General features: G+C 37.0%; 1 protein-coding gene and 1 long non-coding RNA gene across 3 annotated transcripts; one reads left to right on the top strand and one right to left on the bottom strand.

Moving 5' to 3' along the window:
* Window positions 1-6344: 6344 nt before the first annotated feature.
* serpinb14 (serpin peptidase inhibitor, clade B (ovalbumin), member 14) lies at window positions 6345-18828 on the top strand. Its single transcript, NM_001447158.1, is given in 8 exon segments — window positions 6345-6521; window positions 7105-7281; window positions 11668-11829; window positions 11944-12093; window positions 12172-12289; window positions 12447-12589; window positions 12669-12836; window positions 15943-18828. Coding segments are annotated over 7 exon segments (1314 nt in total). The 5' UTR covers window positions 6345-6521; window positions 7105-7113; the 3' UTR covers window positions 16348-18828.
* A 28229-nt stretch (window positions 18829-47057) lies between these two features.
* On the bottom strand, window positions 47058-68397 carry si:ch73-52f24.4. 2 transcript variants are annotated; one of them, NR_170112.2, is given in 3 exon segments: window positions 47058-47869; window positions 53665-53790; window positions 68280-68397. It is a non-coding gene; the product is annotated as a si:ch73-52f24.4 (long non-coding RNA).
* Window positions 68398-72089: the final 3692 nt, after the last annotated feature.

The raw sequence follows: 72089 nt of genomic DNA, 5'->3' as shown, positions 1-72089 counted from the left end.
ACATGTATGCAATTATAGTTTTGATTTGAGCTTTTTTTTAGCTTGTTTTTGAAACCATCACACTTCTAGTTTGCTATCAGATATATAAATTCCATTTTGCCACTGTTAAACATCATATGTATGCCCATAGGTGTATTTATTTGAGCTCAGGACTTCTTTGGCAAACCTTTGTCAAGTACCACAATTCATATACATCCACAAATACCAGTTAAAACTGTACTGTGCCAAAAGGAAGCCCTATGCTAACAGTGTCCCAAAGCGCCGTCGACTTCTCTGTGCTCAGAAGCATCTGGGATGGACCATCACACAGTGGAAACGTGCACTGTGGCCAGATGAATCAGTATTTCAGGTATTATTTGGGGGGAGAAATGGACACTGTGCTCCAAAGAAGAAAAGGATCATCCAGACTGTTACTAGAAACAAGTCCTAAAGCCAGGGTCCATCATGGTACAGGGTTGTGTCAATGCCTTTGCCAAAGGTAACTTGCTTGTCTGTAATGCACCATTAATGCTAAAAAGTACACAGAGATTTTGGAGCACAGTATGCTGCCTTCTTTTCCAGGTATGCCCTGCATATTTCACCAAGACAATGCAAGACCACATTCTGCGCACATTACAAAGTCCTAGTAGTGGAGGAAGAGGATACCGGTATTTGACTGGCCTGCCTGCAGTCCCGACCTGGTTCCAATAGAGAATGTGTGGCACATTTTGAAGTGCAAAATACAACAACAAAGACCTCATACTGTTGCCCACCTCAAGACTTGATTTCGGGAAGAATAGGACACAACCTGAAACACTTCATCACTTGGTGTCTTCAGAATGGCAACATTACAGAGTGGTAAATGCTTTACTGTCATAACTCTTTTTGGAAATGTGTTGCAAGAACCAAAATTGGAATATTCAATGCAATTTTAGGGTGCTTTCACACCTACACTTTTGTTTGGGAACCTGTCTCGTTTGCCCAGTTAGCACGGTTCGTTTCGCATATGTGAAACCACCAATCGCTCTCAGATCCGCGCCAAATCAATTGCTCCGAGATCGCTTGAATGAGGTGGTCTTGGCTCGATTGAAACGAACCCTGGAGCGATTCGATTGCAGTGAGAAAGCGATATGATCCGAGTGCGGTTATATCACTGTGTTTTATGAATAAGTAATAGGCATACCACTGCTATGCTGATGATACCACTGCTATGCTGATGATACCCAGCTATACCTCTCTTTTCATCCTGATGATCCCTCGGTTCCAGCTCGTATCTCAGCCTGCCTGTTGGATATTTCACACTGGATGAAAGATCATCATCTTCAGCTGAACCTCGCAAAAACAGAAATGCTTGTAGTTCCTGCCAACCCGACTCTACACCATAACTTTTCAATCCAGATGGATGGGGCAACCATTACGGCATCCAAAATGGTGAAAAGCCTTGGAGTAACGATTGATGACCAACTAAACTTCTCTGACCACATTTCTAGAACTGCTCGATCGTGCAGATTTGCACTCTATAACATCAGAAAGATCCGACCCTTCTTATCTGAACATGCAGCTCAACTCCTTGTTCAAGCTCTTGTTCTCTCCAAACTGGATTACTGCAACTCTCTACTAGCTGGGCTTCCAGCTAACTCTATCAAGCCTCTTCAACTGCTCCAGAATGCAGCAGCACGAGTTGTCTTCAATGAACCTAAACGAGCACATGTCACTCCGCTGCTAGTCCGTTTGCACTGGCTGCCAGTTGCTGCTCGCATCAAATTCAAAACTCTGATGTTTGCCTACAAAGTGACTTCTGGCCTAGCACCTTCTTATCTGCACTCACTTCTGCAGATCTATGTGCCCTCCAGAAACTTGCGTTCTGTGATTGAACGTCGCCTCGTGGTTCCATCCCAAAGAGGGAAAAAATCACTTTCGCGAACGCTCACGCTCAATCTGCCCAGTTGGTGGAATGAACTCCCTAACTGCATCAGAACAGCAGAGTCACTCGCTATTTTCAAGAAACGACTAAAAACTCAACTATTTAGTCTCCACTTCACTTCCTAATCTGCAATTGCCTCTTTGAATATCACACTAACTGTACAAAAAAAAAAAAAAAACTACTAACACTTCCCTTCTTAGACTTTACAGACCTGAAACTTGCCTTTAGTACTTATTCATTTTTGCTCTTATAGTTGTGTAAATTGCTTCCTTGTCCTCATTTGTAAGTCGCTTTGGATAAAAGCGTCTGCTAAATGACTAAATGTAAATGTAATGTAAATGTATATGAAGAGAGAATTATGAGTAGGGCGAGAAGTTTCGCAAGTCTCCGGATGCCCGCAAACGAGTGATGATCTCCCGGTAATCTCGCGTCTCCCTCCCGGTCCTCAAATAGACTACGTTGCGCACCCTTCTCACCCCTCTCCACCGCATCTCTCCTCACTCTTCAGACACATCGCGCGCACCTTGTCAAACACCACTAAACCACGACCTCTCCTGGCAGCTGAGCGGGACGCTGCAAAATAAACCCTGACACTCTGACCAATGTAAGGAGAGTTTACTCACACGTGACTTGCTTTAGCTCTTTTGGTCCGAGTAGAAACTTTGCAGTGTGAAAGCGAACCGCTCCAAGAGCAAAGAGCAACAATGTAACAACTGTAATCTCTGTTTCGGAACAACTGAATCGATTCACAGGTGTGAAAGAACCCTAATTCACTTTTATTTCTAAAGAGCTTTTACAATGTAGATTGTGTCAAAGCAGCTTCACATAGAAGATCATAGTAAATTGAAACAGTGTGAAATATGCGTTTTGAGAAAAAACAAACCATAAGGAACACATTAAATATTGTTTGTTGTATTGTCTGCAATGAAATACAAGTCAAAAATAAATTTAGTAATCCCTACTCTTTTTTTATTCGTCTTTTCCATATATTTTTCTGATTTGGTGTTGTAGTAAGACAGCAATCAAGCTTTAATATATCAAATGGTATTATTCAATGATATCAAGAACAGTAATAATAGCAACTACATTTTATACATTAAATGACTCCACATTTAGAGATGCTGTCTACACTACCTGACAAAAGTCTTGTCAACGAAAAGTTCCATCACATCAAAGTTACTGAAAGCAAAGGTGCTCCAGGATTGGCCAGCCCAGTCACCAGACTTAAACATTATTGAGCATGTCTGGGGTAAGATGGAGGAGGCAGTGAAGACGAATCCAAAGGATCTTGATGAACTCTGGGAGTCCTGCTGAACGCTTTCTTTGCCATTCCAGATGACTTTACTAATCAGTGATTTGAGTCATGTCAGAGATGTATGGATGCAGTCCTCCAAGCTCATGATGGAGTCAGACACAATATTCATTCTGTCTCCACTGCAGCAGGACTTTATATTCAATACTGGACATTATTTTTGTTCAGTGATGAGACTTTAGTGTAAGCAAAGTCATACATTACTGTCCTAATTCAATCATTAAAAATCAAGGCATGATCATATTTTATTGTGCTCAAATAAGTGTAATCCACAGGCCTTTGCCTTTCATATAAGCCACTTCTGATGCCAAATGATCAACTAGAAGTCATTATCTGTTGTTCCTAAAACCTGGATAGGCAACAAGACTTTTGTCCAGCAGTGTTTATGCACAAAATAAAAGTTTCCAATTAGCACAAAATGACTGGAGACTCAAACAAAGCAAAAACTGAACTTTTTTTCTCATCTTGTGATTTACAACAGGCCATAATTTACAATATACCTGGCGCAACACCAGACACTGGGATCACAGCATACCTACTGTGCAATGATGAAAGTGTGTCCTCAGTCACACCCAGTGTGACTCACAGTTCACACTTATTTTACCTCTCACTGGAACAGGTAACTCCTTCCACAACTATTTGTGTGTCCGCCTAAAAGCAAGAGTTGCATGGCTGTAGGCTACATGAACAAGAATATATGAATATGAACTTACCACACTTTGCCACAGTCTAATGAAAAAACTATTGCAGGATTTGCACCACCGAGAAGTAAATTATGCATGTAGTAGTTATCCATTCCTTGCTTTACTTATTTCCCTGTTTAAATTACAGTTAAACACTACAAATTCTGGCAATTCGACAAGTTCCTTCAGATGCATTTCTAGTATTGCTAACATTTTTACCTCTTTAATTTCAATATAATAGCTCAGAAATGTTATTTATCGATCATTCATGAGCTGTTCCCCAGAAATGTTTTGTTATGAAACTATAATGGTGATATGGATATGCTTGCACAATCTCTGCAATGCATCATGTTGACTCATTACACTGTTACAGTTCATTATAAAGCAAAATTTAAGCAATGCACTTTGTAGATCTGATGAAATCCAAATATGAACTTGTATGTCAAATATGTAGGTGAGGCAGTGGCGCAGTAGGTAGTGCTGTCGCCTCACAGCAAGAAGATCGCTGGGTCGCTGGTTCGAACCTTGGCTCAGTTGGCGTTTCTGTGTGGAGTTTGCATGTTCTCCCTGCCCTGCTCCGGTTTCCCCCACAGTCCAAAGACATGCGGTACAGGTGAATTGGGTAGGCTAAATTGTCCGTAGTGTATGAGTGTGTGTGTGAATGTTTGTGTGGATGTTTCCCAGAGATGGGTTGCAGCTGGAAGGGCATACGCTGCATAAAAAAACTTGCTGGATAAGTTGGCGGTTCATTCCGCTGTGGCGACCCCAGATTAATAAAGGGACTAAGCCGAGAAGAAAATGAATGAATGAATGAAGGTCAAATATGTCATCTGCTTATACTTTCATGTATCAGACTTGTATACGGAAACACATCAAGTCGTTTACAAACACAAGCAATAAAAAATGTATTTACTGTACAGTAATTTTAATTTTACTTATACTTGATCCAATTGTGATCATCAGGAGAAAATAATTAGCCGTTGGTGTTTCTGAAAGCTTTTCGCCGCATGTTGTAACTGATAACTACAAATGATCAGACAACAATCAGAGAAGTTGAAAATCTATGGACATATTGAATGATTTCTTGATTAAATATTAAGATCAGTTGAATTAAATGACAGATTAATGTATTAAAGTGAAGGAGGAGGTGTGGTGTATTATATATATATATATATATATATATATATATATATATATATATATATATATATATATATATATATATATATATATGAAGGGGCTGACACAGAGGAATCCATTTGCAGTAAATTAAAAACCGTTTAATAAACACAAGCACACAGATGTAATGCGTGTGCGAACTCACATCAAACACAATAGTGTTACGTTGAAGGATCAACGGCAGGTAACGTTTATCAAAGTATGAATGTTCTGGCATGGGTCTGAGGCAGGCGGCGAATATCAAGGTCGGTGTCCAGGCTAGAGTTCAAGGCAGGCGGCTAGGATCAGAATCGGTAATTAGGCTGAGGTACAAGGCAGGAGGCTGGCAGGACGAGGTCGGAGAACAAAGCAAGGTAAGCAACGGTAAAGCAGGCAGTGTAGATAAACGCTCAGTAGTGTAAGCCGGGGCAGAACAAGACTTCGCAAAGACTGTGTGTGTGTGTGTGTGTGTGTGTGTGTGTTTGTGTGTGTTGCTGCTTATAAGCGTGAGCGTGGGAGATGTAATGGCTAAAAGTCCGGGGATGGTGACCTCTGCTGGCCAGCGAGGGGAATGACTGGGACCGAGTCGGTGACAATATATATATATATATATATATATATATATATATATATATATATATATATATATATATATATGGTCACCGACTCGGTCCCAGTCATTATAAAATATTTATTGTGTTATTGTATGCATTGTACTAACACAATAGAAAATATTCTGAAATGTTTGGGGAAAAAAGTGCACTTTTGATGGCCTGTTGTGATAGAAGTAGGAGTCTGTGGATGTTAAAGGTTCTTCATGGAATTATCAATGCCAAAAAATATCCTTTTATATGAGTATTATAGTTTTTCAGCCCCCAGAAATACTTTATTTTACACTGTTATTATTATTGCTATTTGACTAACAACATGCTGTATAAACACACAAAACTGTTGTGCTGAAAAATGTCATTTTATTTAATTGAAAAAATAATTATCTAGCGTTGGATTTAATATGCACAAACCCAATGTTGGGAATATTTTTATAATATTATTATTATTATTATTATATAATTTTTTTCCAATTAAATTCTCAACCCAGGCATTTTTTAGGGTGAAATATCTGATTATTGACATCACTGGAAGCTCTTTTTATCCTTAACAAAAAACCAGGAGCGCCATTGTTTGCATTAGTTCATTGCGTATTGCTTCTATCCACCAGCAGATGTTGAAATGACAGCACTCTCCCACTCCTCCCTTACTCAACAGCCGCCTACAGTGCATTCCGATCAAAGGAAAGGAGTTTGGCATCTCGAAACAAGCCTTTTGGCTTTGACAGGAGGGCTGGCTGTGGTTTAGAGGATAGGCATTTCAGGGCGAGGCAACATTTATTAACATGACATTCAACAACACACTCTGACTGAAGTAATTCACCTCAGACACACGGACAACCTCGTCATTTCTGTTGGTAATGGCCTTTTAAACTTCTTTTGTTGACTTAAACCATGTCTATAAATTGCTAAACTGCTGTTCAGATATCAGGAAAGTGTTGTCATGTGTGATTTAAAGCGTCGATTGACAAAAAAAGTGATGTTGTTTACATTATAGAAACGAAAGCGAGTACTTTTGTTGATTAAAAGGCTGTGTGTAAGTTGCTAACCTGCTGTCCTGAGGTAAAGACTGTATAAAAACTGCTCAACTGCCGTTCTATCAGAGAAGTGATAGCATATGATAAAGCATCGATTAACTAAAAAGGAAACGATGTTATTTACATTATAGAAATGAAACCGAATACTTTTGTTGAGTAAAAGCCTGTCTGTCGGTAAGTTGCTAACCTGCTGTCCTGAGGTAAAGACTGCCTGTATTGCTAAACTGCTGATATCAGAAAAGTGATATGAGATATACAGCGTCGATTGACAACAAAGTGACGTGCTGTGTTTACATTATGGACACGAAACCGAGCAGTGCTGCTTCTGGTATTTAAACAGAAAGCGTCCTGAAACACTTTATTTGTTGCTGATGATCTGTTTTTTCTGCTGTTTCTTGTGCAGCTTGTGAAAATGGAGTCTCTGTCTGCAGCAAACACACAGTTTTCCCTCAACCTGTTCAAGAAGATCAGCGGAGGAAACGCATCAGGAAATGTGTTTTATTCTCCTGTCAGCATCTCCTCGGCTCTGGCCATGGTGTCGCTCGGTGCCAAAGGAAACACCGCAGATCAGATGTTTAAGGTGATTGTACAGAGAATCAATGATTTTTGTAGTTTTTGACTCTTCAAAGAGGGGGAGAGAGTACAAAACCAGGAAGTTACGCAATATTACGCAGCGAATGCAAGTGAAATTTAAAGAAACAGCGCACCCGAGGATGACACTGCTCAAATCTTTCCATATGTGTAACAAAACATGTCCGATTCTGATACTATAATATAAAGAGCTGTTGACCCTACTGAAAATAACAGCTTAAACCAGCCTAGGCTGGTTGGCTGGTTTTAGAGAGGTTTTGGCTACTTCCAGGCTGGTTTCCAGCCATTTCCAGCCTGGTCTTAGCTGGTCAGGCTGGGGATGACCAGCTAAAACCAGCTTGACCAGTCTAGCCAGGCTGGGAGCCCAGCCCAAACCAGGAAGCTGGTTTTAGATGGTTTTATCTGGTCATTTCCAGCCTGACCAGCTAAGACCAGGCTGGAAATGGCTGGAAACCAGCCTAGAAGTAGCCAAAACCCCTCTAAAACCAGCCTGGTTGACCAGCTAAAACCAGCCAACCAGCCTAGACTGATTAAGCTGCTTTTCAGCAGTGGACTCTGATTAGATTTATATATCTTTCCTGTAAGCATTTATTTCATAATCTTTAGCACGGGTGCCCAAACTTTTACGTATAGATGGCCAAAAACTAAATATCATTGCGAGCCTTGGGCCGAAGGAGAATTTAACCAGACTCATTCATTCATTTTCTTTTTGGCTCAGTCCCTTTATTAAAATCCGGGGCAGCGTAATGAACCGCCAACTTATCCAGCACATGTTTCATGCAGCGGACGCCCTTCCAGCTGCAACCCATCTCTGGGGAACATACACACTCATACACTATGGACAATCCAGCCTGTATCCAATTCATCTGTACCGCATGTCTTTGGACTGTGGGGGGAAACAGAGCACCCGGATCGAGCTGAACATTTAGAAACTTTCCCTTAAGTAGTAAATCCAAGAATCTTCTCGAGGAAAGGGGTGTGTCGAATAACAAAAGGCATTTGCATTTAGTCGAAGAGTTTCTGCCTATAGGAAAAACACACCCTTTACAGTGGTGCAACAGATACCTGAAGTTCTATATCTATTGTTTTGATTATGTCTATTTCCGAGGGAATAAGACCATTGTACCAGTCGCTCTGAGACATTTCAAATGATATCGAACATCATAGATAAAGTCACTTTGATTAATATAAAACATTCATACTTCGAAATGACCATTCTGTGTGAGTACAGTATGTAGAAAGGGGGGGGTGAACAGCGGGGTTGCAGGGATGCTTCAAATGTAAATGTAGGAAAGGAGAAGAGCTGGTTTTCCCGCATTCCCAGCTGCTGGGTTGTGGAGCCAATTGTCTCTGTGTTTCCAGCTCATATTTGAATTGTCAAAGACATCAAAATATTTGTGTTATCTCAAGTCTTACAGGCTTATAAATCACTTAGCTTATCCTTTCCTTTGTTTCTTGTATTTTGTATTTCTTGTATTTTCCTTCTTATATATATTGATGTCCTGATTATGTTTGTATATTTTCATTCATAAACATTAAACAATAATTCAAGAGTTCACACTTAGCTGATGATTTATAAAAGCTTGTTTGGCATGCTGTCCCGGGAGAGAGCCCCGAGCTCAAGGACTCCTCGAGTCCGGGGCTTCCTCCCGTTTGGGAGAGCGAGAGGGGAGCCTGAGCTCGGTGGATCTCAGAACTCCCCCGCTGCTGTGGGAACACAAGAATTAGATAAATGCTTGGTTTTTATATATATTTAATGTCTTTGGACGGTGGGAGGAAACCGGAGCACCCGGGGAAAACCCACGCGGACACGGGGAGAACATACAAACTCCTCACAGAAACACTCACCGGTCCTGGGGGGCCAGGGCTGGCGTTGTTCTTGCTGTGGGGCTCGCAGTGCTAACCACTGGGCCGATGTGTCGCCCAGTCAGAGGTAAAAGAGGAGGAAAAGGGGAGGAGGGGGGTTTCTTCCAAACGAAGATAAAGTGAATTTAACACTGTGGTTATTTATAGTAGCTTAGGTCTCGAATGATTGGAAGATACTGATTAGCAAATGCGAGACCGGCCGTGATAAATCATAAGCACGTGATCCTCTCGAAATTAGTTTATGAATAAACTTCACTAAAAAAAAAAAATGTTCACCCAAAAGTAGACAACATAAACTTAACCATAATGATAACATGAATGCATTTACACTCCGCACGATTACATTTTATTTACTTAAAGCATATGGACAGTTCTGTTATCTCCCGCTTTAAATCATGGCATTCTCTAAAGCAGGATGGATTCTGAACGGTTGACATTGTTTTTATGCATTTATGAAGTTGTTCCTCTGTGCTAATGTTATTTATTTATTTAAATGTACATCTTTAACGTTCAAATAAATTCTTAATTGAGATTAGACTAGTGTTATTCTTTAGCTGAGAAGGCGTGACATAAACAAAATCATTCTTTCCATCATTTATAGCCAGTCAAAAGCATCAGGGTGCAAAAATAAACAATTTATCTGACATCACGCTGTAATAAGTTTCTGTATTTTGTGATTCACAAACGTTTTCCTATTTCAAGAGTTCCCACTTAGATATGCTTGGCACTTATAGCAGGTTTGGCATGCTTTCCCGGGAGAGGACCCTGAGCTCGGAGATATTTGAGCCCAGGGCTCCCGCCCGGTCTACAAGCATATCAGGAGAACCGAGATCAGGTAGGTCTCGATCGCTCCCCCTTTAGAAGGGGAGAAAAAGGAGGAGATGGGGTGGAAGGGGGGATTCTTCCAAAACGAAGATAGTGCAATGAGGAGAAAGTGATCCATTTATACTAAGCTAGGATCACTCTGATTGGATGATTACTGATTACGGATGAGTGGCCAGCAGTGCACAATCATATCACGTGCTCCTCTCGAAATTAGTTTATGAAACTTCACTTATTTCCAGTGGTGAATTGCATTATAGGATGTTGATCTCTGCTTTGTCTACTTTTTTTTTAAAAGATTTATTTATTAGATTTTTATGACAGCTAACAAACAAAAGCAATAACAGTACAGATAGAAAAAAAAGAATAAAATAAACCACACTTTAAACCTCATATTGTGCGACACATAGTATATGATGTGCATAAACAATATATGATGTGCATTCATTTTTCAAATTGACCATACAAACAGGTCGGTACCGGAAGTAGCGGTTGACAGCATGGTGTATTAAGTAAAATGAACAATGATAATAAAAGAAATAAAAGAAAAGAAAAAATTAAAAGCGAGAGAAATGGGACAATATTCATTCATTCATTCATTCATTTTCTTGTCGGCTTACTCCCTTTTATTAATCCAGGGTCGCCACAGTGGAATTAACCGCCAACTTATCCAGCAAGTTTTTACGCAGCGGATGCCCTTTCAGCTGCAACCCATCTCTGGGAAACATCCACACACACATTCACACACACACTCATACACTACGGACAATTTAGCCTACCCAATTCACCTGTACCACATGTCTTTGGACTGTGGGGGAAACCAGAGCACCCGGAGAAAACCCACGCGAAGGCAGGGAGAACATGCAAACTCCACACAGAAACGCCAACTGAGCCGAGATTCGAACCAGCGATCTTCTTGCTGTTAGGTGACAGCACTACCTACTACACCACTGCCTCGCCCTAGAAATGGGACAATATATTAAACTAAATAGGCTGGGGGGTGGCACGTTCTTCAAACGTGTGGTTTTATGTCAAGAAAGAGTTGTATGCTTGCTCTGTCTACTTCTACTTCTACTAAATTTAACTCTACAGTTTAGCAAAGTGACTTTTATTGACAATTTAGTAGCTTCAAATAATATAATATATAAGAAATAATATTATTAATGTTATTACAAGGTTTTTGTAGTGTATTATTAAACACCAACCGAGACAATATAGCACAGGGGTGTCAAACTCAATTCCTGGAGGGCCGAAGCCCTGCACAGTTCAGTTCCAACCCTGCTCCAACACACTTACCTGTAGATTTTAAACAAGCCTGAAGGACTCAATTAGTTTGATCAGGTGTGTTTAATTAGGGTTGGAACTAAACTGTGCAGAGCTGCGGCCCTTTTGGAACTGAGTTTGACACCTGTGAATAGCACTTTAAGCTATTCAAAATGTCCATTAAAGTCACTTTTTTTAATCTTTTCAAGGTTAAAAGTTATTGGAAGAAAGATCAAGACGCCATAATCCAATTCAAAAGCAGAAATAAATAGGGGAAAATTAAAAATGAATCACAAAATATGGAAAACACTAATTTTCAGATATTTTTGCAGTGCATGTGTTCCTTCAAGTGCATTTTAACCTTTCTTATATGTCCTTATTGAACAAATATTTATCCTTATCAGTTGTTTTTTACTCTGTGTAGGTCTTGGGATTTAACAATCTTCCCAAATCAGCCGGTGCGACTCCAGAAGCTCATCAATCGATGATGCAACAAGCCCAAAAGCCCAAGAGTGGAGTCAAGGATCAACATGGACAAGCAATGATGCAACAAACACAGAAGATTGATATACCTGCAGAACTCAAGGTTTGCAATCAGTGTTTACATGAAACATTAACCGAATTACTTCATAACTAAAATACTGCAGTTTTAGATTTGTGTAGTTAATTTAATTTAATATGATACTGTTGATGTACACAGAAAGGTTCTGCAGTGCCTGGACAAAAAGCTGAGGAGCAAATTCATTCAAACTTCAACAAGTTTATGAGTGAACTGAACAAACCAGGAGCCCCGTATGTGCTGAGTCTCGCCAACCGCCTCTACGGAGAGCAGACCTACCAGTTTGTTGAGGTAAAACTGAAAGCAAACCATTCTAGACCTGCTCAAGTTCTCAACTCTGTCACAACTCAATGGTTTTCAATGTTACAGAAATTTCTCAGTGATGCAAAAAGATACTATGAAGCCGGACTGGAGAAGGTGGACTTCAAGAATAAATCAGAAGCTGCACGTGTCAACATCAACACATGGGTGGAGAAAAACACACAAGGTAAAACCCAACGTGAACTTCAAAAACCAGCATGAAACTCCAAATATAATAGATTTTGTGCAGCAAGCGTGGCCTCATAAGGTCATATAGATGTAATATGTCAAATTAACCAGTTCAGATCAAGGCTAGAAGAAGAAATTGTCCATTTGTACTGTAGAGAAGATCAAGGATTTGCTGCCGTCAGGAGCCATTGATGCAATGACAAGACTGGTTTTGGTGAACGCCATCTACTTCAAGGGGAACTGGGAGAGGAAATTCCCAAAAGAAGCCACCAATGATGGGCAGTTCAAGCTGAATAAGGTGAGATTTCAGACTCTTGTTGAACTTAAGTCTCTAAGAAGGAGAAACGAGAATATAAAATGTAACTTATGCTTGGCAGAATCAAACTAAACCAGTGAAGATGATGTATCAGAAAGCTCATTTTCCACTAGCTTCAATCCCAGAGATGAACAGTCAGGTTCTGGAGCTGCCTTATGTGGGGAAGAATCTCAGTATGTTGATCATCCTTCCTGATCAGATTGAAGACGCAACCACTGGCCTTGAGAAGGTAAGACAGATTTTGAAATGTTGTAAATGTTTTAAAATGCGTCCTGAAAACTCACATTCATAACGCAGTATTCATAAAACTAATTAAAAGATTAATAAAATTATCCTGAGCTAGGCTAAATCTCATTCAGTCATTTAATTTCTGCTTCGTTTCAACAGTTACTAAAATAACAAACGATCATGTGTGCGCAAGTAATAGTCTGTTATACAAAAACCATTTAACTACCATTCGAGAGGATTCCCTGTGGTGTTAATGTTGATAATGTAAATAATCTTGAATTTAATCTTCAGTTGTAGTTGGAAGCTTTAACCTCGGATCGTGATGTTTGTTAGTTACGTTTGTCCTTTTGATGACATTTATGGTAAATGCACGCTCGAGTAGTCGATTGCTTCTGAGAGCGCCGACTAGTGGTTGAAGCAGTCGATCGCTCGACTAGTCGACTAGTCTATGCAAGCCCTAATAAATATATTCTTTTGTGTAATGTAAAGGTTTCATGACTGTTCAAGACTCTTCACAGAACTATCAACTAGGGCTGTGCAATTAATCGAAAATTCAGTTTCGATTTCTCTTTTGGCTTCGAACGATTATGAAAAACCGATCACCGTTAATCGAGATAAACAATTATTGCATCATATACCGGCCACTTTCCAGTTGTACACATTTGTTGCTCTGCAAAGCTCAGTTTCACACAAAAATGACTAAAAGCATGTGCTGTGATGTAACCTCTGCAGGATGGGATGCGAATCATTCCTGTTTTATTGCCTTTAAAGTGAAATAACTGAACATAAATATATGAGGCTGAGAAAAATGCTTATTTTACATGGCCTTTAGAGGTTTTGGCATCTGAACTTTTCATTTCTTTAATCTGAGAGTTTAAAGTTCTAATTTCTAATATTTTTATTATTTATAAAACTGTAATATAAAGCTTACAGTTTAAATGCACACGTGTAAATAAAGAAATTTGACAAAATGGTAGGAAATATTTTTGGTACATCAAAAAGTGTAGTTATAATAAGTTAATAATAATAAGTTAATAGTTATAATCAGTCAGCTTTTTCTACCGCAGCAAATTTCACATTTACTGTTGATATTTGGCGCCAGTTAATCAGGAAGTGACAATTTTGTTCTCTTTGATTACTTCGATGGAAACGCTGCTTTATTCGCACGTCTTTTATGCGATAATCCCGTTTTGCGCATAGTAAAACTCGAGTTAATTTGCATTTTTGGATGGAAACATAGCTACTGAGTTTGTCTATTTTTAACCCAATGTTGGGTTGAAACAACCCAGCATTTTTTTTTTACCAATCATAAGCCAAAGCAAAATGCACTACTGGGCTTTTTAGCTTCAACTATTCCAATAAAGCAGCATGATCAAAAAACATTTAGAAAATTTGAGATTTCAGTGTGCAAAGGCCTTAAGGCTGTATGCAAAAACTTATACATCCCTACTATATAGTTAATCTAAACAATATACACCCACCGGCCACTTTATTAGGTACAGTTTACTAGTACCGGATTGGTCCCCCTTTTGCCTTCAGATCTGCCTTAATCCTTCATGGCACAGATTCAACAAGGTACTAGAAATATTCCTCATAGATTTTGCTCCATATTGACATGAGAGCATCACACAGTTGCTGCTGATTTGTCGGCTGCACATCCATGATGCCAATCTCCCATTACACCACATCCCAAAGCTGCTCTATTGGATTGAAATCTGGTAACTGTGAAGGCCATTTGAATACAGTGAACTCATGATAATGTTAAAAAAAACAAGTCTGAGCTGATTCACTCTTTATGACATGGTGTGTTTTCCTGCTGGAAGTATTCATCAGAAGATGAGTACACTGTGGTCATAAAGGGATGGACATGGTCAGCAACAATACTCAGGTAGGCTGTGGTGTTGACCTGATGCTCAGTTGGTACTAATGGGCCCAAAGTATGCCAAGAAAATATCCACACACCATTACACCACCACCAGCAGCCTGAACTGTTGATACAAGGCAGGATGGATCCATGCTTTCATGTTGTTGACGCAAAATTCTGACTCTACTATCCAAATCTGGCAGCAGAAATGGAGACTCATCAGAGCAGACAACGTTTCTCCAATATTCTGTTGTCCAGTTTTGGTGAGCCTGTGCGAATAGTATCCACAGTTTCCTGTTCTTAGCTGACAGGAGTGGCACCCGGTGTGGTCTTCTGCTGCTGTAGCCCATCTGCCTCAAGGTTGGACGTGTTGTGTGTTCAGAGATGCTCTTCTGCAGACCTCGGTTGTAATGAGTGCTTATTTGAGTTACTGTTGTCTTTCTATCAGCTGGAACCAGTCTGGCAATTCTCCTCTGACCTCAGGCATCAACAAGGCATTTGCGCCCACAGAACTGCCGCTCACTGGATATTTTCTCTTGTTCAGACCATTCTCTGTAAACCCTAGATAAGGTTGTGCATGAAAATCCTAATAGATCAGCAGTTTCTGAAATACTCAGACCAGCCCGTCTGGCACCAACAACCATGCCACCTTCAAATTTACTTAAATCCCCTTTCTTACTCATTCTGAAGCTCGGTTTGAACTGCAGCAGATCGTCTTGACCATGTCTACATGCCTAAATGCATTGAGTTGCTGCTATTTGATTGGCTGATTGGAAATTTGCGTTAACGGGCAGTTGGACAGGTGTACCTAATAAAGTGGCCGGTGAGTGTAATCTAATATAATGTAGACCTGCACGTTAAGTATAATGAAGGACCATAGTCACAGCTTACAATCTTCTCCTCTAATGTCCTACTGAAAGAAAAAACATCACCCAGTCTGGCATGACCTGGTGTTGAGTAAATTGGCAGCACATTTTCTATTTTGCAACAGTGCCTTGAGCAAAGACTTTAGAATCCCAATGGGGAAAGTGAATGGAAACAGTACGTCTGGAACAGATGGCATGGAAAAAATGCATGGTGCTGATGTTTTCGAAAGGTTTTAAAAACATTAATAAGCATGACTTAACGTGACTACCAGTCACTTTTGAGGAAGTATTGGCATAACTATCTTTTTTATTTTGTGCATATTGTTCTGTACCTAGTGTCTGGAAATAAAGTTGAACATGACTCTCTTATCCTCCAGCTTGAGAAGGCACTGACCTACGAGAAGCTCATGGAGTGGACCAAACCGGAAGTGATGCGTCAACAGGAGGTTCAAGTCTCTCTGCCTAAATTCAAGATGGAGCAAACCTACGACATGAAGAGTCTTCTGGTCAGCATGGGGATGGAGGATGTGTTTGACCCACAGAAGGTTAATCTAACAGGCATGTCCTCCAGCAATGACCTGGTGCTGTCCAAGGTCATTCATAAAGCCTTTGTTGAAGTCAATGAAGAAGGAACCGAAGCGGCTGCAGCCACCGGTGCCATAATGATGCTTCGGTGCATAAGACTCCCACAGTCCTTTAATGCAGATCATCCGTTCCTTTTCTTCATCCGACACAATCCCACCAAGAGCATTCTGTTTTACGGACGCTTCTGCTCTCCATAAACCAATTGTCTGAGACTGACAGCTAGTTTAGCTGATTATCTAGTGTGCATCAGGCGCAGAGACTCAGGAGAAGTTACTGTTGATCATAGGTGTCAACGTCAATTCCTGGAGGGCCGCAGCTCTGCACAGTTTTGCTCCTAACCTAATCAAACACTGCAGGTCCAACTAATCAAAGTGTTCAAGATTCTTTTAAACACCTCGATTAGTTGCATCAGTTGTGTTTGATTAGGATTGGAGCAAAGCTGCGGCCCTCCAGGAATCGACTTTGACACCTATGCTATAGATCAGTGGTAGGGAACCTATGGCTCTCGAGCCACATGAGGCTCTTTGACCAAAAATATGCGTCTCTCAAGGCTGTCTTCCTTCAATATTATTTTACCGTTAAAAAAAAAAAACTATAACCATCACTACGAATCAGTTTCCTATCGAAAATACAATTACAATCTCTTTTTAAATTGTAATTTTATACAATAAGGCCCCGTTTACACTAATGCGTTTTCGTTTTAAAACGCATAAGTTATGCTACGGTTTCGCCATCCGTACACACTACGCCGGAGTTCTCGAGCGCCGAAAACGGAGCGTTTCGAAAACGCTGGAGAGGCCGTTTTCATTCTGAAACGCTGCTGCTCTGTCTCAAGGCTGATTTATACTTCTGCGTCAAACGCCGGCGTATGCTACGGTGCTGACGCATAGCCCTTCGCCGTGGCCATCGGCGTCACTGACGTGCACCTCTCAAAAAATGTAACTTCACGTCGCAACGACGCGTAGCGTAAGCTCTGTGATTGGTCGGCTTGGTAGCGCTGACGAGTCTGGGCGGGACCGAGAGCCGCGCGAATGGCGCGAGCGATTGTTTACAAGTGTGGAGTCCCGTCAAGGAGCTCCGGATGGAAAGTTTTGTTTTGTGTTTACCTCATAGTTAAAGTTGTTGCACGTCCGCCGGTTCCTGCCTCAAAATGAGCGAGTTTGAGCCACTTGTACATCCCGGAAGTGTTCAGGAAACGCAAAAAAGCCGCGAAGAAACTCGACACAGAGGAACATTTACACCTCACTGCCAACTAGCGTTTCGGAAGTGTTAATGCAGACCAACAGAGACAGCGCGCAGAAATATAAATGCACAGCCACGCGCGTTGCATGCGCCGTGGGTTACGCCGGTCACTTGACGCAGAAGTATAAATCAGGCTTCAGTGTGCGAAAGAAAACGGACACATCTGAAAATGGAGGCGGTGCTACTGAGATTTTGTGTCATTCCATATCCTTCCCTTATTCGTCAAGCCGAAATCACATGACTATAACACATGGCTTTAACGCTACCGGAAGACAGCAGACCAGCCTTCACTGTAAACAACAACATGCACACAGAAATGGGAGTGTTGTTTGCACTATTGTCTGTTTTAGTCGCCATTGTGCAGTTATTCATTTGTTACGTTGAGTAACAACTCAACCTCGTCGTCTGTCCACAAAAATACCTCTCTTGCTTTTTGCCATCGCGTTTATCGTGCAACCGGCGTTTGTTGACTGACAGTAACCAAATGCCGAGCGAGACGCATGCTTCCTGTTAATACTAGAACGCGCATGCTCAGAGTGCACGAATGGTCACATGATATACGTTTTTGGTGGCGTAGTGTGGACGGAGATATGTTCAGAAACGCTGAGTGAAACGCAAGTGTGGACGCAGATCGTTTTTGATCTAAAACGGCATTTTAAAACTATACGCGCTAGTGTAAACGGGGCCTAAATAAGAACTCGGTCAACAATTAAAAGAGGTTTCGACCAATGTGCGTTTGTGGCAATGTGAATTAAATTGAATTGCGACACCAATAAAGGGCAAAGTACCTACATTTCTATTGTAACTTAAATTCAAACAACATTCATGAGAGATAATAGCTGAAATAAAAGTACTATAAATTGTTCTTTCTTCATTCATGGATTTGCTCAGCATGTGATGCTTCATATTTGTTCATTTTTGAGTTGAGCATGGACATAAATTAAGGTTTTATTTAAACCTGTATTATCATAATTTTACAAATAATAATAAAGTATTAGTAGTAATACTATAATATTTTTAGTAACTTATAGTAATACAGTAGCAAATGCATTTTTAAAAAGGCATCTTGAGATATATATATACACACACACACACAAACACAAACACACACACACACATCCAAATTGCTCTTTACAAAAAAAATCAGAAATGGCTCTTTGCTGAAACAAGGTTCCCGACCCCTGCTATAGATTATATAGGAAATTGTTAACGGTGTATGAGAGTTCTCACTCTATTATTATTAACAAGTTTTCCTTGTCCTGGGTCTCATTTATTGATGATAATCCAGTGGTTGTGGTCTCAGCGTGTCATATGTAATCAGTTTACATTATCATTAAGCACCGTTTCTTGCACTAAATAAGACTTCAGATGCCTTCAGTAACAGTATATGCAGCAAATACAGTTAATAAAATCTGCTTTGTTCAAAACTTTGCAAACAACTGTTAATAATTTTGTTTGTTTCATTCAGTTTGTTTGTTTTAAAGGGGGAAAAACATGGAAAGAGTTTAAATGTTGCATTTTTATTTGATGAAATTCACACCCGAGTGTATATGATGACATAGAATAAATACATTCATAAAAAAGTGTACTATACTACAGTATAAAAGTGTCTAATAACCCTACAATTAAGAATTTAAATGAAAGTCAAGTGTTTTTTTAGTAAAAATATATACTTTAAGGGAAAATTATTACACTGAATTTAATAAAACTGATAAATGAAAGATGTATATTGCTGCGAGTTTCACACAAGTGAAACATAAAGATGAGTAAATGCAACTAAATGCTTCACCTCAAAAGCTTCAGGGGTCTCCAGACTCGGTCCTGGAGGGCCGTTGTCCTGCTGATTTTAACTCCAACTTGCCTTAACACACCTGCCAGGAAGTTTCTAGTATATCTAGTAAGCTTGATCAGCTGGTTCAGGTGTGTTTGATTAGGGTTGGAGTTAAACTCTCCAGGACGCCGGCCCTGCAGGACCGTGATTGGACACCCCTGGCTTACTTAGTCCATATATTTTATGACTATACCCTGCTGTGGGGCATGTGGTCACAGTTTGTTAATCCATGTTATGTTCTTTAATGAGTAATAATAGCAGATATGTTTATGCATTCAATGCCAGTGTTATTTTGTTATTATTTATAGGATTTATAAACAATAATTAGCTTTCAGGTTTATATTTTCACCTCATTTGTAGTATTGTTTTGTGCTTTTGTCATTTTCACTTATTTATTATTATATTATATTATATTATATTATATTATATTATATTATATTATATTATATTATATTATTTGCTACTATATTATATTAATTATATTGTATTATATTATATTATATTATATTATATTATTATATTATAGTATTTGATATTTTATTATATTATTTGATACTATATTATATAATATAATATAGTATCAAATAATATAATATTAAATTATATAATATAATATCAAATAATATAATAAAATATAGAATCAAAATCCTTTAATATAATAAAATATAATATCAAATACTATAATATAATATAACATAATATAGTAGCAAATAATATAATATAATATAATATAATATAATATAATATAATATAATATAATATTCATTCATTAGTTTTCTTGTCAGCATAGTCCCCCCATTAATCCGGGGTCACCACAGCGGAATGAACTGCCAACTTATCCAGCACATGTTTTACGCACCGAATGCCCTTCCAGCTGCAACCCATCACTGGGAAACACCCATACACTCTCATTCACACACATACGCTACGGACAATTTTAGCTTACCAAGTTCACCCATAGTGCATGTCTTTGGATTTGCAAACATGCAAACTCCACATAGAAATGCCAACTGACCCAGCCGAGGCTTGAACCAGCGACCTTCTTACTGTGAGGCGACAGCAATACCTACTACTTTTTAATTTTAACACTTGTCAGGACTTTACAGGTTGACTTTCAAAACATTTCTTTCAAATATAAAAGATACATTTTGCTAATTAACCCCAGAAATGTGTTTACTCAAGTCACTTAAGAGGGCAGCATGGTGGCTCAGTGGGTTGCACGTTTATCTCACAGCAAGAAGGTTGCAGGTTCGGGCCTTGGCTGGGTCTGTTGGCATTTCTGTGTGGAGTTTGCATGTTCTCCCAATGTTGGTGTGGGTGCGCTATAGAGGAACTGGGTAAGCTAAATTGTCCGTAGTGCATGAGTGTGAATGAGTGTGTATGGGTGTTTTTATTTCTGTCAATTTTACAAACTACACTCGCTTCATCTGATAAAGTGGACTGTCAGGCTTTACAGTGTAAAAATAAGCTGAAACAACACAATTCATAAGGGTTTTGAGGACAACTTTCAGTTCAGTTCACTTAAATTTGTAAAAAACTGATGACTTAACTTAATTGGAACCCAACATTTTGTTTACAGTGTGAGAAAACAGAAGGGTTGAAACATGATTACAGGGTCCAAATGTTTGTTTGTTTTTATGGTGTGGTATCTCAGCTTCGTTTTTTTTTTTTTCATTAAAAAATTAAATAATATAAAAATTTATAACAAAATAAAAGAATTTTAAGGATTGAAACTAAATATAGGCGAGGCAGTGGCGCAGTAGGTAGTGCTGTCGCCTCACAGCAAGAAGGTCGCTGAGTCACTGGTTCGAGCCTCGGCTCAGTTGGCGTTTCTGTGTGGAGTTTGCATGTTTTCCCTGCCTTCGCGTAGGTTTCCTCCGGGTGCTCTGGTTTCCCCCACAGTCCAAAGACATGCGTTACAGGTGAATTGGGTAGGCTAAATTGTCCGTAGTGTATGAGTGTGTGTGTGTGTGAATGTGTGTGTTGTTTCCCAGAGATGGGTTGCGGCTGAAAGGGCATCCGCTGCGTAAAAACTTGCTGTATTAGTTGGCGGTTCTTTTTGCTGTGGCGACCCCGTATTAATAAAGGGACTAAGGCGACAAGAAAATGAATGAATGAATGATTGAAATTAAATATAGATGCTTTATTTTAGAGGTTTAGCACTGTAGGTGCACTCTCAGAAATAAAGGGACAAAATCTGTCACTGGGGCAGTACCTTTTCAAATGGTACATTTTTGTTCCTAACAGGTCGTTAAAGGTACAAATGAATGCCACAAAAAAGTACAAATGTGTACCTCATACAACCTTAAGGGTACAAAAGAGAATCTTAAAGTTACAAAAGTGTACACTAAAGGTTTGATTGTCCAGCTGTATGGTACAAAAGTGTACCTTTTGAAAAGGTACCAGCCCAGTGACAGATTTTGTACCTTTATTTCTAAGTGTCTGTTTTATTTTTATTGTAGTAAACCTATACAGAATTCTACACTTAAAAAAATGAGGTTTGCCGTTTGTTCAAACTACTTATTACACTGTAAAACCCAAGCAGTTAAGGTTACTCAAACCATTTGAGGAAACCAATTGCAACAAACCATTTACAGTAGGTTCAATTCAATTCAATTAAGCTTTATTTGTATAGCGCTTTTACAATGTAGATTGTGTCAAAGCAGCTTCACATAAATGGTCATAGCAACTGGATCAGGGTAGTTCAGTTTTTAGTGTTTAAGTTAAGTTCAGTTTAGTGTGGTTTAAAGTCATTACTGAGAGTCCAAACACTGATGAGCAAATTCATCGATGCGTAGCTCTACAGATCCTGAACCATGCAAGCCAGTGGCGACAGCGGAGAAGGAAAAAAACTTAAACCAATAGGAGAGTGAAGAAAAAAAAACCTTGAGAGAACCAGACTCAGTTCGGCACGACCATTTTAATTTCTCCGCTGGCCAAAAGTCTTGTGCAGAGCTGCAGTCTCAGCGGTGGAGGCTGGAAGCTGGGCCTCAGCGAAGACTCGTCTGTCCCTGGAGCGTCACTGGAATCAGTCTCATGCTCTCCACTCCCCCATGACCATCAGCGCAGCAGCAGCTCAGGATACGGCCTGGTCCCGAATATGGACACCTTGGGATCATCTCGTCGCTGGTCTTGGATCCAATCAGTGACTCCGCATAATCTGAGGACCTCAGGATGAGTATTCCCAGGTGGAAATGGAGAATAAGGAGAATAAGTAGGTTTAAAAACTAATCCAAATGAGTACTGTGGACTTAATCCATTAAGCAATTTGAGCACAGTAAAACCCGATAAATGATGAGAACTCAAACCAACTGAGTACTGTAAAACCCGATAATTTAAGGCAACTCAAACCACTTGAGGAAACCGATTGCTACAAACTATTTAAGTAAAAAAAAATTTTAAAAATAAATAAAAATGGTACTACGGTAAATATGAGTACTGTGAATTTACTCCATTCAAGGTAAAGTAATGAGGTATTTAATTATCTCATCACCTTCAACACTGAGTTCAAAACTCTTTTCAAATGAGTAGATTTAACTTTCAGTCAATTTTGAGTTAACTGCACTCGCTTCATCTGATAAAGTTGACTGTTGGGTTTTACAGTGTAATAATAAGCTAAAACAACACAATTCATGAGGGTTTTGAGGACCACTTAATTGTTTTATGTCCAGTCCACTCACATTTGTACAAACTAATAAGTTAACTTAATTACTCCATGTGGAACCAAACATTTTGTTGACGGTGTCAGACAACAGAAGGGTCAAAACATGATTTCAGTGTCCAGGTATTTGTTTTTATGGTGTGGTGTCCTCTCTTCACCGCCAGATGGCGCCATCGCTCCATATGATGTCGTGTGGTCGCTGCGGTCCGCGATTCTCCGTGCGTGACATGTAGGACAAAATGTACAGAACACAGTGTTCTTGAGAAGGACCCACGTGCCGCTCTATAATGACTCTTTGTCTTCATGTATGTGTGTCTGTGGAGAAATTCTGATTTTCAACACCCAGCACTGCTCAGCTGCTCTTAATATCCAGCAGTGATGGCTGAATGTGGGTCAAGAGATCAGTGCTGAGAGGTTATTCATTATTAAAGCTAGCCTAATACGCTTTTGTTAATGTACAGACACCCTATAGGGCCACTGTAGTCTTGTGTAATGTGTAAACATTATATAGGACACTGGAAGTCAACCTCAAAAGCAGGGCCAGACGGAATCTGCGGACATTTTTAGCTATTTCTGCGGAGAATTTTGGTAAAAATCTGCGGAATTATTTTGGGAGTATCCAGCGGAGTATCATAACTAACACCTTAATATAATAAATAAAAAGTTATAAATTACTAAATAAAAACTGAATAAATTCAGATTTACACATTTACTCAAGTAAATAAACAGAATTAATACAAAAAAATCTGCAGAAATCTGCGGATTTCTATGGAAAATCTGTGGAAAATCTGCGGAATTCTGTGCGCGCAGATTCCGTGTGGGCCTACTCAAAAGTCACCTACTCTGACTTATGCTTGTGTGTTTTTGCATTCATAAATAAAATAAAGAAAGGCTCAAGATCTTAAAATGCGTAAGAAAATGTGTTATCACTATAAAGTGCCTTTGATGTCCCACAAGAGTGAATCTGTCCTATATGCACAAAATGCAAAATAATGAATTTCTGATGTTTTGATATAATTGGTCAAACCTTTACACACATGCAGGAAGAATTTAAAGCGTTTTGAAATATGCTTTTGTCAATGTTGGCACTATTCTTTTATTGAATGGATGTGATTTTGCCATGTCCCTCAGACCCACACATATGGGTTAGGCCCACACGGAATCTTTAGCCCATCATTAATTCTGTCAATTTACTTGAGTAAATGTGTGTAAATATATACTTATTCAGTTTTTTAATTAATTACAGTAATATTATTGACTAATGTGAAAATGTTCGTCTGATTTATGCACAATGCAGTTTTACAGTAATATTTTCTGACTTTTATTGGATATATTATATGACACTTGCTTTGTTTACCAAATAAACTGGATCTATCTGGATTTGCAATTTAACCATTAAATAAAAGTTAAAAGGTGTTACTTTTTATTTCACATATTAAGGTTTTAGTTATGATACTCCTAAAATAATTCCGCAGAAATCCGCAGATTTTCTATCAAAATTCTCAGCAGAAATTGCAAAAAACTTCTGCAGATTCTGTCTTGCCCTGCATATGGGCCAGTATAAGATTCTGACGTTATAATAACCTTGGATAAAAACATCCCGGTACTGTGATTACTGCTCAAAAATTTATTCTTTTAAAATGTCTGAGTAAAAAACAAAACCTTTGTTCCCACTTTGAAAACTAATTATTTTATGTTTTGAAAGATTAAAATTTTTTTGAAATAAGTGCATAATATACGCTAAATTACTAAATACAGAAGAAAAAAATGATAGATTAAGGGGCTACTCACACTATGCTATCCGAACCATGCCCAGGCCCGTTTCCCGGATCGTTTGAGAAGTGTGAGTGCGCTGAATCGGGCTCAAGCACGGTTCACTTGGCCGGCCCTGGTCCAATTCGAAGAGGTGTGTCTGAGCGCGGTTCACTTTGGCTTTGGCGCGGTACGCTTGTGTATGAGTGCAAAACACGCCTAAGCCAGTAACTGAAAGTGAGACGTGACTTTTAAGGGGCTGTTTCATATGGATTTAATAATCATTCTTACTGTTCAGTGATCGCAAACTGCCGTAGTTTATTTAAGACGAGAACTCCTCACTGCACGACAGCTGCACCTTCAGCAAACCTCCTCTTTGCTGCAGCACGAGAGCTTTATGAGTGTTTATGAGCGTCAAAAGTGGCGGATCTGTTCGGCGAAATATCTGACTGCGTCACCGCATCCCTAAGGACTGTTTGGCGAAATATTTGACTGCATGTCACTGCATAACAAACGACTGAAACGATATAACTAGAGAAATCTCCACTGTGCTGCTGAGTGAGAGAGCGCTTCTCACTGAACAGCGCAGCAGCGATGACGTAAGCGTGCCCAGGCCCGTTTGTGCTGTGAGCGCGGGCCGTCGGGGGAGACGGGAGGGGGTACAAGCGTGCTTTGGCCCGGTTCGAGGCAACTGTGAGTACGGCCTTAGAGAAGAAGTGTTTATGTGGTTCAGTCCATATCAAGATGAGATATTATGCAGGTCAAACCGACCAGTATCTCTTACAGACATGCACAAAAAGGACATTAATATGTGCAAAAAGTGTTTCTTCAAGGTCAAAATAAAAATAAAATATTTAAAATAAGTGCTAAAATATTTACAGCGCCCTCTGGTGGATTTACGAGAAATGTTACATAAGAAAACATGTCCCTGAAACATATTTGAAATGGTTAAAAATGTAAACGGCGCTCCCTAGTGGATTGTGAAAACAAAAACTGCAAGCAGAAGTAGCCCAGGGCACATTTTTCGATTCTCAAAAATGTAGTCCTGGGCACTTTTTTCCAATGCATCTTTTGTACTACTATAGTGCCATTTCAACAATTAATTTTAATCCCATCTGACTTTAATTTGACAGACTAAGAGCTCTTCTTTAAGGTTACACATGATCATCGACGCCTATCAGAAGTTCAGCATCTGAACGCATCAGAAAGCGAGTGCAGAATTAAGATGTGACAGCTTGTTTTATGACTATTCTTATGGTCTCGATATCATTGAAATATATTGCCTGTGTTGAGTGTTATGTCGTTTTTCACACCTCTGCTGACCTATTTTAATCATGTATCCGCTGTCGCTCCATCTGAGCTGGTGTAGTGTTCATGCAGATGAATGATATATGTACATGTACACATGTGCATCAGCGGCACATCCTGTTCCCGCTCAGAATAGCACTTTGCAAAAACAATATGACCCTAAGAGAATTCAAACACTTCGACTCTCGCTGAGATTAAATGAATCTGATTGAACCTCTGGACGGGCAGCTGTGTGTCAGTCAAACGCATCTGAAAATGATACAGCCATCTGAAACCTAATCAATCCTGCATTAAACACAGACGGACGGCTACTTTATTTACTGCACTGCTGAAATTTCAGTCTTAAATACTTCAAATGCAGAATGCTTCCACTGATGTGTTAAATAACACTAAATTATACACCGTAAAACCTAACAGTGAAAATCACTACATGAAATAAGTTAGTTTAGCTAGTTTGACTTAATGAAAAGGAGTCATAGTAACTCATAAACTAATTATATTAAGCAGAACTCAAACCAAATGATTTATGAATGTATGAACTATGAATGTACCGCTCTCTGCAACTTTCACATGGTCGCCCACTGAAGCTAAGCAAGGCTGCGCCGGGTCAGTACCTGGATGGGAGACCACATGGGAAAGCTAGGTTGCTGCCGGAAGTGGTGTTAGTGAGGCCAGAAGGGGGCGCCCAACCTGTGGCCTGTGTGGGTCCTAATGCCCCAGTATAGTGACGGGGCCGCTATACTGCTCAGTGAGCGCCGTCTTTCGGATAAGATGTTAAACCGAGGTCCTGACTCTCTGTGGTCGTTAAAAATCCCAGGATGTCCTTCGAAAAAGAGTAGGGGTTTAACCCCGGCATCCTGGCCAAATCTGCCCACTGGCCCTTGTCCATCATGGCCTCCTAACCATCCCCATATTCCAATTGGCTTCATCACTGTCTCCTCTCCACCAATCAGCTGGTGTGTGGTGTGCTGCCGTCGCCGTCGCATCATCCAGGTGAATGCTGCACACTGGTGGTGGATGAGGAGACCTCCCCCATTGTGTAAAGCGCTTTGAGTGCCCAGAAAAGCGCTATATAAATGTAAGGAATTATTATTATTATTAATAACTCTATTTGTGTTCCCTCTAATGGTACATTCACACGGGTGTGAACCTCAACCAGTGTGCAGATTACAGGGATGTAAAGAGTACCTGAAAATCATACTTGAGTAAAAGACTCCATTACAAGTTAAAAGTCACCAATTCCAACAAGACTTGAGTATTAAAGTATCCGATTTTAAACGAACTTAAATATTTTACTCATACTGAACATAGGCTGGGGCAACGCAGTGGCGTAGTATGTAGTGCTGTGGCCTCATAGCAAAAAGGTTGCTGGGTCGCTGGTTAGAACCTCGGCTCGGCTCAGTTGGCGTTTCTGTGTGGAGTTTGCATGTTCTCCCTGCGTTCACGTGGGTTTCCTCCGGGTGCTCCGGTTTCCCCCACAGTCCAAAGACATGCGGTACAGATGAATTGGGTAGGCTAAATTGTCCGTAGTGTACGAGTGTGTGTGTGTGAATGAGAGTGTGGATGTTTCCCAGAGATGGGTTGAAAAAAGTGTTGCATGCAAAACTGTTGCAAACAATTGATTTGGGTTGAATTTAAACAAACAAATTAAGTTTAATAATGTTCAACTTAATTTGTTTGTTTAAATTCAACCCAAATCAATTGTTTACAACCACTTAACGTAGAAAAATTGAGTAAATCCAAGGAATCATCTTTGAATATTTTTTTTCAGTGATGGCTGGAAGGGCATCCGCTGCACAAAAATGTGCTGGATAAGTTGGCGGTTCATTCCGCTGTGGCGACCCCGGATTGATAAAGGGACTAAGCCGACAAGAAAATGAATGAATGAATATAGGCTGAAAGAACACCAAGAAAGGTTTTATTTCCTAATATAGAAATACATTTAACATCTCAATGTTTCAAAATGGCAGAGCAAAATAGATTACAAAATAGAACTAAAAGTCTCAGTCAAACTCAAATGTCCAAAAAAGGCACAAACAATTTTTCCAAAAAAAAAATATATATATAGCAGTAAAATAAAATTCATAACTGACTTTGATGTGATTTGATGTGACCTCTAGTGCCTGTCGCTAGAGTACCTTTACGCCCCATTCACACGGGGCTTCAGCGTCAACACTTGACTGAAGGCGTGTCTGAGGTTGGGGCTGAAGCGATCGTCATGGCAGCGTCAGCCAATGAAATTCAGTCAGCAATAGGCCACTGTCTAGCTTGTGTATTTGCATACAGTGATCTGATTGGCTGGCGCTTCCGTCGGCGCTTGAAAAGTTTAGCTAGTCCCATCTTCTGCAGCGAGCAACGCCTCTGAAGCGGCGCCAACGGATCCACAATGCAGCTAGGCAACGCTTGACGTCACCCATTCAAAGTGAATGGGAAATGTTGACACTGATGCCCCGTGTGAATGGGGCGTTAGAGGTCAGAGGAGTGAGGTTTACCTGCACTGCACTTCACTATCTGGCCTCCGTTACACTGCCAACTAATGATCAAGAGTAAAAATGACACATCTTACCTCTGTCCAACAGGGAAAACCACCAACAATCTAGAATGCATAATTATATTATCATGGCTGTGCAATCAAAAAATGTGATTATAATGAAAGTCAATGGAGCAAAAAGAGCCACCAATATAACGAAAGGGGAGTCAATTCGAATAAAACACAAAGATTAAATGAAGTGTTTTCCATCATGAAGTCACTGAATTCACATCAGAATGTCCAGTCATTTGCATTTCTTCAGTATGTTGTCAAACACAGATCACACATGTGGATCGGTACGTCATAAAAAGCACATGACCATGTTATGAAAGTCGCATTTATTTAGGCATGACACACATGACACATATGCTGAAACACTGTGACCTTTGACCCTGGAATCTTTAAAAGTGTCCATTTAGCAAAAGCTCTCAAATGATGGCGTTGAGTTCACCAACACAAACAGATAATATGATCAATAAAAACACTGAAAATGTAGCACGTATTAACAGTCCATGAAAATCTACAGAACATTAAAGGCCGAAGTTTGTCTTTTTAAATTTGAAAAAAACTTGTGGTCAATTATTAGATGTAATAACCTATATAATCATGCATAGCTGGAATAACAGAAATAGTAAGATAATTTCTTGCTTTTAGACCTAATAAGTCACATTTCTGCAGCTATTTAAAACATCTTTATGCACTGTAAATATATATATTGAAGTTGAAGTAAGAATTATTAAACTCCCTGTATGGAACAAAATCAATGCCAAATGTATTAAATTTAAAAAATCTTGTTGAATAATACAAACTGAACAAAACAAAATGACATTGAGGGGGAAGTAAACAGGGGGGCTGATAATAAATGAATGAGTAGACCCCATTTTGATAATAGGGTATATGCCGAGCTAGTGCTGTTCCCATGCTGATACACTTCCGGTGACCTGTTATTGTGAACTTTTTTCCATTTCATACGGTTCCTTATACAGCATTGATGTTGTAATGTCATTAAAATACATTCAGTTAAAAAAACTTTAGCATTTATTTAGTTGCTCAAGCGTAAAACGAGACAAAAAGCTGTTTACTCACACGTGCCTGTCAGAATCGGCAGGCTAACGCAGAAGCTCCATTAAATATAGTGGGGTAAAATAAATGCTCATATTATAAAGACATGGCGGGGGAAATGTAATTTAATGCAGTGCTTCTTGTACAATCTGAGACCCACTTTAAATCGGACATCACTCAACTAGTGGAGATCGCTGATTTTTAAAGAAAACAGACCTTAAACGCACCGGATTTTGCATTGGCATTCAATTCGCCGGAAGCGCTTAACCCAGGTTACTGGCAAATTAAAAGTCCTACTAGCATGCTTCTGCATATACCCCATTAATATTTTTAGTATTTTTTAAAAAATATTTTGACTTTTTTATAAATTTTGAAAAAAGAAAATTTAATAATCTTTTTATAGTTTTTAGCATAAGAAATAATCAACAACATAAACAGAACAAAAAAAACAACATAAAAAAATAAAAAATAAAGGGGGCTTACAAAGGCAATTTCAAAATACACAAATAGTCAGACACAACATAATACAACATCATCTAGAAAGCATAAGGAAATAAATAGAATTAAATATGAAACAAAAATAATTTACAGAGAAATGCATAGGCTCCACAATTCGACTTACTCCAGACCAATCTCACTTATAAAGAGTTACAAGTCAGCATTACTGATATAGAACATAATTGGGCTCCAGATTTTTAAAAATCTGTTTAGTTTGTTTGTCATCCCATATCGCATTTCCTCCATGGGCAACACAAAACTTAAACTCCTAACCCAAATTTCAAAGACAGGCACATAATCTGACTTCCAATTTTGTTAAATATTATTTTAATAAATATTTAAACATTTAATGGTTCATTTTAATGTTGTAAAATTTGCATACAAAACTCCCTCAAGAATTGTGTTGATTCAGTTTAAATTAGTAGTTTGATCAGGCAGCAAAAATGTTGTTTCCTGCAGGACAAGGCAAGACGCTCAAAGTTTTTGTGTAGGCTTTGGGGGAAGGGAGATATTTAGGGTTTGTTGGCTCATTCCTGAGTTTGAGACCACCACCGAGTCTCAGATAGCCATACATTACATGAGGCCGGAGGTCAAACTGCTCTTATGTAACATACAAGCTCTGATTTGTGGAGTCTCTGACTAGTAAACTGCAGGTTTGGTAACATGCATTCAGAAAGTCACCCTGTTCTGGACTATACTGGGATCTGTGGGCTGTTTTTAGAGTTGTGACATCTGCATTCTATATGTTCGACTTGCTGATCGGCTGTTTTCAATGCATGCATTAAACATTTACAGTTTTAAAAGAAAATGCAGGTCACTCTTTTTATTTCAAGCCACATAAGTTTCAATGACAAAACATAGACATATTCACATGTCAAGGTGTCCGATTTTTATGTCTTTCGAGGTGATTTTATATGCAGAGAAACAAAATTTAGTGGTTTTATGTTTCAAATAACTTCTGTGAAAAATTAATGCCTAAATAGAGATGAAGTAACAGATAATTTTTTTCAAAGATTAAACAACATGCTTAATCTGGCATGCACACAAATATATATATATATATATATATATATATATATATATAAAACGTACAGAGAAAAATATAAATGCTTTATGTTTTGATGCTTTATTGTTGCTTAAAAGTTTTATTGTTTTGATGGGGCCAAAAAGCAAGTTTCTGTATTGAGAGATAAAATAAATACAAACAAAACTTTACTTTCATTTAAAAGAAAAATATTTGTAGGACACTAGAAATTTAAAAATGTTTATTAATAATACAATTATTATTAATAATAAAATAAAATTTTTAATAATACAAATATTACTTCATAAAATTTACTTTGAAACCATTCTCATTTATTCATTTGTTCATTTTCCTTCGGCATAGTCTCTTATTCACGAGGAGTCGCCACAGCGGAATGAACCGCCAACTATTCCAGCATATGTTTTACACAGCGGATGCCATTCCAGCTGTGACCAAGCACTGGAAAACACCCATACACACTCATACACTACAGCCAATTTAGTTTACCCAATTCACCTATAGCTCATATTTTTGAACTGTGGGGAAAACCGGAGCACCCGGAGGAAACCCACACCAACACAGAGAGAACATCCAAACTACACACAGAAATGCCAATTGGACCAGCTGGGACTCGAACCAGCAACCTTTTTACTGTGAGGTGAAAGTGCTAACCACTGAACACCTGCAGTAAAATTTACATATCATATTTACATAGTAAAAGTAACTTATTTCTATTGAACAGTCACACAGTCCTTCAGAAACCAAGTATCATCAGTGTTGTGAACGGCATTTATCTGAAATGCAATCTTTTATAACATCTTTACTGTCACCTTTAAATAATGTAACACATCCTTGCTGGAAAAAAGCACTTATCAGATGGCAGTTTACATTTGCATGACTGGCATATGTGTTTATCCTCAGTGATTAGAGACATGCATTTGATCTGTATATATTTATCACCTGGCAGTCGAAGCGTGACCTTGCAGTTGTTGGCACCAGTTTCCCAGAGGAACGCCAGTCATTTTCACACTCACTGCTGTTTCTGAAACACATTGAGCAGTGTTTGAGGTCATGCATTACAGGTAATGTGAGTAATCAGATTACTTTTTAAAAGTAAGTAAGTATCACATTAGCTTTTCATTTCCGAGAAGAGTTGTTTTTTTAGAAAAGTGACAGCAGTCGCTTTGTTTTCCCATTGATAGACCGTCCGCTCTGATGTATTCGCTGCACACAATGTGGAAACACGAGACTTGCTTTTTGTGCATCTCACTTTCGCTGAAACAGATTCAGTGTCCGTTCAAATGAATAAAAGCAAAATATTCATTACTAAAGAGTAATGAACTGTCTATTCATGCATCCTAATCTTTTTTTGTAATCCAGAAAGGTCCAGAATGAATATATAAATTCATTCTGGGTGTCCAATCCAGTACTAGTAAGGTACCTAATAAAGTGGCTGGTGAGTGTGTGTGTGTGTATATATGTGTTAAATAAATGATTAATTACATCACAAATAAAACAATTTATTATATTTATTATGTTTCTAGTAAGTTAGTATATATATATATATATATATATATATATATGAATGCTATCTCCCTCTATATATACACACATCTATATCTGGTTAATAAATCTGCTTTGTTCAAATGCAATTGTTATTTTTATCATGTACCCACTGAATTATTAACCCCTCTGTGTATTATTTCCCCAATTTGTGTTTATCACAGAGATTTGTTCAAAACATTTCTAAACACAATAGTTTGATCAACTCATTTCTAATAACTGATTTATTTTATCTTTGCTATGACAGTACATTATATTTGACTAGACATTTTTCAAGACACTTCTATACAGCTTAAAGTGACATTTAAAGGCTTAACTAGGTTAGTTAGGTTAACTAGCCAGGTTAGGGTAATTAGGCAAGTTATTGTATAGCGATGGTTTGTTCTGTAGACAATAAATATATATATAGCTTAAAGGGGCTAATAATTTTGTCCTTAAAATTGTTTTTAAAAATTAATAACTGCTTTTATTCTAGTCTAAAAAAGACCTTCGCCAGAAGAAAAAATATTATCAGACATACTGTGAAAATTCCCTTGCTTTGTTAAACATAATTTGGGAAAATTTTTAAAAGAAATAAAATTATAGGGGGGCTAATAAATCTGACTTCAACTGTGTGTACACACACATAAGTATATTTACATACATTAAAAAATACTACAGTATTCACTACAACTTACTAGAAACATAAAAAATATAATAAACTGTTTTATTTTGAATGTAATTAATAATTTGACAGCACATATATAAGTACACCCCTCACAAATCTCTCTTTTAAATTCATATCTTTAATAGGAAGCAATACAATATCATATTTGTGCATATACATTAGATTAGTCAGTACTGAAGCCAAATCTGGAGCTTATCTAACAAAATAATTTACTGTACGATAACGCTGCAAAAACAAGTACATCTGAATTTAAATGTTAGAAAAAAATAATACAAATTTAAAAGGAGGAGAAATCAAAAGACAAAAAAAATGAAAAATTTAGTTAAAATGTTGTAGGTTGTATTCATTTTGCTTGAATTTATTTGTATTTTCCTTCTATTTCTAAATATGTTTGGTGACAAAAGTTTATTTTAATAAATACATTTGTTTAATAAATTTGTTTTGTTTAAATGCACCAAATTACATTGCTTATGTTCGCTGAGAAATTGATAAAAAATATTCTTTTTCAAAATGTGTGTACTCATATATGCTGAGCAGAGCACTATATATATATATATATATATATATATATATATATATATATATAAACACATTACTCAATAGTTTTCTGCAAGTATGTACTATATATTACACTACAAATCACCACAGATTACTGTAGTAAAACAAAGTATACTGCAGTATTTCAGTTCAGTACAGTTTAGTATTAATACTACAGTATGCCGTAGCTAAGCGAGTTGAATATAATGTACTGTAGTAAGAATCAACACAACATTGCAATGCAAAAGTAACTTTCACTGCATTTCTCTGCGTGTGTGTGTGTGTGTGTGTGTGTGTGTGTGTGTGTGTGTGTGTGTGTGTGTGTGTGTGTGTGTGTGTGTGTGTGTGTGTGTGTGTGTGTGTGTGTGTGTGCGCAAACTGGTTGAGACTGGCTTCAGGTCAGCCACTCAGCAGGTTTTCCTGCATGTTTGAGCTCTTCAAGACACTCTTCAATTGGTCATTTCTGCCTCTTTTACAGCTGGATCCTGCTGAAACCAGACTCTGGCCACAGAAAAAGGAGACCAAAATATCACAACGGCAGCTGGAGTTACATGTAGTTTAGGAAGAACGTGACACCATTGCATTGCATAAGCCGTCCTGTGACAAACAAACAACATGCCTGCCTTGCAGCAAGAAAGTTTTCGCTTTGAGTCCCGGCTGGGTCAGTTGGCGTTTCTATGTGGAGTTTGCATGTTCTCCCCTTGTTGGCGTGGGTTTCCTCCGGGTGCTCCGGTTTCTCCCACAAGTCCAAACACATGCGCTATAGGGGAATTGAATAAACTCAATTACACCATAGTGTATGTGTGGGTGAATATGAGAGGGTGTTTCCCAGTACTGGGTTGCAACTGCAAAGGCATCCGCTGTATAAAACATATGCCGGAACAGTTGGTGGTTTATTCTGATGTGGCAACCCCTGATAAATAAGGGACTAAGCTGAAGGAAAATGAATGAATGAATGAATGAATGAATGAATGAATGAATGAATGAATGAATGAATGAATGAATGAATGAATGAAACAGTTTTTCTGGACAGAAATAAATGAACACTTTTTGTGAAAGGAACTTTATAAATAAACTTAAGTTGAATTGAAAATCACCTGACAACTGTATAAATCGAAGTTAGAGAGAAGATCAGTATTTGTTTACATCAGAATGTGGGACAAACTGATGTAACTCAGTCATGTGACGCGCCTCTGCCACTCACAGCGCGGCATTCTGTCACTATGATGAATCTCAGATAAAGAAATCCCGTCTCTTGCTGTTCAGAGCAGCATTAATGACAAGCACATCTGTTTTTGGAGAAATGTCAGAAATTTTCTGGCGCTGGTGTGTGTGTTTCCACCTGAACAGCTCATATGTCTCTGCACATGTACTGTGGGCTGTTCTGGGCTTCCACGTGTTGATCTGACCTGTTGTCTGAACATGCCTGTCAGGGGCTAATAATTATATGCAGGGTGCGACTTATACATTGATTCGTCAACTGTTAGTTTGTGTCATACATGCTTCAGGTAATCAAATGTATGTATTTATTTAAATTACATCTAATCTATTATTAAAACGTCAGCTAGTTTTAAGTGTTTTGAGGGATATTTAGTGTATTCCCACCCTGATTAGCTATTTCAGAGGTAACTTAGGTCAAACTTTAGCAACTAGGCGTCTAATTTCACTTTATTTTTAGGCTTTATGTAGATATAAACACCTGTTTTACAAGAAAAGTGTATTGTTGTGACTACTTACTCGATTATCGGTGCCATTTTCTGTTGAATGATTTGTTTTCTCGCATAGACAGATTGGCGCGATTATGCGTTCACAATGGTATGAACCGTTATAGGGGTGCTCAAATGCATGTTTATATTATTTATTATTTTAATATTGATAAAATTATTTAAGATACACATCAGAATTACACATTTTTGTCACGATTTAAAGGCTGACCACTCACATATTGTTTTGACGTCCTTTGCGGGGGGATCAGGATTGATTATCCCCCCCAAACCCCCTGTAATTCGCACCCTGATTATATGAGAATATCAGCCATCAAAATACTCTACAGTGAAACTGCATTCAAGGTTAAGGGAAAGGGTTTGGTTGCTTTTCTTCTGGGCTGAATTAAGTGACTTGATTATGTGAGAAGAAAGAGAGACACTAACATAAATCACACATGCATCTAATTATAAAGACATCTTGATATCAAAATATTTAGACGCATAATGAGCCTTTAGGGTGGCACGGTGGCTCAGTGCTTAGCACTGTCGCCTCGCAGGAAGAAGGTAGCTGGTTCGATTCCTGGCTGGGTCAGTTGGCATTTATGTGTGGAGTTTGCATGTTCTCCCCATGTTGGCGTGGGTTTCCAGTGCACCGGTTTCCCCCACTGTCAAAACACATGCACTTTAAGTGAATTCGGTAAACTAAACCGTAGTGAATACGTGTGTTTGTGTGTGTGTGTGTGTGTGTGTGTGTGTGATTGTGTGTGTGTGATTGAGTGTTTATGGGTGTTTCACAGTACGGGGTTGCAGCTGGAAGGGCATCTGCTGCGTAAAACATGCTGGAATAGTTGGCGGTTTATTCCACTGGGGCAACCCCTGATGAATAATGGACTTTTCCAAAGAAAACTGAATGAATAAATAAACAACTTCTAAACGTACATATGCCAACTATGACCTAAAAAGTCATCTTCAAAAGTCATTATGAATACAGTTAAATTATGGGATGAAAATGTTAAATAACACCCATTTCTAATCTCAAGAGTAATTGTGTTTAAATGTAAAATTAGAACATCAAGTAATAACTAAGCGAAACGTTCTGATATGAGATTATATGGATATGAAATTAGGTCAACATCTGGCATCAAGTAATAATTATAAGATAAAATGTGAAATTCATGATAAAATGCCTTTATTATATCATACGACAAATTTATGAAATTGAAAAATCTAAATTATGAATCATTAAAGTGATAGTTCACTCAAAAAGGAAAATCTACTCACTATTTACTTGTCATCATGTTTCTTCATCAAGTTTCTTCATCCTGTTAAACACAAAAGATGATGTTTTGAAGACAGCTTAAAACCTGTAACCATTGACTTCTATTGTAGGACAAAAAATATTATGGAAGTCAAAGGTTACAGGTTTCCAACATTCCTCAAAATATCTTCTTTTGAAGAGGAAGAAACTCCAACAGGTTTGGTGAAGAATAAGCGACGACATAATAAACAAATATTATTTTTGGGTGAACTATTTCTTGAATAAAAAATCATTAAATTTGACAATGAAAAGTTAAACTTTTAATATGATCTAATAATAATAATAATAATAATAATAATTATTATTATTATTATTATTATTATTATTATTATTATTATTATATCATATCACAAGTTGGACTTTTTGTTTTTGGTATAACTATGCCCTTAATTAATTATCTACAAATTTTACTTTAAAAATTTTGCATTTTATATTCAATCATTTATTTTTATTTCATTATTTTTTATCTCATAATTAGGTATCCCTATGTCCTATTTATGACTTTATATCTAATTGATGGGTTGCAGCTGGAAGGGCATCCGCTGCATAAAACATATGCTGGATAAGTTGGCGGTTCATTCCGCAGTGGCAACCCCAGATTAATAAAGGGACTAAGCTAAAAGGAAATAAATGAATGTTTCTTATGTGTTAAAAAATGTGTACAGTATGAATCAAGCCCTCAGTCCTTCATTGAAACATGAATTGTGTGGTTAAATTCATGCTGATCTCATATTGCCTCAGGGAAAAGGTGTTCACATTAAACAAACGTGTCGAGCACGTCAAGTGCACTCAAATGACTTTCTGACAAAGACACACTTCATCCAAAGCACTGTGTGTACTTCATATGGTTATAGGTTTTTTGCAAAAAAAAATTATTGAAGCAATTTATTATTTTTAATTAGATATTATATGTGACTGTGGGCAACATGGTGGCTTAGTGGTTTGCACTGTCACCTCATACCAAGAAGATTGCTGGTTTGAGTCCCGAATGGACCAGTTGGCATTTCTGTGTGGAGTTTGCATGTTCTCCCAGTGCTGACATGGGTTTCCTCCGGATGCTCCGGTTTCCCCCACAGTCCAAATACATGCGCTATAGGGGAATTGATGAACTAAATTGGCCCTATAGTGTGTGTGAATGTGAGAGTGTATGGGTGTTTTCCAGTACTGGGTTACTGCTGGAAGATCATCCGTTGTGTAAAACATATGCTGTATAAGTTGTTGGTTCATTCCACTGTGGCGACTCCTGATGAAAAAAGGGATAAGCCGAAGGAAAATGACTGAATGAACACTACAACTCTGGCAAAGTCGCGTTTCTTGCTAACATTTGTTTTCTGAATTTAAACAAACAACTTCAGTTGAACATTACTTAATTCGTTTCATTTGTTTAAATTCAGCCCATATCAACTGTTTCCAAACATTTACCTTAAAAATATTTTGTAAATCCAATGAATCATTTTTGTCAGTGTTGGACATGGTGGTTTTGTTCTCCAGGGTCACATATATCCTCCTGAGACTCCGCCCATTGACTTGTGTCCTCTATAGTGGACATTGCGTTTTCAAGAATTTTCTTTAAAAAATTTTGAGCTACTCTTTCAAGATCTGTTGTACTGTTCAGAGGACATCCTGGGCTTTCTAGTGATATGTCACTTGATTGGCTGGCATGCTAGGAACCACTTCTTACACTGCATCCAAAATGGCCGGCATACATACAAGCACATTTTATTGGAAGGAGAGAGGCATGTAAAATTGAGCTTTTTAAATGTTTTTTTACTTTTATTATTACATATATATTTGTTTCAGTGTCAGGAACAATACATTTAGCTTTCAAAGCTGTTAACTTGTTTGTGTTTCAAAATATCATCCTTTTTTAAATGTCCACTATAGTGGACACCAGGACCATCTTATTATAATTAATGACTGCATGTTGTAGGAGGCAGAACTGAAGCAGAGAGGATTCTTTATAAGATAGATGAGGGAGACTCTGATTTAGACAATCAGAGAATTAGAGACAATTAGAGAATGACAGCCAGTTTTAAATCGTTTTTATGTTGAGTTTGTTTTGGATTAACATCACTTCTTTTTTTCTTTTTTTCTGAGTTCAGCTCTCTTTCAGACTAAACTGTTTCAGGAATTTCAATACAAAAGGAAAAAATGGCTTTTGTTTAGTTTTGGTTACATTAATAGTGGATTAATATCCCTTTACAGCCATATCCTGTGCAGTTTTGTTGTCTGAGTTTGGGGGTCGTTCAAAACTAAAATAGTCCTGTGGTTCACTACAGTGGGCATGCTGTAAACTAAAAAAAAATGTAAAAACTCTAAATTGTAGACGTTTTTTTTTTAACTCAAAGGATGAAAGAAATCCCAGAAAAAAAGAAAAATAAATAAATCAAATTTCTTCAGGTCTCAGGAGGATATAATTAGGGCCAGACAAAATCTGCAGACGTTTTTTTGCTATTTATGTGGAGAATTGTGTTAAAAATCTGCCGATTTCTGCGGAATTATTTTGGGAGTATCATAACTAAAACCTTCATATGTGAAATAAAAAATAAAATCTTTTTAACTTTTATTTAATGTTTAAAATGCAAATCCAATTAGATTCACTTTATTTGGTAAATAAAGCAAGTTTGTCATATAATATATCTATTAAAGACAGAAAATACAGCCTGATCTCATGAGAAAACGTAAGTATTTTCCGTTTTGCTAGTTTAGTGGCTAATGTATACTAATTTGTACGAGTTCAGTTGTACGAAATTGTACGATTTTAAAAAGGAGGCGTGGCACCCAACCCCACCCCTAACCCCAACCGTCATTGGGGGATGAGCAAATCGTAATAAATTAGATCGTACGAATTCATACGAATTAGCCACTAAATGAAAAAGTTACGAATCGCCGTGAGATTGCGCTGGAAAATAATACAGTACAAACTGCATTGTACAAAAATCAGATGAACATTTTCACATTAGTCAATAATATTACTGAAAATAGTTAAAAAACTGAATAAATATAGATTTACACACATTTACTCAAGTAAATAAACAGAATTAATGATGGACTAAATATCTGCTGAAATTCTGCGCGCACAGATTCCGGGTGGGCCTAGATATAATTAAAAACCACATGTAATGTATTTATTGTCACTTCATCATTTGAAAATCCAGAACAGAATGTGCTAACAGATGACTTACAATAATTACAAGATTAAATTAAGCTGAAGAAGATATGATAATGACAAGATTACGTTGTGGTCTTCTCTCTCATTTTCCTGAGTCATCGTTTCAGCTTCTCTGTTTTGTAACTGGGCTCAAACTCTATATATAATCTTCCCAAAGCTGCAATTCCCAAAATAGCACATCTATGGCCAGGAATGTGTTTCAGCTCAAACTAAAGTCTGGCCGGAAAAAACCGCCGACTTATCAAGCACAGGTTTTACACAGCAGATGCTCTTCCAGCTGCAACCCAGTACTGGGAAACACCCACACACACTAATTCACATACACAATCATACGACCAATTTAGCTTATCCAATTCACCTATAGCGCATGTGTTTGGACTGTGTGGGAAACCGGAGCACTCAGAGGAAACCCACACCAGCATGGAGAGAACATGCAAACTCCACACAGAAATGCCAACTGACCCAGCCGGGACTTGAACTGATTTTTCCTTCTTAATGGTAACAGAAGAAAGAAACTCATAAAGGTTTATAACCACTTGAGACTGGATATGTCTTTATTTTTTGGGTGAACGCTCCCTTTAAATGCTGCATTTTACAGCAGCACTGCAGTGATGATGACAGATTACAGAATAGCATGAGGAGCGTCTGACAAGGCAGAAAACACACACACACACACACACTGATCTCAGACAGAGAATCAGACTGCAGTCAAAACACTGACGCCGGTGGACATCAGTGACAGACACGAGGCTGACCGGCACGTTAAAACCACAGTCTGTGAGTGTGTATGCATGGGAACAGTTGAAAACATTCATGAGTGTCTGAAATACTTGACCGCTTATGATTTAACACCTTGTTTTACACCAAGTTTGATTTAAAGGTGACCTATTATGCCCCTTTTTACAAGATGCAAATTAAATCTCTAATGTCTTTGGAGTGTGTATGTTAACTTTCAGCTCAAAATAACACACAAATAATGTTTAATAACTCTCTAAAATTGATCCTTTTAGGCTTCGATCCTAATTGTGTAATTTTGGTGACTGTCGCTTTAAATTCAAATGAGATTGTGCTCTTTTCAATAGAGGGCGGGGCTACAATTGCCTATGTGTCAGCATAGTGGCAGATTCAAAAACAAGACGTACGCCCTATGCTAATGAGCTGTATGATTTCATGATCAAGAAACATTTATGATTGTCGATTGTAAGGAAAAGCAGTATTTCAGAAGTGAATAAATCAAGCAAATAGTTTAAATAGAATTATTTGTAACATTGCATTTGTCTTTACTGTCGCATTTTGTAAATGTAAAATATCTTTAAGGAATAAAAAAAAAAACACTTGCGTGCACACATATACACTCACTGGCCACTTCATTAGGTACACATTATTAGTACCAAGTTGGACCCTCTTTTGCTTTCAGAACTGCCTTAATCCTTCATGGCATAGATTCAACAAGGTACTGGAAATAGTTCTCAGAGATTTTGCTCCATCTTGACTGCAGACTGCAGATTTGTCGGCTGCAAATCAATGATGCTAATCTCCCGTTCCACCACATCCCAAAGGTACTCTATTGGATTGAGCTCTGCTGACTGTGGAGGCCATTTGAGGACAGTGAACTCATTGTCATGTTCAAGAAACCAGTCTGAGATGATTTGCACTTTATGACATGGCGCTATATCCTGCTCAAAGTATCCATCAGAAGATGAGTACACTGTGGTCATAGAGGGATGGACATGGTCAGCAACAATACTCAGGTAGGCTGTGGTGTTGACACAATACTCAATTGGAACTAATGGGCCCAAAGTGTGCCAAGAAAATGTCCCCCACACCATTACACCACCAGCACCAGCCTGAACCGCTGATACAAGGCAGGGATTCATGCTTTCATGTTGTTGATGGCAAATTTTGACCCGACCATCCGAATCTGGCAGCAAAAATGGAGACTCATCAGAGCAGGCAACGTTTCTCCAATCTTCTATTGTCCAGTTTTGGTGAGCCTGTGTGATTTGTAGCCTCAGTTTCCTGTTCTCAGCTGACAGGAGTGGCACCCGGTGTGGTCTTCTGCTGCTGTAGCCCATCTGCCTCAAGGTTGGTCGTGTTGTGTGTTCAGAGATGCTCTTCTGCAGACCTCGGTTGTAACGAGTGCTTATTTGAGTTACTGTTGTCTTTCTATCAGCTGGAACCAGTCTGGCCATTCTCCTCTGACCTCTGGCATCAAAAAGGCATTAGCGCCCACAGAACTGCCGCTCACTGGATATTTTCTCTCTTTCAGGCCATTCTCTGTAAACCCTAGAGATGGTTGTGCGTGTAAATCCCAGTAGATCAGCAGTTTCTGAAACACTCAGAGCAGCCCGTCTGGCACCAACAACCATGCCACGGTTAAAGTCACTTAAATCCCTTACTTCCTCATTTTGATGCTCACTTTGAACTGAAGCAGATCATCTTAACCATGGCTGAGTCCGAAACCACCTACTACTCAGTAGGTACTGCATTTGAATTTAAACGTACTACTCGGCCGTTAGAAAAGTACGTTCTATACAGTATGAACGTAAAAAGTATGAATGACATACTATCGGACGTACTACATCCGCCATTTTGTCACGGTCACGTGACCTACCTGCGTCAATTGCGTCGCTTTACTCCCATTTATGAATTCGCTCGCGGGGCATCATGGGATAGCACAGCATCCATGCGATACGCACTCCAGAATCTCGCCGGAAGTAGTAAGTCATCCGGGTACTTCTCGCATTCTGATTTTTGATTCTATGAATTCAGACATACTACTCGGCTTACATACTGATTTTAGCGTACTATATAGTATGGAAGTATGCAGTTTAGGATGCAGCCCATGTCTACATGCCCTGAGTTGCCGCCATGTGATTGGCTGATTAGAAATTTGCATTAACAAGCAGTTGGACAGGTGTACCTAATACTGAATAATAATGAGTGTATGAATATCTACATAAATACATATATATATATATATATATATATATATATATATATATATATATAAACAACTCACAATTTAATGATTATTGGCATTTTATTGTTTGCATTTAGCATATTTTAAACTGTTTATATTATTGAAATGAATTCAATGAAAGACATGTAGGCACATTACATGAGCAACAAACATGAGTCTTTTACATACAGTATTAAAACAAAACAAGACAAATCATTCATATATACACAATATCAATATTCAAATCTCAATCTATCTTTCCCACTCGCATAGGCCATCATCAGAACATCAAAGAGAGAAAGCCTGCATATGCAATCACATCTTATTGCATCTCTTTTTGAGTGTTTTTATAAAGCAAGCATGTGTATTAACGCTGCCCCCAACGTGATCCTGTCCCTTTGTTTCTGCATCTGCAACGACATCAGTGATGCATCAGGCGGCAGCCAATGGCACGAGCGTTCTGAAGTTCACGTCCTAAACCAGCATGGCAGTATTTTAGGGGCAGTTTTGCCCAGTGATCACAGAGCAGAGCCTAAAGGAGGAGCTAACGGTGATAGGCTGAAAAACACGTGTCACGCAATGCGGCCTCGACCCGTCAGAAGACATCACATCTGCCGGAGCATCCATGCAGACGCTCGCCAACACATCCGCTTTCCCTTCCAGACAGACTGCTTGTAATGATGCATGGCGAAATAATAAAAACTAAATACAGACTCATTTTGGTGCACATAGATCGCCTCAGAGTTTACACAAGTGTTTAAAGGATGACCTTTTTTAACAGAATAGGCCCATTTTAACACTATTTTAAAGCTTAACAACCGATTTACCATTTATGTATCCACTTAGCTAATTTCCAGCACTTTTAGCTTAGCTTAGCATAGATCATTGAATTGGATTAGACCATTAGCATCTTGCTCAAAAAGTCGCCTCTGGGTTTACACAAGTGTTTAAAGGATGACTTTTTTAAAAGACTAGGCTCAGATTTACAACTTTTTAGAGGTAAACAGTTGAGATGTACCATTTATGAATCAATTCAGCTGATTTTCCAGCACTTTTACCTTTAGCTTAGCATATATCATTGAATCGGTTAAGACCATTAGCATCACACTCTGTGGTTACACATCTGTATAAAGGATGACTTATTTTTAAAGAACAGGCTCTTTTGCCCCATATTGACATGATAGCATCACACAGTTGCGGCAGATTTGTCGGCTGCACATCTATGATGCCAATCTGCCATTCCACTACATTCCAAAGGTGCTCTATTGGATTGAGATCTGGTGTCTGTGGAGGCCATTTGAGTACAGTGAACTCATTGTCATGTTTAAGAAACCAGTCTGAGATGATTTAAGCTTGATGATATGGTGCGTTATCCTGCTGGAATTAGCCTTCAGAAGATGAGTACAATGTGGTCATTAAGGGATGGACATGGTCAGCAACAATACTAAGGTAGGCTGTGTAGGTAGTGTAGTGCTGACACAATGCTCTGGTACTAATAAGCCCAAAGTGTGCTCAGAAAATATCCCACACCACCCATAACCTGAACCATTGATACAAGGCAGGATGGATCCATGCTTTCATGTTGCTGATGCTAAATTTTGATCCTACCGAATGTGGCAGCAGAAATCGAGTCTCATCAGATCAGGCAACATTTCTCTAATCTTCAGTTGTCTAATTTTGGTGAGCCTGAATTCAACTGCAGCAGATCGTCTTGACCATCTCTACATGACTAAATGCATTGAGTTGCTGTCTGTCTGTGAGTGTGTGTGTGCATGGGAACAGTTGAAAACATTCATGAGTGTCTGAAATACTTGACCGCTTATGATTTAACACCTTGTTTTACACCAAGTTTGATTTAAAGGTGACCTATTATGCCCCTTTTTGCTAATGTAAAATAAATCTCTAATGTCTTTAGAGTCTGTGTGTTTCCGCTCAAAATAATACACAAATAATGTTTTATAACTCTCTAAATTTTGATCCTACCGAATGCAGACGCTCGCCAACACATCCGCTTTCCCTTCCAGACAGACTGCTTGTAATGATGCATGGCGAAATAATAAAAACTAAATACAGACTCATTTTGGTGCACATAGATCGCCTCAGAGTTTACACAAGTGTTTAAAGGATGACCTTTTTTAACAGAATAGGCCCATTTTAACACTATTTTAAAGCTTAACAACCGATTTACCATTTATGTATCCACTTAGCTAATTTCCAGCACTTTTAACGTAGCTTAGCATAGATCATTGAATTGGATTAGACCATTAGCATCTTGCTCAAAAAGTCACCTCTGGGTTTACACAAGTGTTTAAAGGATGACTTTTTTTAAAGACTAGGCTCAGATTTACAACTTTTTAAAGGTAAACAGTTGAGATGTACCATTTATGAATCAATTTAGCTGATTTTCCAGCACTTTTACCTTTAGCTTAGCATATATCATTGAATCGGATTAGACCATTAGCATCACACTCAAAAAGATCGCCACTGGGTTACACATCTGTTTAAAGGATGACTTATTTTTAAAGAACAGGCTCTTTTGCTCCATATTGGCATGATAGCATCACACAGTTGCTGCAGATTTGTCGGCTGCACATCCATGATGCCAATCTGCCATTCCACTACATTCCAAAGGTGCTCTATTGGATTGAGCTCTGGTGACTGTGGAGGCCATTTGAGTACAGTGAACTCATTGTCATGTTCAAGAAACAAGTCTGAGATGATTCGAGCTTTATGATATGGTGCGTTATCCTGCCGGAATTAGCCTTCAGAAGATGAGTACACTGTGGTCATAAAGGGATGGACATGGTCAGCAACAATACTCAGGTAGGCTGTGTAGGTAGTGTAGTGCTGACACAATGCTCTGGTACTAATGTGTGCCCAGAAAATATCCCACACCACTCATAACCTGAACCATTGATACAAGGCAGGATGGATCCATGCTTTCATGTTGCTGATGCTAAATTTTGATCCTACCGAATGTGGCAGCAGAAATCAAGACTCTTCAGCTGTCTAATTTTGGTGAGCCTGAATACAACTGCAGCAGATTGTCTTGACCATGTCTACATGCCTAAATGCATTGAGTTGCTGCCATGTGATTGGCTGATTAGGAATTAGCATTAACGGGCAGTTGGAAAGGTGTACCTAATAAAGTGGCCGGTGAGTGTTACACAATGTCCTGCTATTGGGTTTAATTGACATCTATTGTATTTAGCGCACTCAAAAAGTTACTTTTGCTGCTCGTTTAAGCTTCTTATTTAAGATGAGGGTTTTTTTTAGGACAATTTATCTATGTTTAATCCTCCTAAAATGTGTAAAAACTAGGGTTGGGCATCTAAGCTATAATGCCGATACGCATCTCGATTCAAAGAATACGATACGATATATTAGCGATATATTTGTGACATATTGCGATGCAATACGATACGATTCACACCCATATCACGATACAATGCGATAATTCAGCACTATCTATGGCGCACCATTAGCTTCATCCGCACACCTGATACACTGAGTTGTAGTGTAAGTGTACACATCCGCAAGTCCGTTGCTAAGGCATACTTAATGTAGGTCGATTAAATTATGCGCCAAAAACAGGTTGACAACACTTGCTAATAAATAAAAAATACATTCTATATTAAAAATATAAGCTGTATCTTGGAAAAACCGATGCATCTTGATTTGCTTGCAAAATTTAATTCATCCTCTGCTGCTCTACCGGAGCACTCGCATCGTGCACGCGCATGACCGCGTATCGATACGTATCGGTTAATCTTCCCATCCCTAGTAAAAACGTTAAAAGTTAACTTAATTGATTTGTGTTTGGAGAACAATTGTGTGGAAACCAGTATTTTTTTTTACAGTGTAGATGGGACAGGCATGAAGCTGGCAGACAAATATTGCGTGCAGAAAGAGGAAGTTGTTGCCTGAGGCTTTGCCCACTTCCTGTTCAGCAGCACGCATGTGTTCACAGCAAAACCTTTCAAATGGTTTCGGTGTACATCTCGACTCAGCAGAAATGCCATGTTATCACTACCCATGAGTCGGAAAAACTCTGAGACTCAAGTCACGACTTAATCGTGTTCCAAAAACAATTCACAGCTTTATTTGATCATTTAAAACAGAACAACATACAGTACATTCATCAGCATCATCACATTATCAATAAAAAAAAAAGCATTAGAAAACAACACGTACATTAGACTCACTAAAATCTTCATGCAATTGCACACGGTTAACATCTAAAGTGTTGGGAGTCTCTCAGACGAGATGATATGAAATCATAATGAAAATACAAGGTCCTCCAACGATAAAGTGTCTAACACAAAAAGAGTAGTATTGAATACCTCAGAGACGCTCCTCAATTGCATATCAAAACTAAAACCACCATTGTGCATTGGGCTGTGCTTTCAATAGTCGAATGGTACATCTCTAACGCAGAGCTCCTTCCCTTTAACACATTATGGCTCGGAGATTTCCTCCATATTTCCTCATGCATTGAGAAAAGCCTACAACTTGAGTAACTGAGACTCTGGTGCATGTACAATATCAACTATCGAAACTCAAGCCACAAGAATTCCCCTCCAGAAACCCCACTGAGAGCTAAACTAAAGCAAGAGAGTCCTGAAGTAGAAACCCGGTGCTGTGATTTTAGATCCAGAAACGGTGACAGAGTCTGAAATTGCATATTCAGTTTGGCTTGGGTGTCTCTCCGTGTCATTTCGGAGTGTGTTTGTGTGTCTTCATATCGCAGGTTCTTGGCGAACTTTCTCTGTCATCTGTTTGGCGCTGTAATAGGACAGGCTGAGACCCATGATGGCCAGCATCATGGCGATCTGGTTGACGGAGCGGTCATGCACCGGGGCCTGGACTTCTCCTGCTACCTGCCGCTGAAAACAGACGGAAAAATATAATACATATTAAAAAAAATTTAATTACAATTCAAATATTTATATTAATATTGACAATAATAACAACAACAACAACAATAATAATAATACAAATACATAAAAAAATAAAATACATTAAAATAAATAAAAATAAACAAAAAACTAAATCAAACAACTAAAAAAATAAACAGTAAAAAATTTAAAAGGTAAAATTAAATTTGAATAAATGTTACAAATTATTAAATTAAATTAAACAAAAAATACAAATTAGAAAGAAAAAAGAAAAATAAAGAAAAACAATTAATATTAATATATTAATATAAATTTCTAAACAATCATAAAAATAAATAAATATTTTAAAAAAGCAAATAAACAAATAAAATCAAAAATAAACAAATAAAATTAAAACTAAATGAAACATAAAAAATAAACAAATAGAATTAATAAATAATTATAAAATAAACAAATATCTAAATAAATACATAATAAATCTTTTAAATGTTTAAATACATTTTTTAAAATGTTAAAAATAAAAAAATTAAAAACACAAAAATACAAAGATATAAAAAGAAGAGTAAGAAATAAAAATAAAATGGATAAGCAAATAAAAATAAATTAACAAATAAAAAATAAATAAACAAATAAAATGAATAAACAAAAACTTAAAAAATAATAATTTTTAAAAACGTAAAAAAAAAAATCAATATGAAAAAATATAAAAACAAAAATATTATAAAAATAACTTAATTAAATAAAAATGAATAAAAAATTGACATCAACATGTTTACAAAAATAAAAAAAATTTAAAAAACACAACATTTATAATGCAATATATTTCATTTACAAGGATCATCAATAATTTCCAATGAATTTCGGGCAATACTCTGACTTCCTTTTAAAACCACACTGCTTTGCTTGTGGGTTAAATGAAATCATTAAATATTTATAGCTTATAAAGCCATGTTCAGAAAGGAGGAGAGGAATTTCACACTGCCTGTTAGCAATCAACAACACATGACGGCTATAAAAGACTCAATGGCAACACGCATTAAAGTTTTCACATTAGGGTTTTATTTAAAAATATATAATTGCATGGGGGCGGCACGGTGGCTCAGTGTTTAGCAATCACTGGTTCGAGTCCCGGCTGGGTTAGTTGGCATTTCTGTGTAGAGTTTGCATGTTCTTCCCGTGTTGGCGTAAGTTTCCTCCGGGTGCTCCTGTTTCCCACACAGTCCAAACACATAAACACAGTCCAATTCATGCACAATAGGTGAATTGGGTAAGGGTAGGACATCCACTGTGTAAAACATATGCTGGATAAGTTGGCGGTTCATTACGCTGTGGCGACCCCTGATTAATAAAGGAACTAAGCTGAAAAGAAAATGAATGAATGAGTATTGGATTGACTCATGTACTACTTTACAATATTAATAATACAAGATGTCAATATTAAATTTAACAGCGTCATATTTTTGAGGTGGCACCCCTGCCTGAGGGCCGAAAGCTAGAACATGGTGTAATTTTAATGAAATTACAAACACAACTGGATATGCAGCATTATGACAGCATAAGCGGATAAAAGAGTCAAACAAATGACTCGCATCCAGCACTCATGCACATCCACCACAATCCTATCTCAAGAAGCTGACAAGTGTTAAGACGGTTTAACAAGTCTCTGTGCAATAATAATTAAAGCAAGCAGGTTTAGAAGCGTCTAAGAATAGTAAGAGGATAAATCTGCTTAAGATTATGAACATTAAGTGCTTAATGAATATTGTGCTTTTTAAAAAGGAAGTCTGAGTCTTGCACGCAATTCAATTGCATTGCATTGTATTATATATATATATATATATATATGTGTGTGTGTGTGTGTGTGTGTTTATTATTTATTTATTTTGTATTTCTTTGCATTTACTTTGTATTTTATTTATTTGTTTGTTTATTTAGTATTTATATTTGTTTATTTTTTAACCATTTGTTTAATTTTTTTATTATTATTTATTTTGTAATAATTTTTATTTATTTATTTATTGGCGTTTATCTTTTTCATTTATTTTTGTTTGTATTTATTTATTTGTTTACTTAATATTTATTTATCCTTTATTTATTTATTCAATATTATTTACTTATTTGTTTTGTTTTTATATTATTTATTTTTTATTTATCTTTTTATCTATTTAGATATATTTTTCATTTACTTAGTGTTTATAATGAATTATTTATTATTATTTTTTTGCTATTTATTCATCGTATTTATTTTGTATTTATTTATTAGTTTACAGTGTATTTATTTATCTTTTATTTATTTATTTTTATCCAGCATTATATTTATTCGTTAGTTTTTTTTTTCATTTTTATTATTTACTTAGTATTTGTAATTTATTTTTATTAATTATTTATGCTATTTATTCATTTAGTATCATATTTATTTATTTTTTTTTATTTATTATATATATTTTTCTTTTTATTAATTTATTTTGTATTTATTTATTTATTTGTTAGTTTACTTAGTATTTATTTTTATTTCATTTATTTTTTTACTTGTTTTTATTTTATTTATCTTTTTTACTTATGCATGTTTTTATAATTTATTATTATTTATTACATTTTTTATTTGTTTAGTTATTAATCATTTATTTTCTATTTATTTTTATTTATTTATTTATTCATCTTTATTCACTTTGTATTTATTTATTTATCATTTACTTATCTTTTTTATTTAATACTATTTATTTATCAGTTTGTTTAATTATATTTATCTTTTTATTTATTCATTTTTTATTTATTTGCTTGTTTGTTTACTTTGTATTAATTTATTTGTTTTTTTTTCATTTATTTATATTTTTATTTATTTTTTGTATTTATTTTTATTTTTATACTTTTTTTATTAAAGTAATTGTTTTTTTCATTAATTAAGACATTAGGCAGGGATTTTTTAGGATAATTAAAACAAATAAGAAACAAACACTTTCTATTGTTTGTTAAGCATCAAAAAGAACGTTTAACCAGACTGAAGCTGCAGAATGATCTGTAATGTCCTTGGATTTTAATCTAATGTGAATATTTGCCAGTTAGAAGCTTGAAATAGAGTTTCATAGTAGTTAAAAGTAAGATAGCTCAATCTTCATATGCAGTACAATAAACAATGATGTAGATGTCTATTGGGGAAAATGTAGGTGGATTAATGCTGACCAATGGTGACACAACGAAAATCAAACAAACAAATCAGAGATATTCCTACACCCCAATACTAAAGCAATAATTAATATATTTGTCACTCAAGACTGAATCATCTAAATCACATTTCAGAAAAGTTACATCTAAAATGAATCGAGATATTAACTTGTTTACCACTGTTTCCCCCCTGCGGCTTTCATGCTATTTTGATGAAGTGCTGAGAATTACACAGAGCTCATGAGGGATGAATCTAAACTGGTATTTCCCACAAGCACGCAGCCTTCATTCAGCTCTCCACGCACATTGTTCATATAATTAGAGTTCAGTTGCTTTTAGCTGTGAGGAATGCAGCGGGGGAAAGCCTCTCCGGCACCAGTCTGAGCTCTTCACTGGACATTCACACCTCTTAAACCAACTAGCATTACTTTCTCTGGGTAAAAGCCATTATGCAAGTGTCGCAGTAAAAATTGCTGGGTTTCATGCAATCGATTTGTGTAGGGACAACATGAAGGAATTAAGTTAACTTAGCAGTTTTTACAAATGTAGGTGGATTGAACATGAGAAAAAAAAGAATTCTGTTGTTTTGGCTTATTTAATACAAGTAGTTTGATCAATCAGCAAACGTCATTTTTTTGAGTGTTGCATGCATTTAATAAATAAATAAATAAATAAAAAATACAAATTACATTTTGTAATTATTTATTTTTTTTTAATTCATTTTTATTTTTAAATAATTATAACAAATATAATAAAATTCTATAAATAAATTAAAATAAAATACTTAACTGTAAAAACAAACAAAAAAACAATGATAATAAATCAATCATTTACAACAAATAAAATAAAAACAAATAAACTAATAAAAACTAAACAAAAATACAAATTAAATTTTCTGATGGGAATGAGAAAGAATCGATTTATTTATTTGTTTTAATGAATTTATTTTAAATAAATAAATATGAATATAAAATAAATTAAATAAATAAATAATAAATTTTTTTCAGCTTGAAATAGTTTCATTGTAGTTAAAAGTAAGCTCAGATTGCTCAGTCTTCATATGCAGTGCAACGAACAATGATGTCTATTGGACCAAGTAGGCTGATAATGATTATTGCTGACCAATGGTGACGAAGCAGCTTTATTGTTTTATACATTTATTTTTTATATTTAAATAAATAAATATAAATCTGAAACAAATACAAAAATTGTTTTAAATCAATAAATTTCTAAAAATGTTTTAAAAAAACTATTATGACTAGGAACAAATAAAAATGTAAATCAACCAACCAATGAATCAATCGAATCAATAAATAAATAATACAAATTACATTTTGTGACATGTGAATAAGCCATAACAATAAAACCACTTTTTTTTATAAATTAATTTTATTTTTAAATAATATAAATCTAAAATAAATTAAAAAATACTTTAAAATAAATAAAGTTTTTAAAAGTGTAAAAAATAAAACAATGATAAACAGATACATTTTAAATAAATAAAAAGTTTAATGAAAATAAATAAATGAAATCAAATTATTAAATAAATAAAACAGAAAAAAGAAATAGTAAATAAATAAAATGTCAATCAAAAACAAGTATAAATTAAAAAATGAAAAGTAAATAAATAAAAATAAATATATAAATGTTTCTACATGCATTAGAATGTGTCCATCAAATAGACGGTCATACATTCAGGGTATCAATTTATAAATCTCTTTTTAGAAGAAAAATCCTGATTTGTCAGCTTATATTTATATAGAATTTAAAATACAATGAAATGCATGTAGTATAAATCTTTTTTATATCTTACAAGTGGAGTAAGTCACAATAAGTGTTGTATCATTTTTACATAAATACGTCTGTTATGCTAAATGTCAATGAATCATTTTAATTTCACATTTTTTAATAATATTATTAATAATAATAATAATAATATTAGGAGCAATTCTGATAGGACCAACGCAACATTGGTGCTCGATCCCTAATAATAATATTAATAATAACAACAACAATAATAGGAGCAATTCCGATAGTACCAACGCAACATTGGTGCTCAATCCCTAATTATTATAATAATAATAATAATAATAATAATAATAATAATAACAATAATAAACGGAGCAATTCCGATAGGACCAACGCAACATCGGTGCTCGATCCCTAATAATAGTTTAACATTAATGTAGTTGTATTACCACCCACTATAGAATTACCGATACATTAAAGCATTTACTAGTAGTTTTAGTAGTTTTTAAAGCATCATAGTATTTACTATATTTTACTACATTACTTTTTTAATGTGGCATTAAAGCAGTTAAGCAGTATTTAACATGCTTTGCATGTATATAAATATCTTTAGTTCATTTAATGACACAAACACCAAAATGTCAAACAAAATGTAAACAACAGAGTCTATTTTTGCTTGCTTTGTCTAAATAATGAGTTGTTTCTTCATTTCGAAGGAAGTTTTGAGTTCTGAAAGCTACAGTACGCCTTTAACAGCACAATCAACTCTTTCATCTCAATAGACAGAGGAACATTCGGCTCCAGATTTCAATAAGCAACACAAAAGTGGTTCACATTCAACAAGAGTTAAAAAGATTCGAACAAATGCACACCTGCAAAAGACGGAAGTATCCAGGAGTCAGTCTGCCCAGTCTGATGATCATCGCTGCAGGATTTTTTGTATTCACCACACGACCAAACTGAAGCTCCTTATGGACGTTTAAGCCAAAAGCCTGAACCTGCACACCAAAAAGAACGAGTCAATTAAAAAACAAGTAATAATTATACAATAATGAGAGATTAAAGTCCAACTTCAATAGCCATTCCGACTTAAAAACAGCATGTCTGTTTGAGTAGAATGATTTGGTCCTTGCAATGTTTAAAAGAACACTGTTTTGTCATGAACCAAAAGCAAAAAGAACGAGTCAGTTATTAAAAATATAATACTAATAATAATATTAATAATAATGCAATTATAAGAGATTAACGACCAACTTCACCAGCTACGAAGCAAGAAGGTTGCTGGGTCACTGGTTCGACCCTTGGCTCAGATGGCGTTTGCATGTTCTCCCTGCGTTTGCGTGGGTTTGCTCCACACACAGTCCAAAGACATGCGGTACAGGTGAATTGGGTAGGCTGAATTGCCCGTAATGTATGAGTGTGTGTGTGTGGATGTTTCCCAGAGATGGGTTACAGCTGGAAGGGCATCCGCTGCGTAAAAACGTGCTGGAAAGTTGGTGGTTCATTGCGCTGTGGCAACCCCGGATTAATAAAGGGACAAAGCCGACAAGAAAATAAATGAATGAATAAATGAACACTGTTTTGTCATAAACCAAAAGCAAAAATAATGAGTTAATTATTAAAAATATAATAATAATATTATTAATAATTCAATTATAAGAGATTAACGACCAACTTCACCAGCCATTCAGACTTATAGCATGTCTGCTTTTCAGAAGAATGATTTGGTCCTTGCAATATTTAAAAGAACATTGTTTTGTCGGTGCTAGTAGCCTAGTGGTACTGCGCACTGACATATAGCACCAACGTGCTCACGGCGACCCGAGTTCGATTCCCGGCTTGAGGTCCTTTGCTGATCCTTCCCCCCTCTCTGCTCCCAATGCTTTCGTGTCTGAATTCTCTACTGTCCTGCCATAATAAACGGTGAAAAATACCCCCTTATAAAACATTTAAAAATAGAACATCGTTTTGTCATAAACAAAAAGCAAAAGGAACAAGACAATTATTCAACATATAACAATAATAATAATAATAATAATAATAATAATAATAATAATGGTAATAATAGTAATAATAGTAATAATAATGATAATAATAATAGTAATAATAATGATAATGATAATGATAGTAATAATAATGATAATAATAATAATAATGATAATAATAGTAATAATAATGATAATAATAATAATAACAACAATAATGATAATAATAATAATAATAATAATAATAATAATAATAATAATAATAATTAAATAATAGGAGATTAACATCCAACTTCACCAGCCATTTTGACTTAAAAACAGCACGTCTGCTTTTCAGAAGAATGATTCAGTCCTTGCAATGTTTAATAGAACGTTGTTGTCAAACCAAAAAGCAAAAAGAATGAGTCAATTATTTAAAATATAATAATAATAATAATAATAATAATAATAATAGATTAACATCCAACTTCACCAGCCATTTAGACTTAAAAATAGCACGTCTGTTTTTCAGAAGAATGATTTGGTCCTTGTAATGTTTAAAAGAACACTGTTTTGTCATGAACCAAAAGCAAAAAGAGCGAGTCAATTATTTAAATTATAATAATAATAATAATAATAATAATTCAATAATAAAAGATTAACAACCAACTTCACCAGCCATTCTGGCTTAAAAATAGCTTTTCAGAAGATCAATTTGGTCCTTGCAATGTTTAAAAGAACACTGTTTTGTCATAAACCAAAAGCAAAAAGAACGAGTCAGTTATTAAAAATATAATAATAATAATAATAATAATAATAATAATAATAATAATAATAATTCAATAACAAAAGATTAACAACCAACTTCACCAGCCATTCTGGCTTAAAAATAGCACGTCTGCTTTTCAGAAGAATGATTCGGTCTTTGTAATGTTTAAAAGAACACTGTTTTGTCATAAACCAAAAGCAAAAAGAGCGAGTCAATTATTTAAATAATAATAATAATAATAATAATAATAATAATAATAATAATAATAATAATAATAATAATAATAATAATTCAATAATAAAAGATTAACAACCAACTTCACCAGCCATTCGGGCTTAAAAATAGCTTTTCAGAAGATCAATTTGGTCCTTGCAATGTTTAAAAGAACACTGTTTTGTCAAACCAAAAATGACGGATGCACACAGAAGGGAACACTTCTAGCCAAAGGCAAAATCCAACTGCAAGCTTGATCAGAAAAACCCGTCCGGCTGACAGTAATCTGTTGTCTGAAAACACATACTGTGCTGGTTTGAACCAGACCTACTCTGAAACGCTTAATGGGAAACATAAGCGACTTCATACAAAGGCATCATTTCTTCACGAACATCAATGTAAAGTCAACGGACTCTCGTCGTTTTTTACAAGTATGAGTTGAAACTACACTTGGAAAGCAAAGGCAGACACATGTCTATGATGCATCTACCAACCTTGCAGCAACTGCACGCTTGCTCAGGGAACGAAAGGTGACTCCGCTGAAGTTCCTCCAAGCAATATCCACACACAGCTGGAATGAAAAAACCAGTTAGCTGCTAAACAGCATTTCTAGCTGCTGGAGTTGGGTTTTAAACAGCAGAACGACTGCAAACGTGAGCGTCCGGCGAATAAAGAAGAGGAAGTTTTCCCAGGAGCTCCACCCTTTTATACAACCTGATCTCTGGCGATGAGATTGGTGGATTGTGTTGCTCCATCTCTCTCTCTCTCTCATGCACAGCTGTCAGATCGCATCATGCGCTTTTTGGCTTGCATATGTACACGCCTACTTCGCCAAGCACCAAAAAACTGTGGTATCGAGGCCCTCAGAGACTTCAGTTTCACTCAGTTGACCACAACAATCTGGGTGAACAAGAACGTGTTCAATAAGCGTGCAAACCGAAACAGCCCCACTGTCATTTCATCAAAAGTAACATGCAGATTTTGTTATGCAACATGTAGTGAAATCCTCCATTAGCGAGCGCATTACTCTTCTACATCTCATGCCGTACGGCTGCATGTCAGTGTTTTGGTTACGTAAGCTTATTCCCCTTCACCGCTCTGAATTACAGAATGCATCACTGCAGATTGTCCAAAGAGTGATGTAACGAAAGGTCAACTCGTCGAGGAGGGATGACCTGATTCAGCAGGGGTCTGCACTGCGCTTCCAATTTGCCATTATTTTGAGGTAATCTTCAATCGAGGGCACAGAAAACAGCTTCTCTGAGGCCAAAGAGTCCAGCTTCCCCTCAATTAAAAATAAGTTTGGAAAGCAGAAGAGGAAATACCACAGCCTGTCTAGGGGGCCTTCAAATATTCACAATGGAGGACTTACAAAGGATGGGAACCGCTAAAAATCGGCTTTTGCTTTTTTGAAGCATGGCCTAGAGGAAATGAAGATTTCTTCCCATCTGTTGAGGGAGAAAATATTAATTTCTCATGGTTTTCTTGTGTACAATTTAATTAAGCTTTATTAAACCTGTAGGCCCTGTCCACAATGCAGTTTTTCTACACAGTTTGTCAGGGCCGGAGCAAGCTGAACTGCCGCTCTAGGCAGAGGAAGATCACGAAAACGAAAAATTGTGAAACGAAAGTGACCGGTTATGAAAATGAAGTGAGGTTTTGCGGAGCTCTATTCTGCCGCCCTATGCATGGATATAACTGAGAATGCACGGGTGCTGAGGGAGGGAGGTGTCGGGGACACCGCGCTCTCTATTCTGCCGCCCTATACGCGGATATAACAGAAGACGCGCGGGTGCTGATGGAGGTGTCGATGACGCCGCCCTCTCTATTCTTGCGGCTATGCGCGAATATATCTGAGGACGTGGGTGGTGAGGGAGGTGCCGCGGACATAACCGAGGACGAGGGGGGTAAGGGAGGTGTCGCGGATGCCTCCCTCTCTTTACTGCCGCCCTAGGTGGCCGCCTAGGTCGCCTCTATGGACGCGCCGGCCCTGCAGTTTGTCCACATGAAAACGCAGTATAAAGTGACTGAAAACAAAACTTTCTGAAGTTCCAGGTCCAATGTGGTCAGATGGACACTACAACCAAAGTTTTTCCCTTCATGACATCAGCGTGCATGCGGTTGTCTTCTTTCTGATTAACATCGCCACCCAGATAGCATTCAAATGTTGGCCACTCTAGGCAGTTTTGCGGCACTGGTGGTCGTCCTGTGGCCCAGACAAAATGAATGCGAGCCTGAAGTGGCCCACATGTACAATGGCAAAGGGGGGCCAAAGATTCAAATTCATATACGAGCCATTTAAAGGGCACATAGTTTACCCCCTTTTTTAAGACTTAATATCATGGTCCTTCTGAGTGTGCCAGTTTAGGTGAGAGGGGTCTGGCTGCAGACCTGGGGCCTCATGTACGAAGACTTGCGTGGAAATCATACTAAAACATTGCGTACGCACAAAGCTGTAAATGTGCGTACGCAGAAAAAAATTCAGATGTATGAAACACTGCGTACGCCGAATCTCACGCATATTCTTTTGTACATCCGAATGAACGTGAAACTGAGCGCAACATGAACGAGCACAAAACCCCTCCCTGCCTCCTCCCCCGTATGAATATGCAAATGAATCTACTTTGGCAAAACCAAGCAAAGGCAAAAGCAAGCAAAAAGAGAAACTTTGAGCAGAATGTGAATTGGAGGTGCTGCTTTCGGAGGTAGACCGGAGAAAATCGGTGTTATTTACAAGTTTGTTCTCCGGAATTAACAACAAAAGAAAAAAATAGAGTGGGAGAGTTTAGCTTATGCGGTTAACACAGTTGGGTCTGAACATCGCACTGAGTGAATTAAAAAAGAAATAGTGTGATTTATTGGTGTAAAATGTTGCAGTATCCTTAACAGTTTCAGTGGCGCAGCTCGTAAGACGCATGTCATCATGTTTTGACACGTTCGAGCATGAACTTGGTTCGAATCCAGCGTCAGATGAACCATATCAGATTTTGCCAACTATTTATCACGAGAAAGACAAGTAGGAATCATTAATAAGTCTGTGCATCATATTTTATTTGCACATTTATTGAATGGAAATGTTTCTGATTCACACATGCAAATTCATCTTCAGATAGTGTCTTTATAGCAATGTGTGTGCAGTAGATCGCTCAGATTACATTGGGAAAACAGGCGACCGCTGCAAATTGTGCTTTAATGTTTGGCTGGTCAACTGTATGGTATGGAAACCTTATATACCTGCTATATGAACCCGTCTCATACAGCTGCCATTGCAAGGCTCAGACACTTTGTAGAGAGGAATTTAACAACTGCCTCTAGGAGTCGCCAATGGAAATAAAACAGACACGCACAAAAAAATGTGCGTACGCCAGCCATAAAGCTGCCGTGAAGCTGCGCACATTCCCTCGTTCAGTTCATTGTTAGTAAATCTAAACGCGAGTGATTATGAGCGTTAAACCTGGCGTACGCCAAGTTTTTGTGCATACGCAGCGTTGATACATGAGGCCCCAGGTGCAGTGCAATCTGGGCTGCATCCGATGCTTTTTAATGGGCTCCCCACCCCTAACCCTACCCGTCACAGTGATGTCACTAGCTCCATTTGAGTGCATTGTGTCTGACATTGCGTCGCTGAGTGATGCAGTCTCAGCTTGCATCATAAAGGCTGCATCCAGATACTATTGGTTAAGGTTCAGTTCAACACACAGTTCAGATGTTTTTATTATAATTTGTTAAAAGTGTCATGTTGGGGCGTTTACAAGGTTTGCTGTTTTAGGGGCGTGTTGCTTCACATGAAAATTAGTTTCGACTTACCGCCTAATGTAACAAGGGGGCGGAGCCAAGAGCTCCCACGCTCTTTGTTTGGCAACAAACAGGCAGACAGAGAGAAGCAACATGAGTGAGAGGAGCAGCATTCACCCGTTGTATGACTCGTATGCCATGTATGACTCGGACACAGACCAAGCAGAGAGTACACAATCATTTGTGTCTCTGTATAGTTTTACAGCCAACTGTGTGCTAGTTTCAAGTGCCGAGCTTGTACACAGGGACTAATAACCACGCACACTGAATTAACTTTCACTGAAGCACCAGATGCGCCACTCAGAGCAGTGACATGGCACACCAGACACGCAAATTCGCATGTAATTTAAAATAAAACTATTCAGATGGAGCTCTGTGACGCGGCAGACATATGAAGTGTCCCGAATTGTGGCTGGGTGCCGCAGACAGCCGCTGACTTGAAGCGCCGTTGTGTGTACCCTGGGAGAAACCTATGTTTAGAAATCTAAAATGCATGGTGCTGCGTACCGCTTTTGATGTGCGACCTGCAGGCAAGTTCGTTATTTTATTTCTAATGGAGGAATGCACACGTGAGGCAACATGCTCGCACTTTCCAGCATCACCTAGTTAAGATCACAGGGAGCTTTTGTGACCACGAGAAATGCAAATGGCTGAAGTTTAAGGTAGACACAATGGAAAAATACACGTTTGCAAACCTACCTAAAGTTACAAACAATTATTCTTATTAAACAATTATGTTTATTATATAAACATAGGTGCCCTTTAGCATATGAAATAAACAAACAATACCTTTTAAACTAGTATTTAAAGGGCACCTATGGTGAAAAATCTACTTTTTAAGCTGTTTGGACAGACATGTGTGTAAGTATAGTGTATAGATAGTCATATTGGGGCGATATACACACACAGTCCTTTTTTTCAATTTAACAACATTTAGAAATGGTGGACCAATTGGAGCGGTTTTCAGAGCGACCGCAACTTGACGTAGGAGTGCGGTAGGACAGCGAGATCATTTAGAAAACACATCAGCGAAAAAACTCGACACAGAGGAACATATTAACCTACTGCCAGCTAGCATTTCAGAAGTGTGACTGCAGAGCAACACAAAGAGCATGTAGAAGCATAAATGCACGACTACGAACAAGACAAGCGCCCTGGGTCACGCCGATCATTTGACACAGAAGTATAAACAAGGCTTAAGCTGATTCCCAGACTAACATTCAATGATCAACTGATCCTAAAACATATCCAACACACATCCATCCAACATTTTAAATGTCTTAAAATAAACACCAGTAATATTTTTCATCTAATCTTATAGATAAAAATATCTTATTATCTTTATTTTTGCAGATACAGTTGAAGTCAGAATTATTAGCCCACCTGAATTATTAGACCGCTTGTTTATTTTTTCCACAATTTCTGTTTAACGGAGAGAAGACTTGTTCAACACATTTCTAAACATAATAATTTTAATAACTCATCTCTAATAACTGATTTGTTTTATCGTTGCCATGATGACAGTAAATAATATTTGACTAGATATTTTTCAAGACACTTCATACAGCTTAAAGTGACATTTAAAGGCTTAACTAGGTTAATTAGGTTAACTAGGCAGGTTAGGGTAATTAGGCAAGTTATCGTATAACGATGGTTAATTCTGTAGATTATCAAGAAAAAATATATAGCTTAAAGGGGCTAATAATTTTGTCCCTAAAATGGTGTTTAAAAAATTAATGGCGGCTTTTATTCTAGCCGAAATAAAACAAATAAGACTTTCTCCAGAAGAAAAAATATTATCAGACACACAGTGAAAATTTTCTTGCTCTGTTACACATAATTTGGAAAATATTTAAAAAAATAATAATAATAAATTTGAAGGGGGCTAATAATTCTGACTTCAACTGTATGTTGTCCTAATTGAACAAATTGTGGATGAGTCTAAACCGTCTCTAATAAATGGAACTGGTTTTAAAGCATGGCTTGCTTATAAAAGACAATGGACCTTATCTTTATCAAAATGTAGACCAGCCACAGTGGTCATCATTTCACTTCAACTTTCAGAGTCGTCCTTCAACATTCTTGAAGGTTTTATTGCAAGTTCTTAACTCTAATTCTTTAATGCAAAATGACACTAACGTGAACCCTGAGGCTTGTCTTGTTGACACTTGTCATACCCACACCTAAAAATTACACAAGCTTCTGTAAAGAAGGAAAAAGAAACATCACATCAAACAGTGGTCTTAAAACTTATCCAGAACAAGATCTTTAAACTCTCAGCGGTGGTTTATTTTAATAATGGGGTGTGCGCATGACACTAAACTTTATATATGTGCTTTGGCTGTTAATTTACACAAGAACAAAAGGCTTGAAAACCTCAGAATCTAGGAATGAGCAAGTGAATAAAAACAACAATGATGGACTGTGTGTATGCAGTTGTCAGATCTGTGTGAATTGAATGGACATGAGTGAATTGAATGGTTGCTGTCCTTACTCTAAAAAGGGCAAAGGAAAAACTCATCTGGTTTTACTACATGATAGTCATCTAAATTTACCCTAAAAGTTCAAAGCTGGGGGTTAAAAGCACTACTTCACTAAAACAAATATAAAGAACTAAGAATACATATTTTAAGGCTATTAAGACATTGGCATTGTGATTTTAATGAATTATATTTAAAGACTAATGTAAATAATTAGAAAAAAAAATTACAAGTTTTTTACATTTACAGTAAATTTTTACAGTAACAAAATTTTTACATATATAAATGTATATTCTCATTAATAGGTATTTGGACCAATACGCTTATTTCACGCAGCTGCCATTTTTAAACATGAAAGCGAGGCTGCGGTGAGAAGAATCCCAGACGTATTAGGATCAGCACTGTAAACATTGCAAGAACATGCTGTGTACTACAAACCTCCAGCTGTTGCCGTGATTTCAAAATGCAAATATAGTGTAAACATCCCTTTAATATTATTCAGTTCTTTTTAATTTTAACAATTAAAAGCATATTAGGCATCAAACAACATGACAGTCTCTTTACGCTTAAGTGTCCTCCTAGGCTTTAGTTCATGACACTAGTTAAACACTGTGGGGACGGTTCCCTGCTTCAGTCTATGTAACCCGGTGATCGAAAAAACGCTGCACTCCTCTGTAGCACACCCTCGTCCTGTCGGTAATAGTGTTGTCCCAGTACTGAAGTTTTGAAAACGTCCATGTCCCGCTAACATTTAAGCACCGCTGAGCGGGTTCAGAAACACTGCTGATTTGCCATAGTATTCACCAGTGCTCAACAGAAATGACTGTGATTGGCTGAGAAGGTCATCAGTCCACCACTCTTCACAGATTGCAAACACAGATAGATGGACATTAGAGCGTTTTTAAGCAGTGAAGATCAGTCGCTTTATCAGCGGATCGCTCGTCTGTATTTGCGCTCAGTAAACAGCTGTGAAGTGTGATGAACTGATGACTTTCACAGCCAATCACAGTCATTTCTGTTGAGCACATGAACACAATGGCAAGTCAGCGCTTTTTAAGAACGCCATCAACAGTGCCTTAATTGTTAATGGGAAATGGACGTTTTTGTTATTTTTTTTGTACTGAAATTTTGTACCGTGACAAGTCTAATATAGTGAAAGAATCAGTTCATTAAGTCGAGTTTGATAAATGGCACCTAAAATGTGTGTTTGGGAAGGAAAACATTAGCTAAGTAGTGCCATTTCCCTTAACTGAAAAGGAGCTCTGATATCCCTTTTTGTTTTCACTATTCATTCAGAACGGATCTTCGGGTCACTCGGAAGGTGGTGAAATGATAAACTTGTGTCGATTTCTCTTCGCCGAAAAGATATACAGCCAGGTACACAACATTCCAGTGCAACTCAGGCGATACTTCCGGGTTTCTTCCCACCGCAGCCTCGATTTCGCTGTTTAAAATGGCGGCCGCGTAAAATCAGTCTATGGGGCTAGTATTTAACACTTAAACTTCAACAAAACAACATTACTGTGCTTAAATTGTAAACAACATCAGATTTGACATACATATTTGGCTTTCATGGAATAATGTTATTAAAATTGCTGAGCTTTTTGCCCATTTAAAATATTACTAATATAAATTGCAATTTAATAATTGTGTTGTTTAAAACAAGGGTTTAAATAAAATAATAAAAGAAGAAAAAAAAAAAGTCAGTAAGAAGCGGATCATAAAACAGAAACATCCCACAGAGAAATACCATTACAAATCACCAAAACAGCATTACATAACTGCTACAAATCCAAAAGCAAACTGGATTTCTAGATTGACCTTGATTTTAGAGAGGAATCATATCACATCCCCCTCTTTCCCTCTCCAACAAAGACCCTCAGTGGAAACTCCCCTCTCTTCAAACCCCGCCTCCATCTTTAACTCCACCCACACATCTGAACTGAGTCTGGGGGCTTCCCTCCATTCTCATTCAATGGCATCAAAGCAGACGCTCCACTGCTAGAGTATCAGTGATGCTGCACAACACAGTGTTATCATCCAATCGGATTTATTCCCAGCCATAAGCATCGTTCCTGCTCCTCCTCCATCCAAACCTCTCACGTTTCTAGCATGTGTACAATTTCCATGGTGCCTTCTTTAACAATGCACAGACAGCTGCAACAACTCTGTGCCGGGAGCTCACAGTAGTAAATCACTTTGCGTCATACAACATGCTTACAATGCTAAATACTAATGTTTCACATTACCATTTACATGCATATTTACAGTTGAAGTCAGATTTATTAGACCCCCTTAGATTTTTTATTTTAAATATTTCCTAAATGATTTCCTACATTTCTTCTGGAGAAAGTCTTATTTGTTTTATTTCGGCTAGAATAAAAGCAGCTTTTTGTTTTTTTTTTAAACATTTTAAGGTCAAAAATATTAGCCCCTTTAAGCGATTTTTTTTTCAATAGTCTACAGAATAAACCATCGTTATACAATAACTTGCCTAATTATTATGGGTCAAATATGAACAGTTGGGTTAAAATTTTTATTTAAAAGTACAAAAGTAAATTCGCATTTGATTTGTCCAGATTTTCATAAATTTAAAAAACACTAATAAAATACAAAAAAGGTGTAAAGGTCAGTCTATTTTAGCTGAACATTAGTGTTTGAATCACTCAACAGATGTGAATTGAGCTGTAAACTACATACAGCAGTGAGAACTCTGAATATTCAACTCTAATGAATTTCAATAGTCTTTCAAAATGGCCAACATTCACACTTCTACACTAAAACACCAAAAAAATGCAGTTACGTTCACAGGAGACGCTTGATCTCTGAGCTGACAGACACTCAATCACTTTAAATGGTCCACACGAGGACACAATGTCCTAGTCAAACATGCATTTCACAAGTTTCATTTTGAAATAATTTTCAAAATCTGATAAAAATGTCAACAACTAAATAAAATGAAAAAGTCAGTCCGCATCCAGGAGCCAAAATTTGCCCAGAACACAAGGTGAAATATCTATCTATCTATCTATCTATCTATCTATCTATCTATCTATCTATCTATCTATCTATCTATCTATCTATCTATCTATCTATCTATCTATCTATCTATCTATCTATCCTATCTATCTATCCTATCTATCTATCTATACTTGCCCATGCATTTCACATTAACATTAATTTCATATATACCAGGGCTGGAGTGGGACTCCTTTTCAGCCCTGGAGTCTCAAGCCTCAGACCGGCCCACCTCAGTTCCCGACTGACTATATTAAAATAAGGTGAGGTCATTTCCAATTCAGTTTCTAATGACACCATCACGTCTTTTTTTGAGAAAACAGCTTCTTTAGAACTTCAAATGTTCAACAACAGTAACAGTATTATATGTCTTAACAATAAAAATTAAAAAATAAAATACTCAGACGAGGATCAAACCCAGATCGGTGGCGTCATAACCTAACGTGCTAACCACTGGACCACAACAACTGTACATCGAGAGGTGACGTAATGAATAAAAAGACTGTGGTCAAGTGAATAAATAAATGAATTAAAAAAGTGTGACTGCTGAGAGCAACAGATTCTGAAGCTAGGGACACCGACCCTCGCGGCCAAAAAAACGGACCGGCCCACCGGGAATTCTCCCGGTCCTCCCGATTAGCCAATCTGGGCCTGATATATACATAAAAACACAATGCAACACTAAACTATTTCAATCAAATGTAGACAAACTGTAAGCTGTTTTAATGCGTACACCAACCCCACCCCTAACCCTACCCCCAGTGACATCACTCGTAGAAGAAGTGCAAAAAAGGTGGAGCTCAAGCTTAAGCTCCCCCTCGCTGGAGCTCAGCTCTCCTCAAATGGCTCTGCAGTGAGCACCACTTGGACAAATACACAAGACAATTAAAAAAAAAAAAAAAAAAAAGTACATGCATGTCTCAAAACTTGGATTGTATTGGATTTGTATTGATTGATTCATTTATTCATTCAGTATTCAATAATGTCTCCAAATTGACCCAAACTATTTCAAGTACAATATTGAGCTGTAAACTACACACATCACTGAGAACTCTGAATATTCAACGGTTCAGACATGAATTTCAATAGTCTTTGGAAAATGGCAAACATTCACACTTCTACACTAAAATGACAAGAAAAATGCAGTTACGTTCACAGGAGACGCTTGATCTCTGAGCTGACAGACACTCAATCACTTTAAATGGTCCACACGAGGACACAATGTCCTAGTCAAACATGCATTTCGCAAGTTTCACTTTAAAATAATTTTAAAAATCTGATAAAAATGTCAACAACTAAATAAAATGAAAAAGTAAATCCACATCCAGGCGCCAAAATTTGCCCAGAACACAAGGTGAAATATCTATCTAATCTATGCAACACTAAACTATTTCAATCAAATGTAGACGCACAAGACAAATACACAACAAGACAAATTACAAAAGTGCATGCATGTCTCAAAACTTGGATTGTATTGAATTTGTATTGATTTATTCATTCATTCAGTATTCAATAATGTCTCCAAATTGACCCAAACTATTTCATGTACAACATTGAGCTTTAAACTACACACATCACTGAGAACTCAGTTCAGTGAGAAGCTTGATCTCTGAGCTGACAGACACTCAATCAATTTAAATGCTCCACATGAGGACACAATGTCCCATTCAAACATGCATTTCACAGGTTTCACTTAAACATTAAAATCTAATAAAAATGTCAACAACTAAATAAAATAATAAAGAAAATCTTCACCCAAGCGCCAAAATTGTCCAAAATAACAAAGTATTAAAAAAAAAAAAAAAAATATATATATATATATATATATATATATATATATATATATATATATATATATATATATACTTGCTCATGCACTACATGATGAAGTCAACTTCATTTAAACATGAACAAACACAATGCAACACTATTTCAATCAAATGCAGACAAAAACACAACAAGACAAATAAAAAAGTACGTCTCAAAACCTGGATTGGATTTATATTGATTCCCTCATTCAGTATTCAACAATGTCCCCAAATTGATCAAAGCTATTTCATGTAGAAGTAGAAACACTCCACATGAGGGCTGCACAATACATCACAAAGTGATCGAGTCGATGTTTTATTAATAGTGGTAAAGTTGGTTTTATATTCACACATTCGTTCATTTAACAGTCTATATTGTTTAACATGTTACTTTGAATATTCGATCGGAATTAGCATGCAAGTATGACTTCTAAACAACATTGACATTATCTAATTCACTGTGAACAATGTTGTAGTTTGATAGTCATTTGCTGCTAATATGATTTCCCTATTTAGAATTTGCAAAGAATACTTTTATGAAATTATATTATTAAGGAGAATGTCTGAATATCCGAATATAAAACCAACTTTACCTCTATGTTTTATTATATTGTACAATTTATAAATTTCATGTGTTTTTGAGGCCAGTGACTGTATAATGACTTTGAGAGCATTCTCTGATAAGTAATTGTACACTTTTTAACCTAATGAATGGTTTTATTGAATCATTTTTATTATTCAATTACTGTTCCTGTATATTGTTTGCTTTAATAATAGCTTTGTATTGCATTTTTCTATGCTTTTAGATGGTTGATTATATTTTATTTAGGCGCTTTATTTTATTTTATTCAGATGCACTTGTCTATAAAATCATCCCAATCATTCTAAAATGACTAATTCTTTCCAAACATAACTAAGTCATATGGTGAAATTGAATTCATATCGAAATATATATCAGAATCACAACATATTGTTAGATTTTTCCAATTTCCTCCACAATATTTCAAAATATGAGCAGAACCTGAAGGATCTGAAGTTTTCAATGAAGACAAACTACATCCCATAAAGTTTAACTCACTTTTAAATCTTCTGCATTACCATAAAATCCAAATAAAAGTCAATTAAAAGTTGCCATGATTACAAAATAATGTTAATTTTCAGTCGCGTTTGCACCCCTTATGTCAGGATGCATGCATTTTGTGCGCGGTGTATTGGTTATATTTACAACCAGCAGCGCTGAACATTAATAACAGGCAGCTGATGCCCCCAATTAATTATTGTAAATCATAACTTTGTCAGGAAATTAAACAAAGTAGTTTTAAAAGCGGAGAAGTAGCCTACGTTGTTCCCACTTGCGCGCTGATCATACTTTTGCGCACATTCCGCAAACATCTCCGTCATGAAAGTCACTGATGTTGTGTTTATTTGTGTGTTACTCACCTGTGCGCACCGTCTCGAGCTGAAATGTGCAGGAAACTCACAAGCACACGATGTTCCTCCACGTTATATGAAGACCAGTCCGCCTATACATTGAGTTGGGGGCGGAGTCGTGCACGCTGAAGACCATGTGGACGTGCAGACCCTCAATAGTGTGACTTATGAGTGTGCGTTTGGGACACAACCTGCACGTTTCCCTCGTCGCTTTGTTTACTTACATTCATAGCTATATAGACCATCATACTGATTGATTTCCACTCAGTGGTGAATGAACAGCTACATAGGTTGGAGCTGGAGTGTTGAATCTGTGTTGGAGTTGAATTGGGTGTTAAACTATTTGCCTCGTCAGAACGTTCAATGCGTTTGAGTTGAATTTAGTTACGATTTACTCCATTATATCAATGAACAGCTATGTGTTGGAGTTGGATTTGTTTTTTAAATGTTATTTACTACATCATACGAATGAACAGCTATGTGTTGGAGTTGAATTGGGTTTTTAATATTATTTACCCCAATATATGATTGAACAATCATAGATTGTTCATAGGAGTTGGATTTGGTTACGATTTACTCCATTATATTAATGAACAGCTGTGTTGGAGTTGAATTGGGTTTCAATGTTATTTACTCCATTGTATGATTGAACAGCCATGTTGGAGGAGTTGAATTGGGTTTTAAGTTATGATTTACTCCATCATAAACAGCTTTGTGTTTGAGTTAAATTGGGTTTTATTATTATTTAACCCATTATATTAATGAACAGCAATGTGTTGGAGTTGAATAGGGTTTTTAATATTATTTATCCCAATATATGATTGAACAGCTATTTGTTGGAGCTGGATTTGGTTTCGATTTACTCCATTATATTACTGAACAGCTGTGTTGGAGTTGAATTTGGCTTTTATTAAACTATGATTTACTCCATCATATGAATGAACAGCAATGTGTTTGAGTCGAATTGGGTTTAAGTTATGATTTACTCCATCATAAATAGCTATGTGTTGGTTGAACTGGTTTTTAATATTATTTACTCCATCATATAAATGGACAGCTATGTGTTGGAGTTGAATTTGGTTAGGATTTACTCCATTATATTAATGAACAGTTATGTTTTGGAGTTAAATTGGGGTTTAAGTTATGCTTTACTCCATCATAAACAGCTATGTGTTGGAGTTAAATTGGGTTTTATTATTATTTACCCCATTATATGATTGAACAGCTGTATGTTGGAGTTACTTTGGGTTTTTAATATGATTTACTCCATTATATTAATGAACAGATGTGTTGGAGTTGAATTGGGTTTTAAGTTATGATTTACTCCATCATAAACAGCTATGTGTTGGAGTTGAACTGGTTTTTAATATTATTTACTCCATCATATAAATGAACAGCTATGTGTTGGAGTTGAACTGGTTTTTAATATTATTTACTCCATCATATAAATGAACAGTTCTGTGTTGGAGTTGAATTGTTTTTTTTTTTATATGATTTACCCCATCATATAAATGGACAGCTATGTGTTGGAGTTGAATTTGGTTAGGATTTACTCCATTATATTAATGAACAGCTATGTGTTGGAGTTGAATTGGGTTTTAAGTTATGATTAACTCCATCATAAACAGCTATGTGTTGGAGTTAAATTGGATTTTTAATAATAATTACCCCAATATATGATTGAACAGCTATTTGTTGGAGCTGGATTTGGTTACGATTTACTCCATTATATTAATGAACAGTTATGTGTTGGAGTTGAATTTGGCTTTTAATAAACTATGATTTACTCCATTTTATGAATGAACAGAAATGTGTTGGGGTTGAATTGGTTTTAAGTTATGATTTACTCCATCATATTAATGAACAGTTCTGTGTTGGAGTTGAATTGGGTTTTTAATATTATTTACTGCATCATATGGATGAACAGCTGTGAGTTGGAGTTAAATTGGGTTTTAAATAAACTATGATTCACCCCATCATGTCATCTTGTTTGGTTTTCAAAGATTTAACCCTTCAATTCATGTCATTTTTGGTCATTATTTTGATTTTCTTGCTGAAAAAAACAGCATATGCAGGTGAGGTATGTTCTGATGCTGGTCTTGCTGGCTTCAATGCTGATTTTGCTGGTTTCTTGACCAGCAGCATTGAAACCAGCAAGACCATCATTGAAACTAGTAAGACCGGCATTCCAGCATCGAAACATACCTTACCAGTATATGCTGTTTTTTCAGCTGGGTTGTGGATCAGAAAACTGGTCATTGGTCATATTTGTACATTAGCCTTCCATTGATAGCTAGCCTATACGGTTTGTTTACAATATCTGGCTGAGATTCAAGTTAGAAATCAGATAACAATACTGAGAAAATCACATTTAAAGTTATTCAAATGCTAAAGGAATGCCTAGCTTACCTCAAATCAGAAATAAAGTTTGATATATTTCCAGAAGAACATTTTTATTAAATCTTTATGGAAAGTTACCTTTACTTATCCCTGCTGAAAAAAAAAGCTTAAACCAGCTTAGGCTGCTTGGCTGGTTTTAGCTGGTTGATCAGGCTGGTTTTAGAGGGGTTTTGGCCATTTCCAGCCTGGTTTTAGCTGGATTTAGCTGGTCATTTTCCAGCCTGACCAACTAAGACCAGGCTGGAAATGGCTAGAAACCAGCCTGGAAATGGCCAAAACCCTTCTAAAACCACCCTGGTCAACCAGCTGAAACCAGCCAACCAGCCTAGGCTGGTTTAAGCTGGATTTTTTAGCAGGGTAGTCTAATATCCAAATTTTGGCATTCAGAAAAATCGACAATTTTGTCCCATACAATAGCTTAAAGCACATGTGTCAAACTCAGTTTCTAGAGCCCCGCAGCTCTGCACAGTTTAATCCCAACCCTAATTAAACACACCCAAAAACTGAGTGCTTTAGGCCTGTTTGAGATAGGTGTGTTGAAGCAGGGCTGGAACTAAACTCTGCAGGGCTCCGGCCCTCCAGGAATGGACTTTGACACCTCTGGCTTAAAGTATTTATGCTTTCAAAAATATCCCAAGCAAAATATATGACTGGTTTTGTGGTCCAGGGTCAGAATTGTTTGCTTTTTTAAGCTAAAAGTAGCCCTATCTGAGCGAAAATACATGGTTTGACGAAAATACTCTTATATGATGTAGTAAAACCATTATCATCAGTCTCAAACTCAATTCCTGGAGGACCACAGCTCTGCACAGTTTTGCTACAACCCTGATCAAACACAGCGGATCCAACTAATGAAGGTGTTCATGATGCCATGGTCACATTAGAGCTTGTGCATGCAAAATTCTGTGCTGCTAAGCAAGATGATTGGACATTAAAAATGCGAGCAATTGGTCCATATTTTAAACTTCTATCTAAAGAGGTCATATTTTGATTTTGGATTGGTCTTACGCAGGCACATTCCCACATAGCAAATGTTTTCTGGCCCAGTTCCGGGCCACACAATAAGTTTTCCCTCAGCCCAAGTACCGCAAAGAATGACTGTCCTGAAGTGGCCCATAACTGGATTAAGGACAAGGGCAACACATGGGCAATAACCTGCCTGAATCTCAGCCAATTTATTACCCTTAACTGACCCTGTACTGGACCAAAACAGGTTTATTATTGGTACTGATTCTCAGCTATAACCCACATTGCAAACAGACTGAGTGGGGTCTGGATGCAGACCTGGTGCAGTGCAATCTGAGCTGCATCCAATGTTTTTTTAATGTGCTCACCTAACCCCACCCCTAACCCTACCCCTCACAGTGACGTCACTCACTCCATTTGAGTGCATTGTCTGACATTGCATCGCTGAGTGAT

The sequence above is a fragment of the Danio rerio genome, chromosome 16, assembly GCF_052040795.2.
Source record: "Danio rerio strain M-AB ecotype USA chromosome 16, GRCz13ab, whole genome shotgun sequence".
NCBI classification, from domain to species: domain Eukaryota; kingdom Metazoa; phylum Chordata; class Actinopteri; order Cypriniformes; family Danionidae; genus Danio; species Danio rerio.
Note: the sequence above shows the minus strand (reverse complement) of the source record. Positions and strands in the feature narration are given on the sequence as shown.